Here is a 72,089-nt window from a genome sequence, read left to right as displayed (position 1 = left end):
CCTATAAAAGCTATTTACGTGCAAATCACAGTTCATTTATTTGAATAATTTGGGAGACAATGACGGTCAACTGAGTTATTGGACAAGCCTGAGGTTTTCAATGCAGTCCACAGACCCACATGTTAAACGGGAAGTGCATACACCTGAAAGATATTCTCTATCTCAAATGGCATTCTCTCTCTTTCTCTCACTCTCTCTCTCTTTCTCTCTCTCTCTCCCACACATACAAATAAATTATTTAAATGATAATAAAATAATGGAATACAATAATCTTGCTAGATTCCAAAAATTTGATGAAGACATAGGGGCAGGTTTCCAGTAGGAAGTTTACCATTGAATATGTTATAAACCAAATGATGCATAAATAATAATTATTCATATTATTTTATATCACTTCATGAAGAAAATTATACTGATTATGAATTTGAAGAAGTTCTAATTATTCTATTAGCCTCACAGTCAATATGAAAAATATCCACAGGGTTTGAGTTCCACAACAGTTTTTACTTATATTAGAAATACACTTATTTCACACATACACAAGCTTATGTGTTTAAAATAAAATTTTAATTTAAAATGTTCATTTCATATTTCAAAAGAGCAAATTTGCTAATTTTAAATTTTTTTCAATGTTGTTTGCAAGATGCTAATTTCTTATCTTTATAAGGCAGACATCTTTGTATTTTGAATAACTTTACTGTGATTGAAAGAGCTTGTGATTTAAGTAACATATGTAAATGAAGCTAAGTGGTATTTGCATACTAAGATTCATTCAATTATAATATTCATAATCAAGTGAGAATCATTTTAGGTAAGTGTAATTTTAATGAATGTTGTAAATAAGCTTTAATTTGCAAATGATTGCTTTTAAATAATGCTCTTTAAATTTGACTTAATAAATATAGGAACATTCTCATATAATTTTATATAAAATATTAAAACTTATTGGCAAAAATCTTACAAATATTCTTTTCAGTCCTTAATAGGATAAAACCAACATACTTTATCAACTTATTACACAATAAATAAATGATAACAGTAGGTGACAATTGACTCTTTATGAATGAGTCAAATTATTTATTGACTAAACCTTTCAACATAATAAAATTCTAAATTATACCTATTAACATCTCATGTATGAAACCTCAGTCCTTCAGTCACCCCAAAATTAAATTATCAGTTATCACAGAAAATGGAATTTCTTGTAAAAAATATAGGTAACAATATATGGAGATTTAGTTTATTTATATCTTATCTTCAGAATAGAAATACAAGTAAAAGCCCCAGAATAGTCCCTTGTCATTTGTTTTAGATAAGGCAGAATTTGAGTAAATAATTTAATTTACTTTCACAGCCAACTTGCTGTGTCTGGAAGTACATTAAGTACATTGACATAGTCTGTAAACAAATATGGATTTCTTCATACTATTGAACTCTCACAGAATCTAATACTCGGCCCTTACTTTGTGATTGTTTGCAGTTATATAACTTCACAAATATGTCCACATAGCTTCAAAGTAGCAATAATAATTGTATCTATCCCTTTACTACTAAATGATTTAAAATGGTCTGTGGTAGCTATCCTATAGCTACAGGAATTTGCACAGTTGGTTCCCAGTTGGTGACACTATGTGATCCTTTCCTTACTTTCAGTTTGCTTTGTGTTTCCTGTTTGTGGTTGGAGTTCTGGTCTCTTGGCTTTCAGTTCTTGTCACTTGCTGCCATGTCTCCACACCATTAAAAACCTTATCAACAGCATAAGTCAAAATCAATTCTTTATTTTCTAATTCACTGCCATCCTAGTCTTTTATCCTAAAAGGTAAAATAAAAAAGTAAATTGGCAGGTTTTTTTTAACAGAATAGTAGCAATAAATTCAACTACTGTTATTATTATAATTATTTGCTATCAGGGAAAGCATATCTTTACCAACATAACTCTTGATATTTGAACAGCTTTTATAGACTATATTCCTATTGAAAGTGATGCTTACAGGGTTTAGCATACATCTTGTAGCAACCAACAATTAATGATAAAAACAGGTCACAATTTAAAATAAAAATAGGAAGAAGGGATATATGAGAGAGTTTGGAAGAAATTGTGTGACTAACTATATTATAATCTCAAAAAAATACATACTCTTGAAGAAATAAGTCTTAGACTGTGTCAATAAAAGAGAGAGAGAGAGAGAGAGAGAGAGAGAGAGAGAGAGAGAGAGAGCGAGCTAATACTGTTCATAAAATCTGTTGTCTCCTTAAAAAGAAGTCGATAAAGAATTGGCTGTTGTCATAGCTAGAAGTATCTCATTTGTTACTTCCTAATCACAAGACCAAAACAGTTTTCCCTGTTCCCAACTTCATCATAAGTGAAGTTTTGACTAATGAGCATGAGTCATAAAGTTGGCTGTCCATACAACCCTAGGCTGAACATTCTTATACTGAAACCTAATTTATATGCATTGTGTACATTCTAAACATAAGGATTTTGCTCTACCCCACTGGTGAACAGTTAAGTGTGCCTGTAAAGGCACAAATGTGCCTTCTACACATTCAAAGTTAGTAGCGGCTTATTCTTTGATCAGTAGCTTCAGCTTAGTGTACTGTTAAAAATAATTTGTTTTGCAAGGTAAACCCATTTGGAAGTGATTTATCATCCAAATCTAGTATTATAAACCTAGATTATGGCTTCATTTTCCTACTGTATTTACAAACATACATTTAGAAGAACCATTTTGATAACAGTATCATTAAATTTTGAAACAAATTATGACTTCATGAACTTCTATGTCCCATTTCTAAAACCTTCTTTTTCAAGCCTTGTCAAAATAAAAGAGGTACAAACTAATTCTAAGTTCTATTTCATAAATCAAGATTTAATGAATATAAAATTTTAAGTTCTGAGAAGAATACAAACTCAAGAACTCAATTTAAATATACATGGTGCAAGTCTTACTAAAGTCATATTGAAGAGTGACCTTGCATATTAAGGATGAAATAAAAGCTGTGCAAGGTTACTCGCTGGTTACGGCTCCTTCCTCCTGAATTAACCTGTTCATGCCTCAGTGCATTACAGGACTGAGTGTTTAATAGCTTATCTGTGTTGTAGAAGCCAGTCTATTTCTGTCTTCTTCTCTGTAATAACCTGGGCTACCAATGTTCTCTGTAGTCTCCATCAGGAAGAAGAGTATTACCAGGTGCCACCCTTCATTTTTAACTTCCAACGCTCCAGAAGACATATATAACTACAATTTTATTCTCTATCAGTTACCCAGTCTCTGGCATTCAGTTATAGAAATAGAAACAAACTTTAACATACAAATCTCTCTCTCTCTCTCTCTTCTCTCTCTCTCTCTCTCTCTCTCTCTCTCTCTCTCTCTCTCACACACACACACACACACACACACACACACACACACACAAACAAGAGCCTAATCATATATTCTAGACAGGTGACTGATAATCTCTGCCTATTGGCCTATTTCATTATAAACAGGAACAAATCCAAGAATTTTCTACAGAAAATTCGCCTACAAACCTGAAGGAGAAGTTAAGATATGTTCTGAGATTTTCAAAATGACTGAAGATCTTTAAAGTATCCCAGATTTTTCTAAAAAGATCAGTTTCATAACTGAATTTAATATTAAGAAACAGTAAGGTTTCACTTATTAGACCAGGATGAACATTCTCTTTGGGGAAAAGATTATAGAGATACAAGAAATGAAAGTTTTTACTATTAAATTGAATGTAAAAAGATGCAGTCAGGAAAAAAATTTACACAGTGTGTGTGTGTGTGTGTGTGTGTGTGTGTGTGTGTGTGTGTGTATGAGAGAGAGGGGGGGTATCTCTCAAATGAATAAGGCAGAGTGCCGAAGACAATGCCTGACACCCTTCTCTAGCCTCTGAATGGATGTGTACCAATACATGTACATGTACCTGCACATGCACCTGCAAACATCACACACATGTACTGCATATGAAGAAAGAACAGATAGATAGAGAGACTAACTTTCTCACTTTTTCTCTCCTTATTTGTTTGTTTATTTATGTGTTTATTTATTTATTTATTTATTTGTCTGTCTGTCTGTATGTATGTTTGTTTTGAGACAGGCTCTTATTACTGGGCTGCCCTGACTTGCTATGTAGCCTGCCCTGAACTCAGCATTGCGCTCCTCCCTGTCCTCCTGCATCCTTAGAGCTTGTATGAGAAGGCTGTATTATTTCTTGGTTTGCTTTCCCTGGTCTTTGAGCCTGGCTTGCCGTAGATGAACATTTTCTGAAATAAAACATATAATAATTATTTTGAATTTTATAAATTTAGAAAGAAAACAGGGGTTTTGTAAATGTTAAGCCACAATGGTGTACATAATGGATTTTAGGACAACTGGGCCTTTTGTAGAGACAACCTGTCTCAAAAAAAATCATAATTGATCATAAAAATTTGTAATAATAGTAAGAATGAATGTACTACATGTAAACATGTAAGGCAATTTCTTAATTAATGATTAATGTGCGAGAGGCCATCTTACTGTGGGCCGTACCACACCTGCGTTTTATGAAAAAGTAGGTTGAACAAGCAGTGATGAGCAAGCCAGTAAGTAGCACTCCTCCATGACCTGTGTATCAGTTCCATCCTACAGGTTCCTCCTCTGTTTGAGTACCTGTCCAAATTTTCCTCAGTGGTGAACTATTACCTGGAAGTATAAGTCAAATATATCTGTCCCTCCCCTCAAACATTAGATTTCAGATGCAGAATATAGAGACAAAAGACAGGGAAGATACCAGGATCTGACACTGACAGATGTAACTGGTTTTTAGCACACACAGTGAGGGCAGCCTCTCTCCAGTGGTAAGGGAAGGGTCAGAAAGGAGGGAGGAGAACACTCGGAGTTTATATAGATGCTTGGGTATGACAAAGTTGATGTAGTTACAAGGGTCTAAGGGCAGGCCTGTAGTATCTCCTTCCCAGAGCTGGTTATTCACAGGCTGTGAATAGGAGGAAAGATTAGGAGGACAGGCTGTCTCAGCAAGCATTACTATCTGCACTATGTGTGACTGATAAAGGTTTAACAAAGTCAGCTGTAATCTCATAGGAATTCTGTTTTTATGGCTCAGTCACTCTATCGCAAACCAAACAGCTCTTGGGGGTGTTCATACAGATATAAACAATTGAGTACATGTCATTTAAAATCATCAACTGCCCATATGGAATATGCTTTCTACCTTTGGGTCATGCTTTTTTTTTTTCCTATAACATGATACAGTTCATGAACCAAGACTTTCAATAAAGGACAGAGTAAGAAAATAAACCAATATGGAGACAGTTATGCTTAAATGGTCTCTTAAAGAGCAATGTTTAAAAAAAATATTTAAAAGATTATGCTATGTGAAAGAAATAATCCAGCTACAGGACAAAATGGTATCATTAAGAAGCAAACAAGGGTTGGATTGTTTTATGTAAAAAAACACGAGCATCTTCCCATTGTGTGACTCTGGGAAAGTACTTTCATTCTTCCTTTGACCCTTTACTGAAGCTTTTCCAGAACATCAAAATGCATAGTTTGCTTCTTTTCTTTTTCTACATTTCTCCAATATTTTAAATTATACATATACATATATATAAATGTACACACACATATACACACATATATATACATACATATATACATACATATATATTCCATTGTATATCTTTGTACATGTGTATGATTATGTGCAGAAGTATGAAAGAGTGACTTTGTGTGCACACTTGTATATGTGGAAACAAGAGGTTGATGTCATTTCTCTTCCACTTTATTTTTTTTGTGAAAGGGTCCACCAATAAACCAGGAGCTCTCTCGATATCTAGATCTGCCAGGTAGCAGCAGGAATGATTATCCCATCTTCTACTTCCCCAACAATGAAATGATAGACATGCATCAGTTTGCTTAGCTTCATATGTGAGCATTGAGATTGGAACTGAGTTCAGTTCACTGTGCATTTACAGCAAGTGCCTTCTTGACAAAGCCATCTTCCCAGCCCTGTATCTTCATATTTTCATTCAACAATCTTTAGTACTTAAAGGATAAATAGGACATGTACATTATGTTTTACTTATAAAATTGTTTGCAAATCTATAAGAACAGTGAATTAGCAGAGAATAGTGATATTAATAAATTTAATAATTTCTTTTTTATGATGTGTGGCTTTATTTTTTATTCGATATAATCTTTATTTACATGTCAAGTGATTTCCCCTTTCCTTGATCCCCCCTCCCCAAAAGTCTCATAAGCCCTCTTCTCTCCCCCTGTTCCCGAATCTGTGCCTTCCCACATCCCTGTCCTGGTATTCCCCTACACTGCTGCACTGAGCCTTTCCAGAACCAGGGGCCATTCCTTCCTTCTTCTTGGGCATCATTTAATTTTTGAATTGTGTCTTGGATAGTCCAAGCTTCTAGGCTAATGTCCACTTATTAGTGAGTGCATACTATAAGTGTTCTTTTGAGACTGGGTTACCTTACTTAGGATGATATTCTCCAGTTCCATCCATTTGTCTTAAGAATTTCATGAATTCATTGTTTCTAATAGCTGAATAGTACTCCATTGTGTATATATACCACATTTCCTGTATTCATTCCATTGAGGGACATTAGGTTCTTTCCAGCTTCTGGCTATTATAAATAGGGCTGCTATGAACATAGTGGAGCATAAAGATTAATTAACAGAAGAGACCAGCAGTACCATATTTAAAGTTTAAAACAAGCAAAGAACTAACAACAACAAAAAGGATTTCATTTAAAAATGTGTTTATGTCCCTCATAATCCTTCCTAAAACTATTGGTGCCTAGGAAATTGTTTTTCTTGTCATTGAAATTATTTTGTAAACTACAAATATATACTATTTTCTTTTATGAGCTTTGTTTTTTTATGGAGTTAAGTTTTAGAAGGCGTACATTACACAGTACTGAGAATGGTTTCTCATCAATGGAGAAGAACCTTGAAGCCACTGATCTTGTTAGGTATTTTCTATTGAAAAAATGTATCCATCTCTGAAAACAAGATTGGGGGAAATAACGCTTCTAATTTTCTCTAGCACTTAGTTTTTTCAAAGGACTATAGTCATTTCAAGAGGTGCTAAAATATGCATGCATAAGGCTTGATCATGCTAACAATGAAGAAAAAAGTATAATGAGCATTGATTTGAATTGAAAAGTTTCAAAAGGATGCAAATTAGTATCTTATCTAAAAGCATACAAAATGTCCCATCAAGTTAAAGAGCTATTTCCCAGATTCTAAGCTTAGGAGTGTTTTAAAAACAGCCTGTATTTACCCCAGTTGAGAGCAACTCATATCATCTCATTTCCCCAATGGGAGAGCACTTCAGAGATCTCAAGGACTCTCTCAACTCATAACAAAGTCTGTAAGCAAGGGAGGGGTTGATGGGAGTAACTGTGAAATGTCACTGTGGAAAATAAAATGTAAATTCAGCTGTCAATCACAAGAGGAAGGACTGTAGTTCAATTCAGTCCTTGGGAGTTTTCCATTACTGTGTATCAGGTTGCTACAAATTCATTTTCTTAAAACAACATGCCTTATTCTGATTCAGTTTTGTAAGTAAGACCTCTAGTCAGACATCTCTGAGCTGCCTGCTTTCATTTTTCTACAGGGAAAGTCAAGATACCAAGTTGGCTAGGCAAACATGGAAGCTCAGGGATAGGGCCTATTCTCACGATCATCCCAATTATGTGGAAAATTCGGGTTCCTAGCTGTGGAACTTTGGAGAAACAGAAAACAGACGTCTCAAAGGATAAAGGTGTCATTTATTTGTTCTGTTTTTGTTTTTGTTTTTCTTTATTTCTCCCCCATGCTTCAACATGGACATTCTATGCCAGATATTCTTTTGTTTTGTACAGAAGCAATTCCCTCCCTTCTCCTCTCCCTCCCCCTTCCCTCCCCCTCTCCCTTCCCCTCCCTCCCTCCCTCACTCTCTCTCTCTCTCTCTCTCTCTCTCTCTCTCTCTCTCTCTCTCTCTCTCTCTCACTCTGAACATAGAGTGTTAGCAGGCCTTAAAGCCCCATCCATCACCCTGTCTGTGTTTTCACAGAGCTGTGGTTGCAGGTGCATGCATTCTGAAATGTATGTGGGTGTTGGGATCTAAACTCAGATCCCTATGCTTGTACAGTAAGTCCCATTGCCTACTTAGCCACCACCAGGCTCCCAAAAACTTGTGTTACTGTGAAGGATTAGGAAAAAATCAATTTTCATATGATTTAGGTTTCTAAGTGGCTGATACTCCTATATGTGTTCATCTCTATTTGTAGTAATACCACACAAAAAAAATAATTTCACCAAGCGACAAATAAGTGACTGTCTACAATGCAGCAAAGATTTTAGATTAGTCTAAGAGTTACATAGATTAGTAGATACTAGCCTGGAGACTTCGTTCTTTGCTCAAAGAAATCAGGGCAAAGGGGTTGAGGTAGATAGCCCTAGTACACTGCCTAGAGAGCTATAAATGCTGATACTCTGCTTGGTTCTTCTAATAAATCCCAGGACTTATCAGTCAGCGAGAGTGTGCAGCCCATACTTGATGAGATGGAGCTAATCATCTCAGTTTACCTAATCTAAATAATCCCCTCACTGGTACACCCAGACATTTGTCTCCATAGTAATTTTTTGATCCTGCAAAGTTCATACTATTAACTATTTTACCTTTTGTTATCCTGATATCCAAACACGTCATTTCTTTTTTCTTTCTTTTTTATTAGATACTTTATTTTCATTTCAAAATCCTCTTCCCAGGTTTCTGTTGGTTACGAGACCTGCGAGGCCTGTGACATCATATAGGCGACAATTAGAACTATAGGCCTGTTGCCACGGCAACAGCTGCCATATACCCAGAATTCAATGGCCCACCTTTACCTGTAATTTACGTCATCAAACATATATATCTGGGTAGCGTTTCTCCCCCCCTCTCTCTTTCTTTTCCTTCCGTCTTCCCGCCTGCTACTCCTTTCTCCATCTTAAATAAAGTCCCGCATGGAACTGTTTGGCCTGGTGTATCTCATTGTGGCCCACATCTCCACCGTATTCCCGTGGCCCACGCGGAGGGCAGACAGGTGACCTGTGCTGCAGAGTAGGCAGACCGACGCGTAGAAAAACCAACAGGTCCCCCTCTGAAAACACACTATCCCATTCCCCCTCCCTCCTGCTCACCAACCCACCTACTCCCGCTTCCCTGTTCTGGCATTCCCCTTCGAAATCTTATATAAGACTTCAACTTTTTCTGTTACATTACTTTCTTTTTTCTTGGTATTAATGTACCTAATGTACATTACAACTAAGTATATACAACTTCCCTATTCATATAATTCCTATCTCACCTTTAACATGTATTTAAGACTTCTAAGTATGTACCAGGAAATGATCTTCCCAGCTACCCAGTACCTATATAAGTGATCATTTTATTCTCTTATTAACTATGTTACAGCCTTCATATGCTACATAATTATTGAAGAACTATCATTAAGCATTATTTCATGCTGTAATCACGTCAAGTAAGTTTTATTTTTACTCTTTTATGAATTTGCCAGCAGTGTGAAATTTTTATTCAATGCATATTTGATGAAAGGCCATGTTCCTTGTCCTTAATCATTAACAGTTAAATTTTCTGAAACCAGATCATGGCTAAGCACCATTTCTCTCTGAGATTATCTATTTTAAAATATTTTGTTTGGCTGAAGCCTTTTGCCATTTGAAATGTTCTCTGGTTGCTTTTATTGCTCAGGCTGCCAATGTCACATTTCCTGACCCTGTAAATTAGTCTTTTGTGTGCTGTACAGTGTTGAAAGTGCTCTCATGCTGGAAGCAGATTAGTCCTCACATTCTCCTGCTGGCTCTTTGTGCTCTCTTCACGAACAGTCACATTTATAGGCATGGCCCCTGCATTCCGTGATGCCAAACTGTGACTTTATTTAATCAACCTTTTTTTATTAAGAGCTTGGAGGTATTGCTATAATTACCATTTCTAAAATCCCCTTCTTCAAAATTCCTTCTGATCTTAAGCCACAGAGATGTCTAAAACTTTAAGAACATTTATAAAAGAAAGGCTTCTGATTTCTTCTTTTTTGCCAAAGAAATGATTGATTTGGTCAGTCCATACTGACCAAGTTTCATATCCTGGAAGGAAAAGGGGAAAAAAATGAGAAATATAATTTGACCATTAGTAAGCAGAAAGAAAATCCTGACATAAGTAAGATTAATCCAGATATGCTTCTTATACATCATAACATCTGACAGGGATTTGAAACTATGTTCTTATATTAAAACCATAATTGAGTTTTGAGGACATGGCCTGATATGTCCCCAGGTTCCCTGCTTTCAAACAATAGTATGGATAAGACACTTGAACAGGTACAGAAAGGAAATAATGTATTAAGTGAGAGAAATAAGAGTTTTAAAATGAGTCAAAACTAGCCACAGGTGTAGACTTTAAGGAGGTGGGTTCCCTGAGAACTTTTAAGGATCATTTGCATATTATCTGTCATTTATGCACAGGGGTTGTTGTTTATACCCAGTTGTCTGAACGCCTTGCAACCTTCCTTTGGCATTGTTTTATTTCATATCTCATCCTTGATACCTCTGGAGTTTCCCCAATGTGTGGCTAGACCACAGTCTCTGCAAAGAATACCTTAAAGGTCATTTTATCAAACTGTGAGATTGAAGGGTAAATTATGACAGAGACTCCTGGAGATAGAAGATTCCAGAACCATTGGATAGGTGCCGTAGGAAGCTAAGTGATGGAGTGGAGCCAGCCCAAGAGAATGTGTGTGCAACTGGAGAAGCTAATGCCATACTGTTAGCATTGCTTCTAGGCCCCACCACTCAGTTACCTGGCAATAGCCTGACACACAGACTTCCCACCCCCACCCCACTCTCTTACTCCCCTACTCTCTTATACTTTTACTCTCTTACCCTCTCTGTCCCATCTCTCCCCATTTACCTTCCCCCACTCCAAGAGTTCCTGGCTTCCCCTCTCTCTCTCCTCTCTCTGTCTCTGTCTGTCTCTCTGTCTCTTCTCTCTGTCTCTATTTCTCTCTGCTTTTTTTATCTCTACTTCCTCCTCACCACCCTCCTTATTCCCTAAATAAACTCTATTCCATACTATATACATCTTATGGCTGGAACCTCAGGGGGAACATCAGTACACAGAGGCACCCCCTCCTACCTCACCCTACTGCATCTCTACCAAACATATCCTGGCTCTATCTTTCTTTTTTATAAAACAGGACACATAGAACTGACTGCTAAGCACTTTGAATCCCATATGATTCCATCACAAACTACAAGCTCCCAAACATGGAGCTGCAGAATTTGAAGATTGCCCTTGCTTTGGTCCTATCTCTCATTGCTAACACTATATTCTTCCCCCTTTACATGTGAATGCTTAATGTATAACATTGTGGTAGAAGCATATAAATAGTTTGTTACTGTTTTATAATTATTGTTTGTAATAACAGTGTATTATTAAAACTGTAACTATTATTTGTAATAATAATGTGTTGTTATCCTTTTGTAAGAGGATTATGTTAGTTCAGTGTCTTGAGTTTCTGGAAACTGTAGGATGTGCTTTTTCGACAATGTTGGAGTGATTAAAGACAATGGAGTGAGAGTTAATATATTTTCAACCTTGACATTTTTAGTGAGCACATAGAGAATGTGTGGCATATATTGGTATATGAATTGGTAAGAATTGGCATGAACAGAAGAACTGGCATAGAATTGGTAAGGTGGGGCATGTGTAAACTCTGAAATTTGAGACCAGCTAACTCCTTCCCTGTTTCCTTGTCTGCTTCAGAGTTCATAATCAGGTGGCCACAACGAGGTGGTCACAAGTAGTCAGTCACATATCCAGCCCCTGAAAAGAGTCTCCATGCGAATGAGACATTGCAGTAGTCTCAGCCTTCAGTCAATGACCTTTGCTTTCTCTCGGTATTTTCATACCATTCCCCAAAACAACATAACCCTTGAATAATCCCAAATAAGTTATGTGCATTCAAACCCACCCCCAATAATGAAATACGAACAAACTAAGAACATCTCAGAGAGCTGCTTCATTACAGATTTTTGGAAAAGAACTTCACCTAAAAGATCCATGATGAGAGATTCTTGGAAAAAGCCTCTCTCTTTTCGGAGCACTTGCTCCCACCCAGACCTGGATCCTGCCCATTCAGGACGCTAATACATCCTTTCAGCCAAGTGTGCAGTGGTGTCTTACACCTTGGAGAGGCAGACTGAGGGCCGCTTGTGTTCGTCTCCAAGCCGGTGAACTGCTGGTGTCTGGATACCCTGAGAGGAGGAGGCAGAATCCAATAACTCAGAGAGGAGTGGAAGGCTGCAGTTTAGAAATGATGTGTTTGGTTCATATTGTTGTTCCTCCTACGGGACTGCAAGCTCCTTCAGCTCCTTCGGTACTTTCTCTAACTCCTCCATTGGGGACCCCATGCTCAGTCCAATCAACCATCATGTTCTAGCAAACTTTTGCTTGTTTATATTTTTTTTCTGGCTGTAATATTTCATTCTGACCCTCCTAGGGAGGAGTCCCTGCAAGTGCCACTGCCAACAGAGAATATGAGCATGTGAGGTAAGTAGCAAACTTGATTCAGTGTGACTTAGCCAGGCTGGACCACACCTCTGGAGTTTGACACCAGGGCAGTTTATGTTTGACATGCTTACGTCTAGCACAATTTTGGAAAAAGTTCCCTCTTAGCAATTATACCGGTATCATGTGTATACTAAGGCATAGCTACTTTGAAACTCTTATGCAAAGTACATGTGCCCTCAATAGCTTAGGGCACTAGGATCTGGTGTAGTCCCTGACCAAGATAACAGGGAGATGAGCAGGCTGTGAAGTACATGTTTCGCTAAGGACAGGTTTCCCTGACTGAGAATCAAATCTAAATATAAAGGTCTAGAGAGGGACAGTTTGGGATGCACATTCTGGAGGATTTGGGTGTGGCTTGGCCCTGAAGATAGCAAAGGTCGGCAGGTTATTAATAACATCCACTTCCAGCATGCTGGGTGAAAAACAGGTAGAAATCCCTTCCTCTGAGGAGACAAGCCTGCATGATTGAATTCCTGGTGTCTCTAGTGTGTTTCTCTGTGAGCACTTGGGCCTTCTACACCACAGCTCTTGGGTCCAGATTCTCCGAAGCATGTAGTAAGACAAGACACACAATATGTATTGCAGAAGAAAAGCAGAAAAGTACTAAATAATATGAGTTACTTTCAAGAATGAAGATACACTGTTATGTCAGCCTAGCTGTCTAGATAGGCTTTATACTATTTCTTCATTATGGGGAAAAGAAAGCTTCCTGGGGTGGGAGGGTGTGTGTTCATTCTGGTAACTGGCAGACTCGTTTGGATTCACTCCGTGAGGAAGGGATAATAATAAACATACTGTTTGTTTGTTTGTTTGGTTTGTTTTTTATCAGCAAGCTTATGGCTATGTAGAAATTTTACAGTTTTTCTAGAAGGTCAGAATGTCCTCTCTGCATCCAGGGAGTAGTAGTCAAAGTTCTGCAGGTTCAATTACTGGCTTCAAAGATGCAGATTAGGAGCTGGGAAGGGAGGCATCCCAGAATGATCTCAGTCATCCTAATATTTGACTAGTTCTCTGGGAATTTGAATCATCCTATATGTAAGTCAGCCACAGCAATGTGCTGTAAATCCTATCTTGGATATCATTTTTGTTTCTGAATTTGTATGTCACAGTTTGCACAGTATACCTCTACTATGGTCTCCTCACTGGCTGTGATATAAGGAGACATATTTTAAATAGAATGTGAACATCATAGAATGTGATCAACAGATATTTCATCAGAACATTTATTTGTATGGCATTATATTGAGGAGTCCTATAGCTAAGATAGCGGCTATTTCTGAGTGTCTGTGATTTATTGAAACACTCTTTGGATACTTCACAAAAATCACCTAACTTAATGACCACAAATAGCTACATTAGGAAGAAATTGTTGTTTCCATTCTATAAGTAAAAATTTTAGGAACAGAGTAATTTTCAAATAGCGTTAAAGAATGTTTTTTAAAACTCATATTTGAAATCAATTTGATATCTGTGGAGGAATGTATTAGTACTGAAATAAGTGGCTTACAACTTATTATCATCATGTTTTTCTATATATTTCTTCAGTTTTATCAGAAATATTTTCCATGTAAATCTTCAATTTTATCGCAAAATGTTTATAATTCCACTTTAAATCAACTTAGTAATACTTTTATGCCTACCATTATTATATCTATATAAGATTTTCCATGATAATCTTCAATATTAACCTGTTTTGCTACACTTTTCTACAATTTTATCAGAAATATTTTCCACGTAAATCTTCAGTTCTATCAAAAGGCTACTTCCTTTTTCAATTAATTTAGCAATGTTTTTATGCCTACCACTTTACTCTTCAATTTTCCATGAAAATTGTCAATTTTAACGTGTTTTCCTATATATCTCTTATATTTTATCAGAAATATTTTCCATGGAAATCTTCAATTTTATCATAAAATGCTTTACTTCCTTTTTCCGCAAAAGAACATGCTTTTCAAAAAAAAAAAAAAAAAGAGACTTACCTAAGCTAATGCTGACCTCTGCTTTTAAAAGGACCAATAAGACATTTTAATTTCAGTGTCACATAATCAAAGGAGACTATAGAGCATTTAGCAAAAGAAGCACCTGACACTTGTTAATCTTCATTGTAATGAGTAAAATGTACTAGTTGAAACCAATGACACAACGTCTTCACTAGACATCACTAATGTCCAACAAATAGAGTTGTCAGATAAAGTATTGTAGGATAATATGTTATCAATGATGTCTTAAGGAAATCATTAAAATAATACTTTTCACATTAACCTTTATTTGTAAATTTCTGGTAACTAAAAAAAAACAACAACATGTGATGATTAGTCTAAGAAACAACTTTTCAAGAGAGAAGGGAATTCTAACCTTTAGATGTTGCATGAGAAAATACAAAGTCTTTGTATGAATGAGAAGAAGAAAGGGGTGTCAAATAGCATAACAAAAGTAGCAAAGGACAAAGTAAGAGGAAAATTAAAAAAAATTACTAATCAAACAACACAATAGAGGAAATTTGCATAATCACTCCTGAAGGGTGAAAGTCAAACATTTATTATTATTATTATTATTATTACTCCTCCTCCTCCTCCTCCTCCTCCTATTATTATTGACAATAATAATAGGCATGCAGTTTAGACCTACCTTCAGCTCATAGCAATGTTTCTGGCATGGCCAGTTGAGGTCAAGAATTACAAGCACATGCCCTCATAAGCAGCCTGAAGCTCTAAAACAAAGCTGTAATTTTCACTTAATTATTTAAAACTTGTTCTGAATAGAACAAAAATAAACCCAGGTTCTGTGTCCATTTAAATAAAATAAACACAATTTCTTAATTAATTATAATAAAAACAATATTAATATTTAAAGAAAATCATTTTGAGAAGTTCTAGATTTACTTAAAAGCTGGAAAAAAATTGTAGGAGTCCAGCAGAATCTAAATGCAGTTGGTTTATTAGCAGGAAATCATGTCAGCATGTCAAATTTTCTATTGATGTTGAGTGACTACTGATACAGTTTCTGCTTGCTGTTTATTCAATTTCCTTTATCTTCTTGGTAACTTGATCTAAATTCCCTGTCATTATCCTTCCCTCCCCCATTTCCTAGAATGGCCATGTCACATTAGAAATAGTAGTCAGGCCCCAGCAGAGACCTATTAGTTATGATAAAGAATAAGAAAACCAAAGTAATATCATTGATATTTTAAAGGTTTTGTTAGTAGATTTGCTTAGGAGATATTAAATCACACAAAGTAGAATTTACAATGGGAATACTGCCTCATCATACCCCAAAGATAAGTAGGACTGTTAACCAAGACTGTGAGAAGTAAGTAACATTATAATGCTACCATGTAAACATTTGTTTGTCCAAGACTGGCTGGACATTAGTCCCATCCCCAAAGAACATGTCTTTAACATGCAGCTCAGGGTCTAATATAGGGTTAATATAGGGATTATATGTCCTAGTCTGTAATTAAATCTCTTGTGCTTTCATCAGAATAAACATATTCTACCTTATGGACAAGAGGTTATTGGGGACCAACTATTCAGAAAAGAACAACACTCATACAGTTTAAGAAATTCTGGTGGTTTGAAATATCTCAGCACACAGATCTACTAATTGCCTGAGTTGCCAGCCTTGAAGCCTAGCTCTGTGTAAATGGTTCAAAGCATATGCTGGGTCTAGGACCTGGAAGAGATTGAAAGATGACTCTATGAGATAAATAAGCCGAAAGTGTATTTAAGTTAGGATTATCTGTTCGAAAATCTGTTATTTGGACTTTAGTCACAGTTGACAGGCACTTTGGCAAGGAACTCTTCTTCCATCTCTAAATGTGCAGAATGGAGACCATTTTGTAACAGTGACAATTTCTTATTTCCCAATTTTGGACATGTGAGGAGGTTCAAAACATATTTTGGATGTGTTTTGTAGACTGTCCTTAAATGTCATGTCTTCAATATCTTCCTATCTATTAGAATGTAATTGGGGCACTGAGGAAATTACGTCAGGGATAAAAGGCTGCTCTCACTGTTTCAGATCAAGGGGTGACATTTCAATGTGATACACATGAACATTATTTGTTCTTTGATGAGCAGGTCCTTGTTTTGCTCACTGACCTTTTCTCCTTTACTTTTTGTAGGCAGTCCTCTGGCAGATCCTTCCCCACGTTAGACATGTGATGCTAAGTCCTTCTATTCCCTCCAAATACTATCTTGAGAATCAGAAACATTTCATCAGAGCCACTGAAGTGCAACCATGATCTCCCCTGCCAACATAAAAATTTGTTAATACTAAAGCTCCTTGCTCTATGTGTTTTTCAGAATTATAAGGATTTATGTGATTAATCCTTTATTTCTTTTCTTTATTCCCTTTCTTCCATTCTTTTAAAAGTAGCCAAACAGAAAATACTGTGAAGTCAGAAACCAGGCAATGTGGAAAAACAAAACGAACCAACAGAAACAAACAAAACAACAACAGGAACGACAAGTGGAAATTTCTAGTTTCTTTGGAAAGTTAGTTATGTCAATGATATTTGGTTGGAGCACACAGGTAAAATGATGTTTTGCTAAAGCAAACACATGAAAGACTGTTTAGTTGAAGCAGATACAGGGGAAAGGATGTTTGGATATAGTAAACACATGAAAGGACCCTTGATGAAGGAGCATAAATGTGACCCCACAGATAGTGGGAGACAAATAATTGAGCTTTGGTTTAGTTTGTCTTCCTTGCTATTCTTCGCTAATGACATGCATGTATTGGTTCGCCTTACAGAGTTTGGTGGCACTCAACTTGAGACCTTTTCAACTGGTTTGAGAATAACTAACGCAAGAACTTGTGAGGTTTCTCAGGTAGCTTACCACTTCCACAGTGGTTTCTTCAGAATTGAACTACAGCTGGCTGGTGTCTTCTTGCAGAAAGGACTGGATTGGACTGTAGCTGCTGGTTCCTGCCTGGTATCTGCCTGCCTAGAGGATTAGTCAACAGCTGCTAAGTCATCTTTCGTGTTTGCTAGGAGACTGAATTACTGCCAAAGATCAAGCTTGTCCCCAAAGAACTATTGCTGAACAGGTCCACTTCCCCCATATCCTAATAATTTTTCTCTTCTACTACCTCTGCTAGGGTGGTGGTCTAAAGGAGAGATTGGACCCTTATTAAAAGTAGGTATGCCTACAAACAACAACCATTTGAAATCCAAGAAGACCTTCTGTCCCTAGTGTGCTTGCTAACTGGGTTCATACTTAGTATATACTTTCTGAAAAGAAAAGGTACTTTCACGTTATTCCAATGCATCTTTTGACACTGCAATAATTCTTTTCCAACAATGACAAGTGCATGAAGATGTGTGATATTAAACATTTCTTTGGCATTTGGACACCATGATACTTTTTTTATTATATATTTTTATTTTCTATAATTTTTGTTTACATTCCAAGTTATTTCTCCTTTCCCAGTTCCCCCTCCCCTTATGCCCCATAAACATTCTTCTCTCCACCCATTCTCCAATCACCTCTCTCCTTTTTCTCTGTCCTGGTACTCCCCTCCAATGCTAGATCAAGCCTTTCCAGGATCAGGACCCTCTCCTTACTTCTTCATGGGAGTAAATTCTTATGCTAATTGTGCCTTGGTAATTAAGAGCTTCTGGAAAAATTAATATCCACTTATTAGAGAATGCATTCCATCTGTATTCTTTGGTGATTGGGTTACCTCACTTAGGATGATATTTTCCAGATCCAACCATTTGCCTAAAAAATTCATGAATTCATTGTTTTTAATTGCTGAGCAGTATTCCATTGTGCAAATATACCACATTTTCTGTATCCATTCCTCCATTGAGGGACATCTGGGTTCTTTCCAGCTTCTGGCTATTATAAATAAGGCTGCTGTGAACATAATGGAGCATGTGCCTTTACTGCATGCCGGGGAATCCTTTGGGTATGCCCAGGAGAGGTATAACAGGGTCCTCCGGAAGTGTCATGTCCAGTTTTCTGAGGAATCGACAGACTGATTTCCTAAGTGGCTGTACCCTCTTACAACCCCACCAGCAGTGGAGAAGTGTTCCTCTTTCTCCACATCCTCACCAACACCTGCTGTCTCCTGAATTTTTAACCTTAGCCATTCTGACTGGTATGAGATGAAATCTCAGAGTTATTTTGATTTGCATTTCCCTAATGACTAATGATGTTGAGCATTTCTTTAGGTACTTCTCGGCCATCCAAATTTTTTCAGATGAAAATTCTTTGTTTAAATCTGTACCCCATTTTTAATAGGGTTATTTGTTTCCCTGGGGTCTAACTTCTTGAGTTCTTTGTATATATTGGATATTAGTATTAGCCCTCTATCAGATGTAGGGTGGGTGAAGATTTTTTCCCAATTTGTTGGTTGCCGTTTTGTCCTTTTGACAGTGTCCTTTGCCTTACAGAAACTTTGTAATTTTATGAGGTCCAATTTGTCAATTCTTGATCTAAGAGCATAAGCTATAGAGTTCTGTTCGGGAACTTTTCCCCTGTGCCCATGTCCTTAAGGGTTTTCCCCAGTTTCTTTTCTATTAGTTTCAGTGTGTCTGGTTTTACATGGAGGTCCTTGATCCACTTGGAGTTGAGTTTAGTACATGGAGATAAGAATGGATCAATTCAAATTCTTCTGCATGCTGACCTTCAGTTGAACCAGCACCATTTGTTGAAAAGGCTATCTTTTTCCACTGGATGTTTTCTACTCCTTTGTCAAAGATCAAGTGACCATAGGCGTGTGGACTCATTTCTGGGTCTTCAATTCTATTCCATTGGTCCACTTGCCTGTCACTGTACCAATACCATGCGGTTTTTAACACTATTGCTCTGTAGTATTGCTTGAGGTCTGGGATACTGAATCCCCCTGAAGTTCTTTTACTGTTGAGAATAGTTTTAGCTATCCTGGGTTTTTTGTTATTCCAGATGAATTTGAGAATTGCTTTTTCTAACTCTGTGAAGAACTGAGTTGGGATTTTGATGGATATTGCTTTGTTTCTGTAGATTGCTTTTGACAAGATGGCCATTTTAACTATTTAATCCTGCCGATCCATGAGCATAGAAGACTTTTCCATTTTCTGGGGTCTTCTTTGATTTCCTTCTTCACAGACCTGAAGTTCTTGTCATATAGATCTTTCACTTGTTTGGTTAGAGTCACACCAAGATACTTTATATTGTTTGTGGCTATTGTGGAGGGTGTCATTTCCCTGACTTCTTTCTCAGCCTGCTTATCCTTTGAGTATAGGAAGGCAACTGATTTGCTTGCGTTGATTTTATAACCAGCCACTTTGCTGAAGTTGTTTATCAGCTGTAGGTGTTCTCTGGTGAAGGTTTTCGGGTCACTTTATTAGACTATCATGTCATCTGCAAATAGTGATAATTTGACTTCCTCCTTTACAGTTTTTATCCCTTTGACTTCCTTATGTTGTCTAATTGCTCTAGCAGGGATTTCAAGAACTATATTGAAAAGATATGGAGAGAGGGGGCAGCCTTGTCTAGTTCCTGATTTTAGTGGGATTGCTTCAAGTTTCTCTCCATTTAGTTTTATGTTGGCTATGTGTTTGCTGTATATTCCTTTGACTACGTTTAGGTATGTGCCTTAAATTCCTGTTCTTTCCAAGACTTTAAGCATGTAAGGATGCTGAATTTTGTCAAAGCAATATAGAAATGATCATATAGCATCTAATGAAATGATCATATGGTTTTTTTTCTTTGAGTTTGTTTATGTAGTGGATTGCATTAATGGATTTCCTTATATTGAACCATCCCTGCATCCCTGGGATGAAGCCTACTTGATCATGGTGGATGATCGTTTTGATGTGTTCTTGGATTCAGTTGGCAAGAATTTTATTAAGTATTTTTGCATCGCTGTTCATAAGGGATATTGGCCTGAAGTTCTCTTTCTTTGTTGGATCTTTGTGTGGTTTTGGTATCAGCATAATTGTGGCTTCATAGAACGAGTTGGGTAGTGTTCCTTCTGTTTCTATTTTGTGGAATAGTTTGAAGAGTATTGGTGTTAGGTCTTCTTTGAAGGTCTGATAGAATTCTGCACTGAAGCCATCTGGTCCGGTCCTGTTCTTTTTTTTTTTTTTTTTTTGGTTGGGAGACTTTCTATGACCCATTCTATTTCTTTAGGGGTTATGGGACTGTTTAGATGGTCTATATAATCCTGATTTAATTTTGGTATTTGATATCTGTCTGGGAAACTGTCCATTTCCTCCAGATTTTCCAGTTGTGTTGAGTATAGGCTTTTGTAATAGGATCTGATGATTATTTGAATTTCCTCAGTTTCTGTTGTTATATCTACATTTTCATTTCTAATTTTGTTAATCTGGATACTTTCTCTGTGCCCTTTGGTTAGTCTGGTTAAGGGTTTATCCATCTTGTTGATTTTCTCAAAGAATCAGCTCCTGGTTTTGTTGATTCTTTGTATTGTTCTCTTTGTTTCTGCTTGATTGATTTCAGCCCTGTGTTTGATGATTTCGTGCCATCTACTCCTCCTGGGTGAAATAGCTTCTTTTTGTTCCAGGGCTTTCAGGTGTGTCATTAAGCTGTTAGTGTATTCTCTCTCCATTTTCTTTTTGGAGGCACTCAGGGCTATGAGTTTTCCTCTTAGCACTGCTTTCATTGTGTCCCATAGATTTGGGTATGTTGTGTCTTCATTTTCATTAAATTCTAAAAAGTCTTTGATTTCGTTCTTTATTTCTTCCTTGACCAAGGTATCATTGCGTAGAATATTGTTCAGTTTCCACGTGTGTGTGTGGGTTTTCTGTTGTTTTTGTTGCTATTGAAGATCACTATTACTCCACAGTGATCTGATAGGAGCCATGGGATTAGTTCGATCTTTTTATATTTGTTGAGGTCTGTCTTGTGACCAATTATATGATCGATTTTGGAGAAGGTACCATGAGGTGGTGAGAAAAAGGTATATTCTTTTGCTTTAGGATAAAATGTTCTATATTTGTATCTTTTCAATCTAATAGGTCCAAAGCTTCAATTAGTTTCACTGCATACCTGTTTAGTTTCTGTTTTCCTGATCGGTCTATTGAGGAAAGCGCAATGTTGAAGTCACCCACAATTATTGTGTAGGTGCAATGTGTGCTTTGAGATTTAGTAAAGTTTCTTTTATGAATGAGATTGCCCTTGCATTTGGAGCATAGATGTTGAGAATTGAGAGTTCTTCATGGTGTATTTTTACTTTGACCAGCAAGAAGTGTACCTCAGAGTCTCTTTTGATGACTTTGGGTTGAAAGTCAATTTTATCTGATATTAGAATGGCTACTCTGGCTTGTTTCCTGAGACCATTTGCTTGTAAAATTGTCTTCCAGCCTTTTACTCTAAGGTACTGTTTGTCTTTCACACTGAGCTGTGTTTCCTGTATGCAGCAAAATGTAGGGTCCTGTTTACGTATCCAGTCTGTTAGCCTATGTCTTTTTATTGGGGAATTGAATCCATTGATGTTAAGAGATATTAAGGAATAGTGATTACTACTTCCTGTCATTTTTGATGTTATTTTTTAAATTTAATTTGTTATCTTCTTTTGTGTTTGATGAAAGAAGGTTACTATCTTGCTTTTTCCAGTGTGAGGTTTCCCTCCTTGTATTGGTGTTTTCCTCCTATTATCCTTTGTAGGGCTGTGTTTGTGGAAAGATATTGGGTAAACTTGGTTTTGTCATGGAATATCTTAGTTTCTCCATCTATGGTTTTTGAGAGTTTTGATGGGTATAATAGTTTTGGCGACACCATGATTCTTATTGTATTTGTATATCCATACTCAGTCCTTGAACAAGACATTTTTCTCCGAGTCCAGGTTTTCACATTTTTCTTAATGGTAAACACACACACACACACACACACACACACACACACAGAAATATCTAAGTGTTAAACATGAATATTGTTTTTTAGTTCTTCCAATTGAAAGGAGATATATATGCATGCTTCATCATGTGCATATATAACACCTATAATGCTGTGAGCCAATCTGCATTTACTTTATCATGAGTCCATTTTACTTTTACAACTCTTATCAGTTCACACATGAACAGTCTAATCTATTGCTTATGCATAACTTCTCCTTACATCACAAAGACAGTTAGCTTTGTTTTCTACCTGGCATTTCACAATTGCTCAATTTTAATATGAATTATGCTGGTTTCAAAATTTTTGACTTGTTCTCATAGGAAACAACTTCATAATTTACAATATAATATTTATATATGATTTCTTTAGCCTTTAGGCCTTATAAAACATGTTCATTTCTAAGGTTACATAGACTAATAATTTCACATCCACTAACTACATTGGTTTTATGTATTTTATTTCTGACCTGCAGCTTTTCATCCTGATAAATTTTTCTTGTTATTTATGTATATATTCTAACTTTTACTTGAAATGTAAAATTTTATGTCTTGAAAACTATATAGTGTTATTTATTGACAAATGTCTCAAAGTTTCACCATTCTAAATATTTTCAGTTTACACAGACAACACTCATTTCCTTCATAGACCCTCACAATAATGAATACCTTTATCATTTTTGTGGATTTTTTCTGTACATAATGTAATAAGATTAGAATTATAATCTTTGAAACTAGATTGCTTCCTTTAATGATATGCATATAAACTGTCTCTATTTTTGTGTACATTTATACATGCCTATATTTCATATATAAATATTTCATTGTATTGATAAATTTGTTAACACACTAATTAAATTTATTCTAGATTATAAATAGAGCAGGCATGGGGCTCTATGTTAGTAGAACTGAATATATGTAACATATATGCAGAAGACCCTGAGTTTCAATCCAACCACTACATCCCATAATAGGTAGCTACTATAAATATTCACATGTAGGAATGTGCAGGAATGTGAATTTTTGAATAAATGAGTTTTTCTTACATTTTGTCCAGCAAATACAGAGTTCATGTAGAAATTCATAATCTGCAAACACAAACATATGATCTCTGAGGATCACAAGCCACATGGCAACATGACAAGTGATTGTACCTCTTCATGGCTTGTTGCACACACTTGACAAATTTGGGAAACTGCAATAGAGATTATCACATCCTTTAAAAGAATTGTTCGATCTCGGGATGGAGGCTGGGACACTACTTAAGAATGAATCACTTTTAAGTCAAGCACATAAGAAAACACAGAAACTAACCAAGCTTTTATTGAGCAACAGTAGGTGGAAAGAAGCACATGATCTGTCCTTTTCGCATGTGTACCTAACACCCATGCTTTACAAAGGTCTTTCCAGGAGCATGCTCAGTACAAGGACAACGCCTTCAAAGCATGATGATTTTAAGACTGGTAAATATTTAGAGAGGTGATCTTTGTATCCTATGATAAAATCATTTTTGTTTTCTGCAAAAGTGCTAAAGTATATTCTGAAGTGACTGTGTTACACATCATTTACAATGGAAGAGAACAAAAAGTACTCCTAAGTTCTATTTTTGGCAGATATCCACATAGTCTGTCATATGCCATCTTGTGGAACCAATTTGGTAATAAAATAAACAAGATATTTATATACATAGCAATCTGAATGAGTGTCTAGGAAGTAATGCTGAATGACAAATCAAATTCTAAAATTCCTTATTGTATTATTCCATTTATAAGAGATTCTTGAAAATATAATATATGGGAACAAATGAAAAGGTTCCTTGTATCTGTATGTCAAGGAAGAAATGGGTATATATATATATATATATATATATATATATATATATATATATATATATAATATATATAATAATAGGTCTTAATGCCTATTATTAATACCAATATTGCATCATTTTATCTGTCTAGTAACTGTAATTTATAAGATGTGAACATTGAGGATAATAATGTAAAGAGGTTATTAGTTATCTTTATAATTTCTTAAACTTTCATATGACTCTATATCTCGCAATATTTTAACCATAGGAGAGGAGCATCTTTAAAGAATCAGTGCTTGAAATGAGAGAATATGAAGGAGGATAGAGTGTGGGAGTCTTTTCATGAATTCTTGGCTTTGAGAAAGCATGAGTGTAGATATCTTGCCTCCACAGCTCTGTTGATGTCCAAGATTGACTCTCTGCTTCATCTATAAAATTAAAAAGAATCTGTCTCTTTGCAGCTCTGTTTACCAGGTTCAGCCTGAGTTCAGCGAGACCAAATCACTTGTCCTAAGTCACAGAATTAAATCAGAGTAAAATGTGTAAACTGCAAGCCAGAGTTTAAGAAGAGAATATAAAGTCAACTTTTCTCATTTCAGAATTGGTTTGAAATCCAGGGCAATTCTTGAAGTATTTTTTTTCTAGAAGACTTCTCCTTTGTAATCCACAACACAAAGATTGTGAGGAGCTCAAAGACTATTCCTCTTCTATAATTGTAACTTTACATAACAAGGAAACTGTTTTCCTTATAGAGCAATCACTATATCTGTGATGTGTTTGTTACTGTGCATTCTCCTATCATAACAAATGCAATATACTGCTAACTCACTGTTTCCAAGGATCTGAAAACACAGGACAGACAGCATACAGCCCAAGGGGATGACAGTCAATTTCAAAAACAAAATTAAAAGTACAATAAAATCAAAACTAAAATATGAGCTTATTTAGGACTACCATTTAAAAGGAGAGTAGTATTCCTTGCCAGGCACATGTAATTAGAATCTAATCATTTATTTGATGCTGTAACTAGTTCCCTTAATTAACTCTCAAGTGTCTTTTGAGAAACTGCAGGTGAGAATGTCCTCAGTAGAAATAAGGAACAATGAATGAACTTTTATCGGAATGTACAATTTTCTGTTCTTATAATTCCCAGAAATACATTATAGGAAAATATGCAAATATTTTTTCTGGTTAACGTAAAACTATATACTTTAGCATTTTTAGTGTGATTTCAGAATGTACACATGAAGAACTAACTGTTAAAATAGTCTGTTCATTTTAATTTGGGGAAAATTACTACCTGTACATACCCACACCCATATATAAACACTTGACATTTTTTTCGTTTCTTCTTTTTATTTTTTTTTCTTTCACTCTTTTTGGCTTCCAGAATATCAAAGCAAATGTGGAAGGTTACTATTAAGTAACTCTAGCAGATAAAACACAGAATTTAAAGGAGAAGTTTAGGTCTCCTAGTGATTCAGATTCTATCTGTTTCAGTCAACTTGGGCCATTAGAACAATGAGAAGAACATCATTTATACACAACAGAAATCCATTTCTAATAGTACTTGAGGATGCTGAGTAGATTCTTGGGATACCACCATGTACAGGAAGATAAACATTGCCTTCTCATAGTAGAAGGGATACAAAGAATCTATGCCCACATTTAAGACTTCAGATAACAAACATCCCTCATCCCGTGGCTGAGTTTGGAACACTAATAACTTAATTATGTCTGCAGGATGATAAAATTATTTCACTTTTATTAGTTGACACTCTCTTCAGGTGGGATTTAACATATGACTACTAGAGATAAGAATGTTCTAATGGTAGCGGTTAACAGAAAAATCATTCTAATATTAGATGACTAAGAACCATGAATTAGAAAAGAGTCTGTCCCTCTAGAACGAGACACATCCTTAATAAAATATAGAGTAGCATGTTAAAAGTTATATAAAGCATTGAATAATATTGTAGTCATTTTCAATTAATTTTAATTTCTCTTTCTAATGAAGTAAAAATGTGCTTTGCAACCATACCGTGTAGTCAGTTCCTTAGATCACAAAAGTTTTGAAGCACACAGAAGGCAGTGTGTATAAATACAAAGGAATTCTTAATAGACAGTTTTAAACTGTAATTTTCATCTAAGCATGATGACCTAAATAACAAATGCTGACCTAAATAATAAATAACATATGCTGACCTAAATAACAAATGTCATATGCTAGTCAATACATTTGGACATTTGCATTGATAATCAGCATTGTTTTATAGCTTTATCATGTAGTTTATAAAATCTTTCATAACAATTTATATAAACAGAGTCATTCGAGGATTCTTTATTCATTCAAATGTCAATAGTATCCTCAATTGTCAAACTGTTCTTTTATATTGGTAATTTTGTTTGTTTATATTTCAAATGTTTTCCCCTTCCCATTTTCCCCTCTACAAACCCACTCATCCCATCCCTCCTGCCCTTTGCTTCCATGAAGTTGCTCCCCAACCATCTACCTATTCATGCCTCATCACTCCAGCATTCCCTTATGCTGGAGTATCAAGCCTCTACAGGACCAAGGGCCTCCCCTTCCATTGATGCCAGATAAGGTCTTCCTCTGCTACATATGTAGCTGGGTCCCCCATGTGTATACTCTTTGGTTGGTGGTTTATTCTCTGGGAGCTCTGGGGGGGGGGCAGTCCAGTTTGTTGATATTGTTGTTTTTACTGTGGGGTTCTAATCCCCTTAGCTTCTTCAGTACTTCCCCTAACTCTTCCTCTGTGGTCCTCATGCTCAGTGTGATGGTTGACTGAGTATCTGTATCTGTTTTGCTCAGGTGCTGGCAGAGCCTCCCAGGGGACAGCTATACCAGGATATAGCTGTCAGCAAGCACTTCTTCACATTAGTAGTAGTTTCTGGGTTTTATGTCTACAGATGGGATGGATCCCTAGGTGGGGCAGTCTCTGGATGACCTTTCCTTCATTCTCTGCTCCATTTTTTTTTTGTTCCTGCATTTCCTTTACAAAGGAACAATTCTGAGTTAAAATTTTTGAGATGGTTAGGTGGCACCTTCCCCAATTGGGGGCCATGGTTATCTAGTGGGTATGGTCTGTATAGTTTGTATCTCCTCTTTTGGGTATTTTTTCTAATGTTATTGCCATTGGGTCCTGGAAACCTCTTGCTTCCCTGGTGTCTGGGACCTTCTCGTGGCTACCCGCAGTTCCCCATTCCTGACTGCTACAGAATTCTGTTCAATTTCCTGACCTTCTGTTCTTCTCCCTGCCTCTTCCCATATCAAACTGGTCTTTTAGCCCTATAACTATCATTGGATTTCCTGGCAATATGAGTGACCTTTAAAGTTAAAAAACAAAAACAAAAGCAAAATCAGAACTTGTCTTTCCTTACCCCCAGGACTTCCATCAGCTCTGCAGGATAGGACCTACACTATGACTTCCCATTGCCCATTATGACAGAGTGACTCATTTTTCATTTGAAAGCTAGAGTCAGGATTTAAACCCAGGCTCAGCATTTAATTGTCTGTTGACCTTGGGCGATAAAATTTGTAATAATTCTATAATTTTTTTCTTTTCTAAAGAACCAATTAATAAAGGGTCCTCTCAGGCTAAGAATGGGGCTCAACAGTAGTATTTGTTTTCAAACATAGGAAAACATAAGAGAGACCTAGCAGAAGAGTGCTTGTAATCTCCTAAGTATTTAACAACTAAGACCAAGTCAATGAATGATTATGGTCTTCATCATGACTATGATTTTGATTTTTACCTCAACTATGTATACAGTTATATTTTGTTACTTGGTTTGGGATATCTGCTCTTTTCATAGATATTGGTGGAGGTCAGGGTTAGCAGTACAACTGCTATACATTGTTTTGTATTGGGAGAAGAGCTTCAATGTTGTTGATGAAATAGTGTAGAAAATTCAAGGGTAAGGTCACAAGTGAAGAACAGAGTATATGGGAAGGCAGTACTACTGAGTATAGACCTACTTCCTATTCCATTCAATGTCCTCTTTTAAGAAGCTTTGGACTCTTTATAAATTGTGAATTAATTTGTATTTCATGGATTAATCACATTTCCATTTATATACTCATCATATGAGCACAGTTCCACATAATCCATATTTCTGCTACCCAAATATTAATTATATCTTAGCTTTAGACCTAGATGCTATAGAAACTGAAAAAGCCCTGAAATTTTATTAATATTTATCTGGGATTGGTGTTATGTGAAATTTTTATTCATGACCAGAAAGCTTCTGATGATACTCCAGTATAAATTAGCATGACCTTTAAATAAAAATGATAAGTAATAATCTCATTGCAGTGATTAGGGATTGGACTACTGACCCCAATCTTTGCATGATCCTCTTGAGCTGAAACCTATATCTTTCAAGATAACTCATATATTCTAACTGTGCTGCTTCAAATTCTCAGAATCATAGCAATAAATCTGTTCAAGGTATTCTGAGTTGCAGAGAACAGCAGACTTGACTCTTGTATAATAAGGTGGAGAGAGTGAGAAAGAGAAGAGAGAGAGAAAGAGAAAAAGAAAAATATGGATTAAATCAGACTAAAATATACCAAGGAATGTATGTTTTAAAAAATGTCTATTAATCCGGCATGGGAAGATTACTACTGGAGCATGATAGGTGAATAAGACTGTAAGGAAAACTATGAGATGTTATCATGAACTGGTTCTATGTATCCAAATAGGACCAATGAATGCCTCATTCTCAGCCCACTGCTCACTAGTTCCACTATAGTCACTGTCACTAAACAAGACAAATCTAAGACTGAACATCCAGAGACTGCCCCACCTGGGGACCCATCCTATATACAGTCACCAAAGCTAGTCACTATTGTGGACGCCAAAAAGTGATTGTTGACAGGAGCCTGATAGAGCTGTCTCCTGAGAAGCTCTGCCAGTACCTGACAAATATAGAGTTGGATGCTCTCAGCCAACCATTGGACTGAGCACAGGGTCCTCAATGGAGGAGTTGGAGAAAGAACTGAAAGAGCTGAAGGAGCTTGCAGCCCCAAAAGAAGAACAACAATATGAACTGACCAGTACTCCCAGAGCTCCCAGGGAATAAACTACTAACCAAAGAGTACACATGGAGGGACTCACGGCTGCAGATGCATACGTAGCAGAGGATGGCCTTGTTGTACATCAAAGGGAGGAAAGGTCTTGGTCCTGTGATGGTTCAGTGCCCAAATATAGGGGAAAAACAGGACAGAGAAGCAGGAGTGGGTGGGTTGGTGAGCAAGGAAAGGGGGAATTGGATAGGGGCTTTTGGGAAAGGAAACCAAGAAAGGAAATAACATTTGAAATGTAAATAAAGAAAATATCTAATAAAAGAAAAAACTGAACATTTTTATATGATTTAACTATGGGATTAATTTGATAGTAAACATTTATAACAAACTACGTGTTCAATTAAGCCTATGTATACAATACTTCACATATTCACCAATCATAATCACCAGTGTATCACATGCTCATTTTCCTGCGAAATCATAGGTGCTTTCATGACTTGTCCGACCAGATTTCTAAAGCTCTTCATGCTGTCCCATGCCTGTTTCCACATTCTTTCCTGCCATATAGAGAAAGCAAACACAGCAAGAATGCTCCGTTAGACTGTGAGGATATCTAGAACTAACTGGCTCTTGAAGGAATTCAATTTCTATGGAGTCCTCTGTGAATAATTAGTCTGACATATTTCACAACATTTCACAACTTAAAATCTGAAGGGAAGGAACAACTGACACAGTCATGTAGTCTCTAAACTGTACATGTAAACTCCCTCTTCTATGTCGAGGAACTGGATTTGTAATCTCAGTCGAGAATGACAAGAAACTCAGCTTTTGGAGAATGTATGATATGTGACATATATGTGTTGTAGTTTGTACTGTCTCATAACAGTACACAATTAAAGCTTTTTATCTAGCTGGAATTTCACATGGATTGGATTCCAAACAACATGCCAACTCAAAGAGCTACACAGGTACAAAGTCAGTTCTTTCTAGAGTGGTGACATTGTGTTCTATCATAGAAGGCTGTGATTTACTTTTAAAAATATGGGAAAATATGGAAAGATTAAGGCTACCCATTGTGGAGCCTGCTTAAAGTAGTAACTATTAAAAGTATGGGATCCATGGAATTCAGCACACATTGTCTTGAGATGTATGTATGAATCCATATGGGTATTCATATATACATATGCACACATATATGTGTATATTTAATATTTATAAAAATAATAACACTGATGATTTGAACTCTATCTTCTGTGGCTAAAATGTAACCAACAATTGATAATGTATTATTTTTATAGAATTTGTTGCTATAGTCTTTTGATCTTGGAATTTATAATAATTCCTAAAAATTACACAACTATGTACCAGATTTAGGGTAATGTTTTAATTTCTTTTGAAAGAAATTTTATAAGAAGGTGGTATTTCAGGCTTTAGAGGAAGATTAGGGAAAGGAAAATATGTAAACACTAGTATATTATTATTTAGGTATAAATAACATCTGGTTTAAAAACTATTCTTCTGTTCATTAAATGTAACCTCACAAGACCCATAAGCTAGCTGAAAGTCATTCCAATTTTAGAGATAAAGAACGTGCTCAGGAAAGTCAGCTTAATGAACTCTTTTGTAAAGTAAGTAGAAATTACATAGTTATTTTAGCAAGTCCAGCATTTTGAGACTAAAAGTGATGTAGAAGACGAAAGATAATTTTTCATACCTGACATTCCGCAATTTCTATATTGGGTATTATTTTATCAATTTAAATAACCATTAAACTGCTTTGATAAGGCATTGTTTGATCATGAAATAAAACTTGCTAATACTTTTAAAACCCTGGGTCATACTAAAAAGCTTGGAAGTCATTATTACTCCTGTTGCAAAAATAAAAAATGAGAAGAGGAGTAAAAATAACAATTTTTCATAGGTCCGTCACAATACTGAAACCATAAAATTATGGACATGAGAAAAAGAGGAATCAATGTTTGTAGGAAATGGTTGCAAGGAGCTATTAAGTGGTAATTGACATATAATTGAATGATTTTTATTAAGTAAATGATTTTATGGATAAGCTCTCCCAAGTTTTTTTTTTAATGAAATGTATCAAAGAACTTCTACTAAAATTAAATATATTATCACTTATTATTACTACTATTGTTTATTATTATTATTAATTATTATTATGGTTTTCTTGTGTTGTGTGTGTATACATGTGTACGTTTGTGTGAGTTTGTGTATGTGTGTGCAAGTGTGTGTCCTGTGTGTGTGTATGAATGTGCATGTTTGTCTGTGTGTGCATATATGTGTGTGTGTGTGTGTGCACGCGTGTGCTTGAGGGCAGGCATGTGAGAAGCCGAGCTTGAGTGTGGAGGACAGAGGACACCATTGCCCTCAGGCTTTACTTGCCTCCTTCCACTGTGGGTTGCCTAAGCTTCACAAATGCTTCTACTGGCTGAACTCTCTCTTTCTCTGGGGACCTGGTTAAATTTCAATAGTGAAAAGTTGTTTCATATTTAGGTCAGTTAGGAGTAAAAGTGCTCCATTTAAAATACAACCATAAACATTTGTTTGCTCCTTTAAATATGCCTGTTATAAAATGTTAACGACTTCGATGGAATTTGTCTAGTAAGAGGGAGGGGATTTACAAAACTAGAGCTCTCTTCAGGTGTCTTCTGTCTTATAAAGAAAAAATAAAACAGGTTACGAAACACCTCCCCAGTGATTGGCATTGCAGGGTTCTAATCCCAGCAGCATCAGCAGACAGAGAATCGAGGTATACTGGTCTTCGGTTATTTAAGTCTGATGGCATTGTCACTGTGGGGCTCTAAACTGATTTTACATCTTCAGCTTCATCCCCTCCCCCATCTGACCCTCATTTCCACCCCTCCTATTCTTTAAATCATTAAACTATTTTGGATACAGGTATCTAACCTCTGTCTGTCTTTTCCTTGGATTTTAGAAACAAGTAATTGTCTTAGGCATCATGTTTGCAGATGTTGGACATTTTGTTCTGTGATAAAGCATATTGTAATACCCACTTCTAAGGGATTAGGTGATACGTCTATGAAGCTAGCGCTACTGCTATAATAGTAAAAATTTTAAAATGCAGGTAAAATCAAGATGAGATAAATATATTTTGTAAAGAAGAATCAGAGTTTGGGGAAGCCAGGAAGTCAAAGAATAGATTTTTTTTTTATAGTTCAATTGTGTACTTCCACAATATACATTAAATTCTAGTCTTAAATATATGTGCCTGTGATGCTGTAGCAGGCAGATTAGAATAAATCTAGTAGATGAGGGCTGATCAAACATAACTGCTTGAAGTTTTCCCCTTAGTTATAAACACAGAATGAGAGGATAGTTTCATGGGAAAATAATGAGACAGAGACGAGACAGTTCTGTAAGTAAGGTTGAGACTGGACCTGTGCTGCCCTAAAGCAGCAGACACCCTGTGCTCTCAGGAGCTGGAAGACGCTGGAAAACTTCCTCCTCTGGAGGCTTTGTTGGAAGTATACTTCTATCCGACTCTAATTCAAACTTCTAGGACTGCAAGCTGCAAAGAATAAATTTACACTAATATATTCATCTACTTTAATTTGTTGCAGCAACTCCAAATGGCTATTTCAACATATTTACAGAATTTGTAAGTATTTTCCATATCATTCAAACAAGCTAGCCTTACCATAATTCCATTCCCAATAAAAACCTAGATATAAAAGTAAATTACAATTAATAATTTTCATTTAAATAGACTGAAAATTTAAAATATATGTGATTAAATCCCGAAGTTCAGGCCTATAGTACATATTATGATGTGAGATTTCTCAAGGAAGCAATGGAAGTTTAAAACTAAGTGTACGAATCAGCAGACTTGTCTTTATTACTTGATCATAGATAGAAATCATGTGATTATATAACTTAGTATAGAAATAATCATGTGATAAGATCCAGCCTTCACTGAGGTTTGAAAACTCAGCTAACTCCTTGGTAAATAATTTAAAAAAGCATTTAGAACTAATTAACAGTTCTTTGTGAGTGTGAGCTGGTTGCTCTCCCTCTAAGGCAAGGAAAAAAGATAAAGATGAAATGTGTTAAAACTCTTGACATTTTCTTGGAAATAATGACATTGAAGTGGAAATAAAAAGTCAAATTATAATACGTGGAGGAGGGAAATCTAAAAATGAAACTAGTATTGACAACAGACAAAACATTCATACTCATAAAATAAACTAAAATTTAAAAATAAAATAAGTACATAAAGTCAAATTTTTGCATATATAGAATTGAATGTTTGATTTAAAAGTGAATAATGTCATCATTATCATAATGATATAGTATATATGTAATATATATTTAAAACAAATATAATCAATACTCTAAAAGTTAAATCCCTTATGTTGAAGGCTAACAAAAATGAAAGATCATATCATGCTTGTATTAACTATCAATTTATTAAGACCAATTATTCCCACTTTATAAATTGATTTACTCCAATGCTTTATCATTAAGTTTCAGAAAATTATCTTCTGGTATCAGTAAACATATTGATATTTTGCATGGAGTAGCAAAAGGCTCATCAAGTACAAAAGACCTCTTATGACAGAATTGTGATGTTGTAAAAAACCATGACAAACACATCTGTGGAACTCTTATTAGAAATTAAAGAAAGCAGCAGCTCATAAATCCCATCTTTCATTTTCTGAGGATTAATTTAATTCATAGATGAAACACAGTTTCTTTAGTTGGTGCTGGAAAAAGCAGATATTCAAAAAATTTAAAAAAAAAAAGACAAACAGACCCTCTGTCATAAAGTATGTCATTCAGATTTCTTCATTATAATATCTGAGATAAAAACTTAACGAAGAGAAAATATTTATTTAGTGTATGTATGTAATCAGTTGGCCAGGTAGCTTTGGGGGTTGTTTGGAGTTGGCATATCATAGAATTAGCACAAGTTAAAACCACCTTAATGGGGAGTGTAGCACAAGTAGAAATGACTGAGGCCATACAGTCATTTCAGTCCCAGTAGTTTTCATTTCTTAAACTTCCTACCAACTTCCAACAACACCTAACCAATGATACATGCAACTTTGAGAGAGAAAGTTTAATTACAAACTGTTCTTGGTAAACAAAGGCTCCAGTTGTATCACAACCCAAAACATTTTGGTTTATCTGTGACTCCGTAGTCTCTGTATATTTAATTTAGCTTATTTTTATGTGCGTTTATGCTCAGTGTCTGCAGGGCCTAGACGTTGGTGAATCCTTGAGATTACAGTTACAGACATATGTGCACTGCCATGCTGAGAATTGAACCCAGGTCACCTCAGAAACTCCACGCAAACTCAAACGTGAGCTAAGTCTCCAGCTTCAACTTGCAGCATGGGCTGGAAGGTGTGATCCCCCTGCTTAGATCACGATTTTTGTAATCTGTTTAGTATCTCCCAGTGTAGTTTAGCAGCACCAGGAACTTATCTCATGTGATTAACAATTTGGTCACAATTACATAGGGCAGGAATTAACTAATAGAAATATAAATGATTTCTCTTAAAAAATTAATTCAGACACGATGAAACCACCTAGCCCTACAAGGCTGACAACTTGAAGCCAATCTTTGGTAAGACAGAGTAGACCCTGAAAAGTTATCATCTGTCTTCCACACATGTGAGCTGGTGTTTCCATATGAAGACTCATATATATATATATATATATATATATATATATATATATATATATATATATATATATATATATATATATCCCTCCTTCCTTCCCTCCCTCCATCCCCCCTCTCTCTCTCTCTCTCACACACACACACACACACACATACACACATATAATCAAATGCACACTAATAACAATATTTAAGCTTAACAAGATATTAATTTGAAATTTAAAGAAAAGCAGGGAACCTTAATTATTATAATTTTAGTCCTACACTTGCTGGTGAGTATGTTGTCACATTATAATTGTTGTCAGACTTCATTGAAAAGTTTACTCAATTTTGAGAGTGATTACTAAATTGATCTTTAGCGAGAAAGACATTAAAAACAAACATAAAACAAAAAAAGAAAGGCAAAAAATTTGTTAATTTTGTTATTGTTAAATAGGGAATCAAATTTGTAATTGGAAAAGTTAGTTGGCTACCTCAATATGAGAATAAGAAATATTGCGATTGTATAATCAAAGAAAATATGAATAGCAATCTGGGGCAAAGTCATTCAATATAAAATATAATTGTTTTCAAGTGCATTGTTCATTTGTTCTTCAAATTTTTCTTCTGAGCTATGGCTTAGTTTGAGAATACACCTACAAGTAACAGCTAGTTAAGTACCAACAAAAATGTTCCTCTTGAAACTAGCAGTTCTGAAATAAAAAATAACAATAAAAAACCAACCAAGCAAAAACAAAGAAAAATGATACTAGTGAGTGTCTCACTTCAACAATAAATTCTGACATATCAGCCAATGATAAAGAAAACTACATTCATATTATAGGGAAACTTTTTCTATGATGATTTAAACTTTTGCCTCTTAACATTTCCAAGAAAGTGGTACTTTATTTTTTAAAGGATTTCCTCAATTTACTTTACCTTATATTCAAACATTTTCTTACCAGCCTCATTTTTCAAATATGATAGGATGGTCAATTGCTTATACTATTAGCAATTTTCTTCTTCTCTCTTACTGTCATTATCACAATGCTTAACTCTAACCAACATGCAATATGCCTCCTTAAACACCAGTTTTAAAACCTCAGATGCTGAGGTATTGCTCCATCTAATGTTCAAAGAATTTTGTGATGAAAATTGTATTCTTGTTAAAGTTTGTAGTTTCTTCATGTCTATCTCAGTCGGGGTTTCTATTTCTGCACAAATGTCATGACCAAGAAGTAAGTTGGGGAGGAAAGGGTTTATTCAGCATACACTTCCACATTGCTGTTCATCACCAAAGGAAGTCAGGACTGGAACTCAAGCAGGCCAGAAAGCAGGAGCTGATGAAGAGGACACGGAGGGATGTTTCTTACTGGCTTGCTTCCCCTGGCTTGCTCAGCTTTCTTTCTTTCTTTCTTTCTTCTTCTTCTTTTTGTTTTTGTAAACTTCTTTTTTTTATTTTTCTTTTAATTTTTTTATTTACATTGCAAATGATTTCCCCTTTTCTGGGTCCCCTCTCCCCACAAGTCCCATAAGCCCTCTTCCATCCCCCTATTCTTCCATCCACCCCTTCCCACTTCCCTGTTCTGGAATTCCCCTATACTCTTGCACTGAGTCTTTCCAGAACCAGGGGCCACTCCTTCATTCTTTTTGGACATGATTTAATTTGTGGATTATGTCCTGGGTATTCAAAGTTTCTAAGCTAATATCCATTTATCAGTGAGTGCATACCATGATTGATCTTTTGAGACTGGGTTACCTCACTTAGTATGATGTTCTCCAGCTCCATCCATTTGTCTAAGAATTTCATGAATTCATTGTTTCTAATGGCTGAATAGTACTCCATTGTGTAAATATACCACATTTTTTGTATCCATTCCTCCGTTGAAGGACACCTAGGTTCTTTCCAGCTTCTGGCTACTACAAATAGGGCTGCTATGAACATAGTTGAGCATGTGTCCTTATTGCATGCTGAAGAATCCTCTGGATATATGCCCAGTAGAATCAGGGCTACCAGCCCAGGGATGGTACCACCCACAATAGGCCCTCTCCCACACCCGCCCCCCTTGATCATTAATTGAGAAAATGCCTTTCAACTGGATCTCATGGAGGCATCCTCAAGGGAGGCTCCTTTCTCTGTGATAACTCCAGCTTGTGTCAAGTTGATACACAAAACCAGCCCATACAATGTCTCTTTGTGAAAACAAATATACAAGGCTGTCATTTCTAATACTGTTTAAGTCAAACATAAAGATAAAGAGCCATCCAAAACAGAAAATTCAATAGTCAGATAAAATTTCATGACAGGCCTCTGAATTCTACTAAGATGTGTTGATCTTCATCTATGTTTCTTTTTCTCTCTGAATGCAAAGATATATAAAAGCATATGTTTTACAAAAGCATACAAAATAAACATAAAAATGTACTTTGCTTTCTCCCAAGTTAGAAAGACTACTTCAAAATATAGAAAAACTGATCTGATTGGCATTCATATTTTCCATAAATGAAACTATTGTTTATAATTAAATTACATATCTACTTTAAGGATAGCTATTAGATGTCTGCAATAAGAATGTACTAGAGCAAAACAAAAACAAAAATAAATAAGCTTTTCGAAAGCAATTCAGGTAAAAGCAATGTTCCCAAATCAGAAAAACAAAACAAAACACATTCACATTTTCAGAAATTGTGACTGAAGAGTCATTGCTCAGAAATGTCAATAAAATTTTAATTATATGAACTTTAAGATGTTTTAGATACAGTCATGAGTCATTTCAGTAAATGTTTAATGTTATTAGTTTTGATCCTATACTCATTTCTTTATTATTTTTAAGCTGGCTTATCTCAAATAGACATCATTTTAATAATATGCTTGTTAGGTACAATTCTATCTCACCAGTGATGATTTTTAAATTTACAACTTCTATATTGGAAATATCCAATTATGTACTTAAGTATGAAGCTGACTGTTTTCCTACTGACTGGTGGAATTTACATGCCTTATTCCAATTGCTTTTGCTTCATCTTTTTGGAAAAATTGATTTTTACTGCTGTAGACCAGATTGAAATGTTTAGAATTGGAATGGTTATATCAATACTTCCCAAATTACTGTAAGTTTAGTATGTTATGATACATTAGTCTAGACTTTTCTTAAGTTTGTGTCTTGCTTTATGTCATTTCTAAAACATTGAAGATTTGGTGTTTTGGTAGTTTATTTCTTGAGTACAAGTCTCGCTAGACAGTTCAGACTGATCTCAAACTCATGATTCCCCTACTGTCATTAGGTCATGAGTGATCATGTCTGGCTTTCTCTTAGGTCTTCTTTATTTGAAGATCTGTTTATCTTCTATGATTATATCCAATCAGTTAAGGCCAAGTTCCATCATGCCTAGCCACAAGCTATTTAGAGACAATTGTTGCAAAATTGCAATCACTGTAAAAGTGATTTTAGGCCTTGTGTTCAAATTTGAATAGTAGAAAATTTGAGGTGTCCCTGGGAGCAACCCCATCAGAAGAATAACAGTATCAACTAACTGAAACCCTCAGAGCTTGCAGTGACTAAGCCACCAACCAAAGAGCATATATCTAGACCAGTTCCTGGCTCCAATATGACAGTTATATGAGCTGGAATATGTAACAGGTGACAGCCTGTCTGGCCTCAGTGGGAGGGGAGATTTGATGTTCCAGAGAAGGAAGATAGAAGGAGGATGAGGTGGGAGAGGGAGGGTGGATGGGAGAGCACCTTCTTAGAGCAAAGGCAATGACGAATAGGGTATGGGGTTAGTGGAGGAGGGAGTGGAAGGTGGACTTTTGAAATGTAAATACATAAAATAATTAATAAAAAGATGAATTACTAGTATATAATCAATAAAATATTTAAAACAACAAAAATTTAAAACCAAATTTATTCAGATAAGTATGGCTGTGTCTACCTACAATCCCAGCACTTGGGAAGCCAGCCTGGGCTGCACAGGACCCTGTCTTCATAAAATTACAAAGTTTCTGTAAGGCAAAGGACACCATCAAAAGTACAAATCGGCAACCAACAAATTGGAAAAAGATCTTCATCAATCCTACATCATATAGAGGGCTAATATACAATATATATAAAGAACTCAAGAAGTTAGACTCCAGAAAACCAAACAACCCTATTAAAAAATGGGCTACAGAGTTAAACAAAGAATTCTCACCTGAAGAACTTCGGATGGCGGAGAAGCATCTTAAAAAATGCTCAACTTCATTAGTCATTAGGGAAATGCAAATCAAAACAACCCTGAGATTTCATCTTACACCAGTCAGAATGGCTAAGATTAAAAATTCAGGAGACAGCAGGTGTTGGAGAGGGTGTGGAGAAAGAGGAACACTCCTCCACTGCTGGTGGGGTTGCAAATTGGTACAACCACTCTGGAAATCAGTCTGGCGGTTCCTCCGAAAACTGGGTACCTCAATGCCAGAAGATCCTGCTATACCACTCCTGGGCATATACCCAGAGGAATCCCTGCCATGTAATAAGGATACATGCTCTACTATGTTCATAGCAGCCCTATTTATAATTGCCAGATGCTAGAAAGAACCCAGGTATCCCTCAACAGAAGAGTGGATGCAAAAAATGTGGTATATCTACACAATGGAGTACTATGCAGCCATTAGAAACAATGAATTCATGAAATTCTTAGGCAAATGGATGGAGCTAGAGAACATCATACTAAGTGAGGTAACCCAGACTCAAAAGGTGAATCATGGTATGCACTCACTAATAAGTGGATATTAACCTAGCAACCTGGAATACCCAAAACATAATCTACACATCAAATGAGGTACAAGAAGAACGGAGGAGTGGCCCCTTGTTTTGGAAAGACTCAGTGAAGCAGTATAGGGCAAAATCAGAACAGGGAAGTGGGAAGGGTTGGGTGGGAAAACAGGGGGAGGGAAGGGGACTGATGGCACTTTCGGGGAGTGGTGGTCCAGAAAAGGGGAAATCATTTGAAATGTAAATAAATATATCAATAAATTAAAAAAAACTAAAAACAAAACAAAACACAATATTAAAAACAAAATGATGTCCTTAAACAATAGAAAATTTGAAATAATAAGAACAAAATTATTTCACTTTCTCACTGTACAATTCAAAAGTCCTTTGTCATGGGTGGGGTTTTAAATGTTCCCTGAAACTTTAGGACTAGGTTCCCAACTGGTAGTGCTGTTGGATTCTAATAATTAAAAATCAGCGCTGTTCATGAAGGTTAGTTCATTGGAAAAATAGCCAGAGTCCAATGAAAACAGCAGCTCCTTCCTGTCTACATTGTTATTGACTGACCACTGCAGAGTGAGCACTTTCCTCTGTCAATGCATCGATGCCCTCTTGTGCAGTCCTACCTTCCCAAAAGCCCACGGCTCACAGAGCAGAAAAAAAAATGTCGGAAATAGCAAGCCAAAATATTTTCTTTCATGTTTGAATTTCATTTTCTCTTTGATTTTTGTGATAATAATACAAATTCAACATTATGAATTCTCTACTTGAAAAGAATGCATCTGCTGACCATATACAGGAACCCTCTTTGTTGTGGCGTTTCCATGCATGCCCATGATACATGTCACTCCTACTCACTGTGTTTCCTGCTATATGTATGACTCGGTGCTGAGGAAGCTCTCCTTTTTCCCAGCCATCCTTCCTTTTGGTTTCCATGTCTTCTATTCTTCAGTAAGCCGGAGAGATCTGTGAGGGTTGTTGATGAAGACATGCAGGAAGGAGTGTGTGTGACAGCCTGAATCACTGTCAGTAGCAACATCACTGGGAAAACCTTTCCCACCCCTAAACAGCAGGGATTCTTTGCAGAGGTAGAATCAACTTGGAAAGGAAATTTTTTGGTGGTTTGATTTGGAATATCTTTTTCTTTCTCTCTAAAATTCTCCATCAATCAAATGGCACTGACATTCTAAATGTTCCCTTGGGTCTTTGTGCGACGTGACTAATGATGATAAATCATGCTAAACATAAAAACTTTTCGCTTTGCAATAAGTGTCACTCGCCCTCCCTTTGGCTTCCTTCCCTTTGTGATTTCCAGTGAAAGAACCCAGAAGTGGCACAAAGGAGAAGGAGTTTCATTGCTCTATAGAAGAGAACACACTGTCCAGCAGGGAGGGTAAACAGTGACTAGAGAGAACACAGCACCCACACACACTTTAGGTAAGTTTTGTGCTGTTTTTAAAATATATGGATAAATAGCTTTCCACAAATGGAATTTTTTTGTGTGTGTAGGTGACTGACTGAGTCATTGGGCTCAACTCTTAGAAGAAGGTGCAAATGCTATATGCCTTTGTTCTTTATTAGAGAGCCCCTCTCAGGTCAGTAATTTTATGCCTCTAGTTTCTACTTTGGACCAACGATATGACTCATATCCTGTTCTTTAGACCAGTATCTGAAGTCCTGAGGTTTTTGTTCCTAGATTCACACAGTGCTAACTCTGAGGAAGATGTCAACCAACAATAAATCTTCAGGCTATTCTTACGTAGGTTCCCAAATAACGCAAGGTAAATACCTTAACAAGATTTTGCATTTGAGAAGATTCCTCAGTATTAATTGTGAAGCTTGCATCACTGAACGTCTTTCTTTGAACTGGTACAAAATTGTCCAAGTTGCTGGAGGGTGGGCATTGTCTTTCTCCTTATATAAATGATGAAGCTTGTCTTGTTTTTCACTTTCACAAAAGGCAAAACAGTATCCCTGGGATTCATTAATTAAAAAATAGCATGGTAGAAGTAGACTCACCTGACAGATGAATGAGGAATTACAGGATACTGTGCAGATGTCAATTAGAATATCTGGCACAATGCTATTTCTTGCTAATAGGAAATGCTGTAACAGAGGCAACCTAAATTAAACTCCAAGGCTTTGGAAAGTTAAAGATTAGAAACTTTTAAGTGAAATCCTTGATAAAAAAAACATATGTGACAAAATCATTTAGCCACTTAAAAACATGCAAGGGAAAAGTTGTTTACCTAGAAAAATGTTAATTTTGTTTTCATTAGCAGAAAGAAAGTGCAGGCACTTACAACAATGGAATATATAAGCAGAAAGCAATTAATTTTTATTCTGGATGAGAGGTCTTTTAATATTCTAGCTCTAGGACAGGGGTTTGCAAGACATTTCTTCAAGGACTTTTTGGAAATTTGGAGTTTAGTATAAAACAGGCCTGGATTTTAAATATGTACCCATTGAGGATATTTATTTGAGTCATTGTTCAAGGTAATCCAAGTGACTCCCAGAGTGATATAGGTTATTTTGTTGTGCTTAGTTGCCCCTCAGACATTGAATGTAAGTACTTATTTCTCAAGACTCGTCACAATTTTGACATAGTTCTTAGAAGATTAGAGCTAGATCTGATTAGAATTAAGGTCCTTTCTATAAGAAAAGAATTACTGATATTAGAAACCAAAAATTAACTCAGTATGTTTTACACACACACATATATATGTAAAATAAACTATGTTTTACATATATACATATGTAAACTATACACACACACACACACACACACACACACACACACACACGAGAGCTTCCAGGGACTAAACGACCAAAGAGTACACTTGGAGATACCAATGGCTCTAGCTGCATATGTAGCAGAGGATGGCCTTGTTGGACATCAAAGGGAGGAGAGGCCCTTGGTCCTGAGAATGCTCAGTGCCCTAGTATGGGGAAACACCAGGACAGGGAATGGGGAGTGGGTAGGATGGTAAGCATGGGGAAGGGGGATGGGATAGGATGTTTTCAGAAGGAAAACCAGGAAATGTAAATAAAGAACATATCTAATGAAAAAAAAAAAGAAATTTTGTGACCTATGTTTTGTGTCACTGCCCAGCTTTACTAGGGGAGATTATTCATAAAGTTGTGTACACACCATGGCAAAGCTTTTCCACAGTTCCTCTTCCTGTATGGTAAAAATATTTGATCTGTGTAAAGCAACTGTGCTGTCATGCATGGCCATTCTCTGAATGTTCAATGAAGAATTAAACTTCTTCCTTTAGGGTTCTAGTAGGATAGCACCAGGCTTTAGATAACATGCTCTTTAGTTGCTAAACATTGTTGTAGAGTGCCCAGATGCTGTTCATATTTTGAAGTTAATTCTACTTCCTCAAGACATTCTTCCCTGATGGGGATCAAGTATTCAAGTGAATTCATGTGAACCTGTCCCCATTTTAATTCGTCAAACAAAAGCTAGAGCCCATGATTGGGCAATGGAGGTGAAAGGTGAGGCTGGAGGTTTCAGAGAGGGAGACGAGAGGAAGGAGAGAGGCAGAGAAGATGAGGAGAACAAGGAGAGTAAATCAAAAGAAGAGGAGGTAGAAAGAAGAAGGAGCAGAACCACATGGCCTAAAGAAGCCACAAGTAACAGATCACATAGCTGGGGAATGGAGTAGTGTAGGGCTATATCTGCCCAATGTAGGCATACAGCTTATAAATATTATAACCGAGTTGTGTGTTTCTTGCATGGGATTATTGGGATTGAATATTTAGTACAACAAATTGGCACACAACATTTACTAAAACAAAACATGATTATGTTTCTGTGAGTGTTTCTGGCCTTTCTCCTTTGTAATGTCCTTTTTATTTTTTTTCAAGATTATAATCTAATTACATTTTTGTCCTTCCTTTTCCTCCTTCCAAGCACTCTCATATACCCCTTGGTTCTCTCCTTCGAATTCATGTGCATTTTTTCATTCATTGATATTGCACACACTTTTATATCTGCTTACACATATATATCTCTAAATATAATCTGCTGAGACTGTGTACTGTTGCTCATATGCATGTTTCCAGGGCTTATTATTTTGCACGGAACAAGCATTGTTTTCCCTCCCCTGGGGAAGATCATTTTTCCCACTCCCAGCTTGTTTCAATTGTCTATCGTCCCTTGTGCAGGGCTGGGCTTTTCACCGCCCACTTTGGCATGCCTGTTAATGGTCTGGCTCATTTCTCATTAGAGCATTCATGTTCTTGCGACTTTATATGCTTAGCTTCTGTTATTACTATGAGAAACAATCTCACAGCAAACTTAATGATCCACTGGCTCCTACAATCTTCCCACTGTGTTCTCTGAGCCTGAGTGTGGGAGTGTTTTGTAGATATATCCACTGGGACTGGACTCTACAACTCTGCATTTTGATTGGTTGTGGTTTTCTGTAGTAATCTTTGTTTCCTAGTGATGGGTTAAGGACTAAATTTATCTGTGGGTATAAGGAAAAATGTTTAAAGATTGTTTTTAGGAACCTATTTTAATTTAGTAAAGTAGGTTCTGTAGTTTCTTCTCCAATGTCCATCCATGATTTTACCAGCAGTGATAGTTATACGGAAGGATATCCAGTGTATTCTCTTATAACATCTCAAAAGACCTAAAATAAGACTAACATATGCTTTTGTTATCAACTCCTGTCCATATCCCCAGTGGACTCTATTTTCTATTCAGAGATAATTGCACAGCGTGTTCATTGCTGTTCTAATTACAATAGCTAAGTAATGATATCAGCCTTGATATGCACCAACTTCTGGAAAAGCTTATAATTCCACTTTCAATCAACTTAGAATTATATTTACACCTACCATTTTTTCTGTATAATTTTCTATGAAATAGACAATTTTAACATGTTTTTCTATATATTTCTTCAATTTTATCGAAATATTTTCCATGTAAATCTTCAACTTTATCAGAAAATGTTTATAATTCCACTTTCAAACAACTTAGTAATACTTTTATGTCTACCATTATTATATCTACATAAAATTTCTATAATCTTCAATTTTGACATGTTTTCAATATTTTCTATAATTTTATCAGAAATACTTTCCATTTAAATCTTCAGTTTGTCATAAAATATTTCTACTTCCTTTGTAAATTAATTTAGCACTGTTTTTATGTCTACTACTTTACTCTTAAATTTTCCATGAAAATTGTAAATTGTAATGTTTTTCTATATATCTCTTCCAATTTATCAGAAATACTTTCCATGTAAATCTTCAATTTTATCATTAAATGTTTATACTTCCTTTTTCAATAAAAGAGCATGCTTTTCAAAAAAAAGAAAAATTAATATTGTACCTATATAGTGGAATTTTTTGTCTTTGAAGAAATATAAAATTTCAAAAACTGAATGGAGTTACAAAATAATAACAGTGAGGTAATCCAAGCCCAGGATATCATAAATTGCTACTCATATGTGAATGATAGCTCCAATATTTAAAGTATTTGTTTGATCAAACTTGAATATTTGTAAATACTGAGAAAAGGATAGGGTTATGGTGGTGGTGGTGGTATTGCTGTGTGTGCGTGTTTGGTGTGTGTGTATGTGTATGATTGTATGTGTGTGTATGAAAGTATGTGTGTATTTGTGTCTCTGTGTGTGTGTGGTGTGTGTATGTATGCATATGTATGTGCATGTGTGTTTGCGAATGTGTGTGTGTATGTGTGTGTGTTTGTGTGTATATTTATAGACCTTAAAGAGAGAAGATAGTAAGCATTAAGATTTGAAAATAAATTTTACATGAGGAAATGCAGTAGTGCTAATTTACCTTGAATCACATTGTATATTTTTTTCTTTAACACTCAAATTTTTTTTAATATTTTTATTTTCTATATTCTTTGTTTACATTCCAAATGATTTCACCTTTCCCGGATCCCCCCTCACCATAGGTCCCATAAACCTTCTTCTTTCCATCCCTTCTCCAATCATCTCCCTCTTTTTTCTCTGTCCTTATATTCCCTTCCAATGCTAGATCAATCCTTTCTGGGATCAAGACCCTCTCCATACTTCTTCATGGGAGTTCATTTATTATGCGATTTGTGCCTTGGGTATTCAGGGCTTCTGGGCTAATTAATATCCACTTATCAGAGATTGCCTTCCATGTGTATTATTTTGTGATTGGGTTACCACACTTAGGATGATATTTTCCAGATCAAACCATTTGCCTAAAAAAATTGTGAATTCATTGTTTCTAATTGCTGAGTAGTATTCCATTGTGTAAATATACCACATTTTCTGTATCCATTCCTCCATTGAGAGGCATCTGGGTTCTTTCCAGCTTCTGGCTATTATAAATAAGGCTGCTATGAACATAATGGAGCATGTGCCTTTACTGCATGTCGGGGAATCCTTTGGGTATATGCCCAGGAGAAGTATAGCAGGGTCCTCCGGAAGTGTCATGTCCAGTTTTCTGAGGAACCTCCAGACTGATTTCCAAAGTGGTTGTACAATCTTACAGCCCCACCAGCAGTGGAGGAGTGTTCCTCTTTCTCCACATCCTCGACAACACCTGCTGTCTCCTGAGTTTTTGACCTTAGCCATTCTGACTGGTGTAAGGTGAAATCTCAGGATTGTTTTGATCTCCGTTTCCCTAATGACTAATGATGTTGAGCACTTCTTAAGGTGCTTCTAGGCCATCCGAATTTTTTCAGGTGAAAATTCTTTGTTTAGATCTGTACCCCATTTTTTAATAGGGTTATTTGGTTCCCTGGGGACTAACTTCTTGAGTTCTTTGTATATATTGGATATTAGCTGTCTATCAGATGTAGGGTTGGTGAATATCCTTTCCCAATTTGATGGTTGCCGTTTTGTCCTTTTAACAGTGTCCTTTGCCTTACAGAAACTTTGTAATTTTATGAGGTCCCATTTGTCAATTCTTGATCTTAGAGCATAAGCTATTGGTGATCTGTTCAGGAAATTTTCCCCCATGCCCATGTCCTCAAGGGTCTTCCCCAGTTTCTTTTCTATTAGTTTCAGTGTGTCTGGTTTTACATGGAGGTCCTTGATCCACTTGGAGTGAAGTTTAGTACATGGAGATAAGAATGGATCAATTCGCATTCTTCTGCATGCTGATCTCCAATTGAACCAGCACCATTTGTTGAAAAGGCTATCTTTTTTCCACTGGATGTTTTTTGGCTCCTTTGTCAATTATCAAGTGACCATAGGTGTGTGGGTTCATTTCTGGATCTTCAATTCTATTCCATTGGTCCACTTGTCTGTCACTGTGCCAATACCGTGCAATTTTTAATACTATTGCTCTGTAGTATTGCTTGAAGTCAGGGATACTGATTCCCCCAGAATTTCTTTTGTTGTTGAAAATAGTTTTAGCTACCCTGGGTTTTTTGTTATTCCAGATGAATTTGAGAATTGCTTTTTCTAACTCTGTGAAGAACTGAGTTGGGATTTTGATGGGGATTGCATTGAATCTGTATATTGCTTTTGGCAAGATGGCCATTTTAACTGTATTAATCCTGCTGATCCATGAGCATGGCAGATTTTTCCATTTTCTGAGGTCTACTTTGATTTCCTTCTTCAGAGACCTGAATTTCTTGTAGTATAGATCTTTCACTTGTTTGGTTAGAGTCACACCAAGATATTTTATATTGTTTGTGGCTATTTTGAAGGGTGTCATTTCCATAATTTCTTTCTCAGCCTGCTTATCCTTTGAGTATAGGAAAGCAAATGATTTGCTTGAGTTGATTTTATAACCAGCCACTTTGGTGAAGTTGTTTATCAGCTGTAGGAGTTCTCTGGTGGAGGTTTTCAGGTCACTTAAGTAGACTATCATGTCATCTGCAAATAGTGATAATTTGACTTCTTCCTTTCCAATTTGTATCCCCTTGACCTCCTTATGTTGTCTAATTGCTCTGGCTCGAACTTCAAGTACTATATTGAAAAGATATTGAGAGAAAGGACAGCCCTGTCTAGTCCCTGATTTTAGTGGGATTGCTTCAAGTTTCTCTCCATTTAGTTTGATGTTGGCTATCGGTTTGCTGTATATTGCTTTAAGGATGTTTAGGTATGGGCCTTGAATTCCTGTTCTTTCCAATACTTTCAGCATGAAAGGATGCTGGATTTTGTCAAATGCTTTTTCTGCATCTAATGAGATGATCATATGGATTTTTTCTTTGAATTTGTTTATGTAGTGGATTGCATTGATGGATTTCCTTATATTGAACCATCCCTGCATCCCTGGGATGAAGCCTACTTGATCATGGTGGATGATCGTTTTGATGTGTTCTTGGATTCGGTTGGCAAGAATTTTATTAAGTATTTTTGCATCAATATTCATAAGAGAAATTGGCCTGAAGTTCTCTTTCTTTGTTGGATCTTTGTGTGGTTTTGGTATCAGCATAATTGTGGCTTCATAGAACGAGTTGGTTAGAGTTCCTTCTGTTTCTATTTTGTGGAATAGTTTGAAGAGTATTGGTGTTAGGTCTTCTATGAAGGTCTGATAGAACTCTTCACTGAAGCCATCTGGTCCCATGCTTTTTATGGTTGGGAGAGTTTCTATTACCCTTTTTATTTCTTCAGGTGTTATGGGACTGTTTAGATGATCTATTTGATCCTGATTTAGTTTTGGTGTCGGATATCTGTCTAGGAAACTGTCCATTTCCTCCAGATTCTCCAGTTGTGTTGAGTATAGGCTTTTGTAGTAGGATCTAATGATTTTTTGAATTTCCTCAGTTTCTGTTGTTTTATCTCCCTTTTCATTTCTAAGTTTGTTAATCTGGATACTGTCTCTGTGTCCTTTGGTTAGTCTGACTAAGAGTTTATCTATCTTGTTGATTTTCCCAAAGAACCAGCTCCTGGTTTTGTTGATTCTTTGTATGGTTCTCTTTGTTTCTACTTGATTGATTTCGGCCCTGAGTTTGATGATTTCCTGCCTTCTACTCCTCCTGGGTGAAATAGCTTCGTTTTGTTCTAGGGCTTTCAGGTATGTCATTAAGCTGTTAGTGTATGCTCTCTCCTTTTTCTTTTTGGAGGCACTCAGGGCTATGAGTTTTCCTCTTAGCACTGCTTTCATTGTGTCCCATAGATTTGGGTATGTTGTGTCTTCATTTTCATTATGTTCTTTTTTTTTCTTTTTTTTAATATTTTTATTTTCTATAATCTTTGTTTACATTCCAAATGATTTTCCCTTTCCTGGATCCCCCCTCCCCATATATCCCATAAACCTTCTTCTCTCCATCCCTTCTCCAATCACCTCCCTCCCTTTTCTCTCTCCTTAGATTCCCTTCCAATGCTATATTGATCTTTTCCAGGATCAGGACTTCTTCATGGGAGTCATTTGTTATGCAATTTGTGCCTTGGGTATTCAGGGCTTCTGGGCTAATTAATATCCACTTATCAGAGATTGCATTCCATGTGTATTCTTTTGTGATTGGGTTACCTCACTTAGGATGATAATCTAAAAAGTCTTTAATTTCTTTCTTTATTTCTTCCTTGACCAAGGTATCATTGAGTAGAATATTGTTCAGAGTCCACGTGTATTTGGGTTTTCTGTTTTTGTTGCTATTGAAGACCACTTTTACTCCATAGTGATCTGATAGGAGGCATGGGATTATTTCTATCTTCTTATATTTGTTGAGGTCTATCTTGTGACCAATTATATGGTTGATTTTGGAGAAGGTACCATGAGGTGCTGAGAAAAAGGTATATTCTTTTGCTTTAGGATAGAATGTTCTATATATATCTGTTAAATCTAATTGGTCCAAAGCTTCAATTTGTTTCATTGTGTCCCTGTTGAGTTTCTGTTTTCCTGATCGGTCCATTGAGTTTTGAAGTCACCCACAATTATTGTGTTAGGTGCAATGTGTGCTTTGAGATTTAATAAAGTTTCTTTTATGAATGAGGGTACCCTTGCATTTGGAGCATAGATGTTCAGGATTGAGAGTTCTTCTTGTTGTATTTTTCCTTTGACCAACAAGAAGTGTCCCTCAGAGTCTCTTTTGATGACTTTGGGTTGAAAGTCAATTTTATCTGATATTAAATTGGCTACTCAAGCTTGTTTCCTGAGACTGTTTGCTTGTAAAATTGTCTTCCAGCCTTTTATTCTAAGGTAGTGTTTTTCTTTGACCCTGAGGTGTGTTTCCTGTATGCAGCAAAATGTAGGGTCCTGTTTACATATCCAGTCAGTTAGTCTATGTCTTTTTATAGGGGCATTGAGTCCATTGATGTTAAGAGATATTAAGGAATAGTGATTGTTACTTCCTGTCATTTTTGACGTTATTTTTTAAATTTGATTGGTTAACTCCTTTTGGGTTTGATGAAAGGTTACTATCTTGCTTTTTCTAGGGTGAAGTTTCCCTCCTTGTATTGGTGTTTTCCTCCTATTATCCTTTGTAGTGCTGGGTTTGTGGATAGATATTGGGTAAATTTGGTTTTGTCATGGAATATCTTAGTTTCTCCATCTACGGTGATTGAGAGTTTTGCTGGATATGGTAGTTTTGGCTGGCATTTGTGTTCTCTTAGAGTCTGCATGAGATCTGCCCAGGATCTTCTAGCCTTCATAGTCTCAGGTGAAAAGTCTGCTGTGATTCTGATAGGTCTTCCTTTATATGTTACTTGGCCTTTTTCTCTTACTGCCTTTAATATTATTTCTTTGTTTAGAACATTTGGTGTTTTGATTATTATGTGATGGGAAGTATTTCTGTTCTGGTCCGGTCTGTTTGGAGTTCTGTAGGCTTCTTGTATATTCATGGGCATCTCTCTCTTTAGGTTAGGGAAGTTTTCTTCCATAATTTTATTGAAGATATTTGCTGGCCCTTTAAGTTGTAAATCTTCACTCTCATCTATGCCTGTAATCCTTAGATTTGGTCTTCTCATTGTGTCCTGGATTTCCTGGATATTTTGGGTTACAAGCTTTTTGCATTTTGCATTTTCTTTAACTGTTGAGTCCATGGTTTCTATGGTATCTTCAGCATCTGAGATTCTTTCTTCTATCTCTTGTATTCTGTTGTTGATATTTGCATCTATGTCCCCTGATTTCTTCCCAAGGCTTTCTATCTCCAAAGTTGTCTCCCTTTGCATTTTCTTAGTTGTTTCTACTTCTGATTTTAGATCCTGGATGGTTTTGCTTAGCTCCTTCACTTGTTTGTTTGTGCTGTCCTGTAATTCTTTAAGAGATTTTTGTGTTTCCTCTTTCATGACCTCAGCCTGTTGACCAAAGTTCTCCTGTATTTCTTTAAGTGTTTTTTGTGTTTCCTCATTATTGGCTTTTGTATTCTCCTGAATTTCTTTCAATGATTTTTGTGTTTCCCTTGCAAGGGCTTCTAACTTTTTATCCATTTTCTCCTGAATTTCTTTAAGTATGTCCTTCATGTGTTCCTGTACCAGCACCATGACCAGTGGTTTTAAATCCAAATCTTGTTTTACTGGTGTGATGGGGTATCCAGGACATGCTGTTAAAGGAGAATTGGGTTCAGATGTTGCCATATTGCCTTGATTTCTGTTAGTGACGTTCCTGCGTTTGCCTTTTGCCATCTAGTTCTCACTGGTGTTAGTTGGTCTTGTCAATGCTGGACTCACCAGTGTAAGCTGCCTCTTCCCAGTTGGCCTCTGGTGCACAGCTTACCTCCTGCACTGCCTGGAGACAGGGTGCTGTGGCCCAGGCTGTTCAGATCCCAAAGCAGACACCTGAAGGCTCCTGCGGGGGGCCTGCTGGATTCACCAGAGCACACTGACTCCTCCCAGCCGGCCTCCCGGAAACCCCTCTTGCCTCTTGCAGGACCTGAAGATGTGCTGTTGCAGCCCAGGCTGTTCTGGGTCTGGAAGCAGAGAGATCTGAGGGCTCCAGCCAGAGGCCTCAGGACTGGAACCTAAGCTCAGTGCCACCGATGCAAGCTGTGCGCTCCCAGTCTGCCTCTGGGTGCACACCAGGTCTCCTGTACTTCCTGGAGACTGAGTGCTGTGGCCCAGGCTGTTCAGATCCCAAAACAGGCACCTGAAGGCTCCCGCCGCCGCTGGGCCTGCTGGATTCACCAGAGCACACTGACTCCTCCCAGCTGCCACATTGCATTTTAAAACTACTAAGGTAGAGCATAATAAATCTTTATAGCTTTGTTGAAAGCATTAGATAAATGGTGATTTGTTTTAGAAACAGTAGAAAGTTCATATAATGAATGAAATGGTGTGATGGCTATCCCAAGTACAGAACTGAACACCATTCATGAACTATTATTTAGTATAATATCCCGAGCAGTTCCACTATTCAGAAATTCACAGATTAACCTTCATGAATGCCCAGAAGTTCTGTTGATCAAGATACACACACACACACACACACACACACAGAGAGAGAGAGAGAGAGAGAGAGAGAGAGAGAGAGAGAGAGAGCATCTTAAATCTTAAATCTAAGTACAATGTTCCCAAGTAAATTACTTTTGTACTGTCCAATATACATGTAAATTTCTTACAGAAAACTCATGCTTTTGAATGTGTGTGTGTGTGTGTGTAGTCTCTGACCAATAATATTGTTTTTTTATAAGATATACTCCTTATTTACATTTAAAATTTAGTGGTTCTCCCCTCCCCAAAAAAACCCCAAAAGCCATCTCCCCTCCCTGCTGTTCTCCAATCAACCCTTTCCCATTTCCCTGTCATGGTATTCCTCTACACTGCCGCACCGAGCCTTTCCAGGACCCAGGGCCTCTCCTCCTTTTGATGTCCAACAAGGCTGTCCTCTGCTGCCTAGCTTCTGGAACCATGGTTATCTTCATGTGTACTCTTTGGTTGATGGTTTTGTCCTTGGGGGCTCTGGGAGTACTGGATGACTCATATTGTTCTTCCTCCTCTGGTGCTGCAAACCCCTTCAGCTCCTTGGATCCTTTCCCTCGCTCCTCCATTGGGGACCCTGTACTCAGTTCAATGGCTGGCTGAGAGTGGCCCCCTCTGTATTTGCCAAGACATTTTTTTGCATACCAAATGATGCCCAAGAAGAAGGAAGAACAAAATATGGATACTCTGATTTTTCTTAGAAGTGGGAACAAAATATCCACAGAAGGAGATACAGAGATAAAGTGTGGAGCAGAGTCTGAGGGAAAGACCAACCAGAGACTGCCCCACCTAGGGATCCATCCCATATACAGTTACAAAACCCAGACACTATTATCGATGCCCACAATTGCTTGCTGACTGGAGTCGGATATAGCTGTCACCTAGGAGGCTCTACTAGTCCATGACCCATAATATTGTAACAGGACATTTTCCATATTTTTACATTCTGACAATTTGAAATAAAAAGTCAATAAGCATTTTCCAGATACTGTAAGTCAAATTCGCACTTTCCTACTTTTGTGGATTGGCACATGGTTTCCCAGTCCTATGATTCTGGCTAGCGACAATGACCTGCAGGTCCTGGTCACTACCACCATCACCTTGCTTTTCAATGCCATTCAGCACATTAATATAAAGCTTAAGATATTTTCAATTTATGGTGCATACATTCACATATAAGCTATGATAAATTGAAGAGTATGCATGTATTTATAAATAAATAAACACATTTTCTCTATCCATATTAGCATCTTAGAAATTAGTAAAAAGAACTTATAAATTGGTATAAATATAATGCTACTATAATGCTCTCTTTTTCATCTATGAAAAATGCTAGCTAATCTTTCCTTGAATCGTAATCATTTCAGTGCTTGCCTGATGATTTGTTAAGGACAGATTCTATTCTTCCTGATCTGATGTTGAGAGATATTTTTCATTGTACTTATATCCTGTTTGAATCATCAGAGAAAATGATGGGACTGAGAGATAGCAGCAGTCTTAAGTAATGAAAAAGCGACTATATATTATTCATCATCAAAGCACCTCAGAGTCCTATGGCTTACATTGCCATTTTACCCAGCACCACCCCTTATTTCTACAAACCACATTTTTAAATTTATTCATTGCAGAATTCTCTCAGAACATCAGGAATCCACGCCAAATCAACATGGCACAATGGAAAAACACTAGAGATTTTCCATTATGAAATTTTCACAATTTTGACTGATATAATTTTATTCTACTGCAGATTAAATATTCTTAAGTTACTTAGAAAAATAGACTGATAAATTAGCTGAACAGATATCTCAACACACTTAAATTAATGAAAGCATAACAATAATATCCAAGGTAAACGAAATTACTTCATTACTTAACCAAGAATAACAATATTTAATGTATATTTATGGTATGAAAATATGACCATGAGGTGGGGAGACACAGCTTTAATCCAAGCACTTGAGGGTCAAAGAAAGGAAGAACTCTGGGTTTGAGGCAAGTCTCTCTCTCTCTCTCTCTCTCTCTCTCTCTCTCTCTCTCTCTGTCTCTCTCTCTGTCTCTCTCTCTCTCTCTCTCTCTGTCTCTGTCTCTCTCTCTCTCTCTCTCTCTCTCTCTCTCTCTCTCCCCTTCCCCCTCCATCCCTCCCTCTCTCCCTCCCTTTCTCTCTCCTGTCTAATCTCTCCCCCTACTTTCTCCCCCTTCCCTCTCTCTGTCTCTCTCTATTTCTCTGTCTCTGTATACATCTCTCTGTCTCTGACTCTGACTCTGTCTCTCTCTTTCTTTCTCTCTCTCACTAGCTGTAGGAAGGCAAACAACTCAGCTTTAATTTATATTTTCCACCACATTAAATGTTCATGTCTTAAACTGAAGTAATGGTGCCACGTAAGCACAGATGGAAACCTTTTGCACCATAAGCAGTACTCAAGTTTTCCTATTTTTGTTGATTATTTGCTTAAATATTTTTTCCTCGTGGGCAGAAAATTGGCTCACACAAGCCTAATAGCTCCATGTCAAAGAAACACTCTGTTGTATTACCCCAATACATTTAAATTTAAGCAAATCCTGATAGAAAAACATGCAAATGAAAATGTTCTAATATCCCCAAAGTAGTACTCTTTAAGATTCTTAAGTTATAAAGATAAATTATATTTATCTTTAAACAAAATGAGCATTTAAATGTTTTGCTTTATTTTTACAAATAGAAAATCAATGCAAAATGCCACAAAATGATTCCCTATTTCTGCTCGTATAACTAGATCAAATTTTCAATTCCTAGATAGAAAGGGTTATCAGAATAAATCCTTAAAAATCATGCTGAATTCAGAAGGAACAGAATCCCTCACTGTTATGATGGTCCTTCCAGTCAAGCCATGATCATTTGAGGGCATCAAGCTATACAAGATCATCATGACTGGACTTGTGTGCAATTTGTCTCACTTACCCTCACCCAAGTATTTGCTGCCCCAATCACCTGGAAACTCTGTATGGGTCCTGGAAAAAGTGCTTGAGTGTATACATATATATGTATATTCTCAAAGTGTGTATGTGTGTATATGTGTGTGTATATGTATATATCCTCTGGAGAGAGTATATATACTTGCACTCTAGAAAGAGTACTTATACATATACTCTAGAGAGTGTGTGCATATATATATATCCCTATTTTTTATAAATATTCATATATATGGAGGGGGAAACTAGAGGAGGGAGATCTGTCTGCATGTGTACAGGGAACAGGGAAGCACAGGTCTCTGCTGTGTAAGGCTTAGGAATAGCCAGTTGAGGGAGGAGAATCCACGCCTCTACAAGTAATCTATGACTCATCTTCTGTAAGAAAATCTATTAAAGTCCTTGGTTTTCCAGCATGAAGTTTGGTGGAGTTGTGAACTGGAATCTGAGGAGAAAGAATAGATATGACTTAAGTCTCTGTTATGAGAGGGGAGTCATCACTAACTGTATGTTTGTGGAGAGGGAAGATTATATGTAAATACAGATGGATATATGCACGGGGCATCTGTTAAGTGCTTGCATGTAATACGTGCCATTACTTTTAGAGGTCAGATGCCAACTGCAGGCTCCATATACTTTATTTTGAACCAGTTATATGATCTGAAATGGAATGCACGGACTGTGTTAGGCAGGCTGGTCAATGAGCCCCAGAAATCTGTCTGTGTCTGCCTTCTTAGCACTGCGATTGTTAAGTACCTGCTGCCATGCCCAGTTCTTTCCCCTGATTCAGAAATGAATTTGAGGTCTTCAGACTTGGATTGTGTGGTTTGAATATGCTTGGCATTAGAAGTGTCACTATTAGAAGGTTGTGGCCTTGTTGGAGGAAGTGTATCACGGTGTGTGTGGGGGGTCAGCTTTGGGGGTCCCTATGCTGAAGCTCCACCCAGAATGAAATTTAAGCCTCCTCCTGGCTGCCTTTGGATCAAGATACAGAACTCTGACTGTAGGCTGCCATCCTTCTTGCCATGATGATAATGGACTAAACCTCTGAAACTGTAAGCCAGACCCAACTGAATGTTTGCCGTTATCATAATGATGCTATATTATGCTTGCAGACAGGATTCTAGCATAATTGTCCTCTGAGAGGCTCCACCTAGCAGCTGACCAAAACATATGTAGAGACCTACAGGAAAAGATTATGTGGAGCTTGGAAATTCTTGTGGAGGAGTTGGGGTAAGGGTTGAGGAACCCAAAGGGAAAGGGACTCCTCAAGAAGACCAACCAACAGAATCAACTAACCTGGTACCTGGGGGCTCCCAGAGACTGAGCCACCAATCAAGAAGCATACATATACTATACTGAGGGCTATACTGAGGTCCCCTGCACGTATATAGCAGATGTGAAGCTTAGTCTTCATGAGGGTCAATCCTACAATAGAATGGGGACTTTCCCTGACCCTGTTGCCTGAATATGGATTCTGTTCCCTTAACTGGGATACTTTGTTTTGCTGCAGTGTGAGAGGAGATGCCTAGTCCTGTGGTGACTTGAGGTGCCAAGTACTCAGCAGGGATCTCCCCTTCTGAGAGAGGAGGAGGGGGTGAGGGGAGACTTCGGAGGGAAGAACTTGAAAGACAGTGGGAGCTATGACTAGGATGTAAAATGAATAAATAAATAAAATAATGGAATAAAAAATGAGTTGCCATGCCCTTGGTGTCTCTTCCCAGCAATAAAACACAAACTAAGACAGATGACAAACACTTTGATTAGTTTGTAAGTCATCTCTATTGGCATAATCATTGTTTTAAAATCTGTTACCTTAGTTATAGGGTAATATATTTTTTATCTATAATATAGTATAATTTTCCCCATAATTAGGTGTCACTGCTAAAGAGAGTTACTATTACCTTGTATTAGTTGCTGTTTAATCTTCAGACTAAAAGACATTCTTCATTTCTTTCTTTGAAGTGGTGGTAATCAAACTTTAGGCCTCCTACCTGCTATACTCAATCATTAAGGTAAAATCCCAAATTTTTAAAATAATATTATTGACCATAACTCTGATCATAATCAGGGCCTCGAGCATGCTATGTCTCACTAGTAATATTGTATCACTAAGCTAATTTCCTGCCTATGATAACTTCTATTTTTTTCTTTTTCTTTTTGTTTGATTTTTTGTTCTTTGAGATAGGGTTTCTCTGTGTAGCCCTGGCTGTCCTGGAACTGACTGTAGACCAGGCTGTCCTTGAACTCAGAAATCTGCCTGCCTTTGCCTCCCAAGTGTTGGGATTAAAGGCATGCGCCAAAACTGCCTGGCTGATAACTTCTTAATGTTACCCCTTCTTCGATGGTCTTGCTAGCTCCTCTCTTTCTTTTTCACTGAGAATTGAATAATTATGTCTTAAAATAAGCAAGCATACCTATGACAATGAAACAAACCACTTTTAAAACAAATACTCACCTATTAGACATATCTGTAATCTAGGTAGGTATTCAATTTAAAAACTGAATTATCCTTGGTTTAATCCTATACATCTATGATATATCACTGAGGAGGCAGAAGGAAGATCGTGTGTTTGAAGCCAGACTCGGATATATTTTAAGACCATCTGTTAAAGACAAAATTAAAAGAAAATAACATAATGTATATAGCTAAATATAATCATGCCAAAAGTAAAGTGTCCTATGACTTCAGTGTTCATTCATTAATTTTCTTAAAGTAAATGAGACCTTTTAAATTGAACCTAATCCATAAGAAAAACAACTTCTGTAATTAACTGTACTCTGCGCAAAATGTGGAATACACACACACACACACACATGTATATGTGTATATATATACACATGTGTGTGTGTATTCCACATTTATATATATATATATAATCCTAGAATAAAAATTAAGACAATTTCAAGAATGAAAGATCGAGGGGAAAGGTCTTATTTTAACATTAAGGATTTCATAAAGAAGCCACAAAAGGAGGATAGAGCTTGTCAAACAGCCATCTATGACCCTTAGGTGTCAAAGCACATGATCTGCAATGCTATGGAGCAGAGCTAAAAGGTCACCCTGTGTTTACTGAATATACATTTGATATTCAAGGCCAGACAGGGATGAGTCAAGTACATCCTCTCAAAGAGTGTGCCAAGGAGACCTTGAGGTCACCTTGGTCAACATGCACAGTGTGTGACGGAAGGAAAACGGAGTCAGGAAATATTCAGTCCTGACATCCACCTGCTCATTCTGTTTAGTCTGCAAAGGAGCAACACTGAAGTCACAGTGAAATAGAAGATACTTTATTAAATTGCTGGCTTTTTCAAGGACTATCTGAAATATTTTAAATAGCCTAAGGGGTCACTACCTTGCACTAATTTTCAAACAATTATTTTCTTTTAGTCTTTATCTTTACTCATTATATGAGTCTCTCTCTCTCTCTCTCTCTCTCTCTCTCTCTCTCTCTCCCACTCTCTCTCTCTGTGTGTGTGTGTGTGTGTGTTTGAGAGAGAGAAAGACAAAAGGCCGAGAATACTCATATGTGAGGATCGGAGGACAAATTTTAGGAGTCATTTTTCTTCCATAGTGGGTTCTGTGTTTGCATGGCAAGTGTTTTTAACAGCTGAGCCATCTTACCTGTACATGTCTTGTTTTCTTTCTTTCTTTTTTATTAGATATTTTCTTTATTTACATTTCAAATGTTATTCTTTCTCTGTTACCCCTCCAAGAATCAGATAAATCTGGTTCATCATCAGTTTGTTCCTCTAACATTTTTGGATCCCGTTACTCAGGGAACTCATAACTAGTGGGGAAACTGTGTGGCAGTGTGTGATTTCTCTTGCTCGTGCTCATGTGAAGTTTTCCTGTTCTTATTGCAATCTTTATCACGTTTATAATTTAAATTGGATTATGCTAATTCTTCAGGTAAGAGCTAAATTAGTTAGGAGACCCCTTTACCCAAAAGAAAAAAAAAGATTAATATATGTACTAGTGAAACAAACAGTTCATTTGTTCTGGCTTTGTAAAAACACACCCTTGGGTTTACTGATTTTCCAACTTCTAGTTGGAATATGATGTGTCTCACAGGCTCACGGGCTTGAACATGTCGCTCCTAGGGTGGGATGCTTTTTGAAGAAGTAATTATTTAACAACTAGAGTTTTCCTGGGAAGGCTATGTCGCAGCAGGTAGTTTCTATGGTTTTATAGCGTAATTTCACTTGCTTTCCCCCCCTATGCTTCCTACGTGCCTGTGCAATGTGCCCACTCTGCTTTCTGATTCTTAGGTTAGCCTCAGTTTTCTGCTCCTGTATTTTTCTGCCATGATGGACTGTATCCCCTCAGAAGTGTAAGCTGGCATTGAGCCCTGTCTCCTTCAAGTGGCCTTGTGTCACAGTAGTCTATCGCAAGAGCAGAATTAACAGAAAACTAAGTCCACAATCTTCTTATGTGCATTTGTTCCAGATTTTGTAATTACCACAAAGTTAAGAGACGTTTCCAAATAATGCACCTCAGCTTTATTTCTGCAACATGTCCTCATGGCAGCGAAAGACTTGGGTTCTAAAACTTTGATGCTTTTTAACTATTCCACTATATAGAAATCAGCTGAAATTAGATCTTCAGTTAGGAACTGCTTCAAAGAATTTACTGAATGTACAAATTAAGGATTGATTAACTAAAAGCACCCATTAGAAAATTTGAAGTAGGAGTTAAGAAGAAAAACCACCACTGAAATATAAGTTCGAGGATCGTTAAGGGCGGCAGTGCAAAGCTGTCACTGTGCAAAGCAAAGCTGTTAAGGAAAAGCTATTCAAATATAAAAGCGCACAGGAGAGAACAGTAGAACTCAGAGCGCACTCATTCTATTGAAATGAATAGCAGTAGACCTTTAAGAGCTGGCATGAAACTAGGATGCCAGGTCACTGGTGTTTGTTAACTATTCTGACCTAGCATGAGAGCACGTTTCATGTCTTCTGGACATAAAATAATTTCTGCAAGAGATTCTCAAGTTAGGAGGCTATGCTTTCTCGGAGAGAAGAAAAATAGGAAGTTTGTCCTGGGTCACTTAGAAAGACTATACTGAGTTAGAAACCTGGCAGATAGCATAGTAAAAAAATATTTTCTAATTAGATCTTCTAAAACAATGGAGACCAGGGCCTAGTGACAGCAATAAATCTGATAAGTAGAAAGCTGTGTTCTCTAGTTCAATGTATGGCTAATTACTGAAGTGTAAAGAAAATATTATAGGGCATTACAGATCAGGAAAGTTAAACGAAGATGAGGCATAGTCAAAGATTGATTCATATTGTTTGATGTCGGTAACAGCAAATTAGAAAGTAGGATTCTATTCTGAAAAAAAAAATCATCTTATGAATCCAAACAAGCAGATATGTACAGTAAAAACTGATGTTGTTTTCTTTCAGTTTGGCAAGAGACAAACTAGAGGATCATGTCAAAAGGGTTTATTGTAGAATTACAATTTAATGTAGAATGAGAAACTTTAAGCAGATTTGGTGCTGTGGGAGAAGAGAAAATAGGAGGGATTTACTGACTGCAAAAGACAAGGTATAGAATTTTAGATTTTTTAAAAAAAGTTTGGGTTATAAAATGCTGTAGTAAAATGATATAAAAATATAATTATCTAAGAGAAGTTGATTTCTATTTCACAAAATAGGTAGGTGGCAAGAATTTGTGGGCTGCTGTCTCTACATGTAACATCCACTGATGGTACAAGGAGAGCATTTATAACTATTCCCTCCTGATGATTAAGGGAGAGAAAAGATTCAGAACCTACAATCAGAACCTACAATTTATAAGTAAAGTCCAGAAATAGTACTCATCACTTTTATTCACCTCACACTCAACGGTGAAACATCTGAGGATTAGCAAGAGCATGCAGTATAATTTAGACAGCCCTCTAAGCCTGATGCAGTGACAGTCTAATAACCTACCTGTCTGCTAGGTAGCTCAGAGCTTTCAAGTTCTCTTCCTCTACAGACACTGTTTCAACATATGTTTCGGGACTGTTAGGTCTACTTGCACTCACAGGAGACAGTTGATTGTTTCTCTTTGATTAAGATAAAAGTACAACATGTTGTGATGATAAAAGGAGAAAGTTGCATATGTTCTATGGGCGTGTTGGGGGAGGGGATGCCTCAGTGGGCCCATGCCCAGGCATCCCTTCCCCCCGAAGGACCACAGGACCACACACACAATGGTATAGCATTGAATAGAGTTTATTCAGTGCATGGGGAGAAGAGTTAAGAGAGTAACAGGCAGAGAAAGGCTGAGAGAAGGAGAGAGTTGGGAAATAGAGGTCGGCCATGACCACTTGGAGAGAGGGGGTAAGGGAAGGGGGAAGAAAAAAGCCCAACAGGGCAAGAGAGAACAAGAGAATAAGAGAGCCAAGAGGCAAGAGAGAAGGCAGGGGCCAAGAATCCCCTCTTATAGTGGGCCAGGCCTACCTGGCTTTTGCCAGAGAACTGTGGGGTGGGGCATACCTGGTTGTTGCCAGGCAACTGTGGGGTGGAGCTTAGAGGGAATCCTAACACAATATGCTCCCAGAACAAGGTCCTCTTCTCAAATACCTGTGAATAAAACAGCTACCTTCCTCTCTTCAATTTTACTCTTCCTCAAACTCCAGAGGAAGAATGTTCTTATGTACATGGCTGTATTCAACTTCTGATTTTCAAATCAATTTTTTCCTAAGTAAGAGGTTATTCACTTTTTCTCTTTGATAAAATTGAAATAGTAAGAATCAACCTTTACTGTTGTCCTAACAGTATGCATAAACAGGACTTACAGTAATTTAATTTGGCAGATTCTGCAAAATACGTGATATTTAAAGTCTAACGATATCAATACTTTACAGGTTGGACAAGGCATAAGAAAATGGAGTGTTGCCTCACACTATTGTGGATGCTAAGAAAGGCTTGCTGAAAGGAGCCTGATATAGTTTTCTCCTAAGAGGCCCTTCCAGAGCCTTACAAATACAGAATCGGATGCTTGCAGCCAACAATTGCACTGAGTGTGGGGTCTCCAATGGAGGAGTTAGAGAAAGGACTGAAGGGGCTGAAGGGATTTACAAACCCATAGAAAGAACAACAATATCAACCAACCAGACCCCCTTCCCCTAGAGCTCCCAGGGACTAGGCTACCAACCAAGGAGGACACATGGCTCTGGCTGCATATGCAGCAGAGGACAGCCGTGTCAGACAGCAATGGAAGGAGAGGTCCTTGGTCCTAAGAAAGTTTGATGGATGTTTGAAAGTGTAAGGGAATCAAGGGCAGGGAGGTAGAAGTGAGTGAGTGGGTGGAGGAACCCCCTTATAGAATCAGGGGGAGGAGGATAGGGAGAGGGGTTTTCTGAGATAGGAGGAAACTTGGTAAGAGGATAACACTTGAAATGTAATTAAATTAAAATAAAAAAATGAAAATATCAACAGGTAACAAAATTAATGTGATATTTTAATTGAAGTTTACAAAAATCAATACAATATTAATTGCTTTTCAACTAACCTGTAGTAGAAACTAATAGATGTAACAAATAAAATCTATATTATTTGTATATATGTATAAATATATATGACAAATTATACATAATACTAAGAATAAAAATTTAAAATATTGAAAGCAAAAAAGCCTTAAATTGTATTAGAAAACTCCAGATTGAATCCTGTTTCTTTGAGAATGCTTTCTAATTAACTCTTTGGTATTCAACAAAAGGAATGTATACATGTATAAAAATATTTATGTATAATATATTTAAATACATTGTATGTATATGTATACATTTGTATGTACATTTAATATCTGTCTCTGAGAATAGCAAATTTGTGGATTAAGCAATATATTTGTGGATATAAAACTTTGAAAGTACAGATCATTAGATTTACAAATCCAGTTACTTAAACATCCAGTAAATTAGATAGATTTATTGGGTATTACCAAAATATGGTCATGAAAATGATTTAAATTAAATGAGTTAACTTTCAATAACATATTATAACAACTTAATTTTTGAAATTCTTTTTGTTTGTTTTGGTTTTTGCTATGGCACACACACACACACATATATACACAAAAAAATATTGGTGTAAGCTACCTATAAATTTACTTTTATCTTTGATCTCTTTATTCTTTTATTCCCTTTGAGGAAGTTTTCATCTAATAATCCATATAATATATGTTATTGTTATTTTACCTTTCTATAAGACTAGTGTCCAGAAGTCAAGAATTCTTTTTATCATGGTGAACTCCAGAGCCAGCAACCATATTTTTCACACAGATGAGTGGGAAGGGCTTGACAAGTTATCACTGATATTTTCTTCAATTAGATGGAACTTTTATTTATTTATTTTAAACTTGTTTTATAATTAATATATTTATATATTTAATCAAAAATATATAAACATGTATATATTCCATGTGTATGCAGTGTTTACAGAGGCCAGAGGAGGGCAGCCAAGCCCAGGAGCAAGAGGCAAAGGAGGTTTTGAGCCATGCCTTGTGGTTAAGAACAGAAGCAGTGAAAAGATAAGGAGACAGGGGGCAGCCCTGTCTGGTCCCTGATTTTAGTGGGATTGCTTAAAGTTTCTCTCCATTTAGTTTGATGCTGGCTACTGGTTTGCTGTATATTGCTTTTACTATGTTTAGGTATGGGCCTTGAATTCCTGTTCTTTCCAAGAAATTAAGCATGAAAGGATGCTGGATTTTGTCAAATGCTTTTTCAGTATCCAATGAAATGACCATGTGTTTTTTTTTTTCTTTGAGTTTGTTTATGTAGTGGATTGCGTTGATGGATTTCCATATATTGAAGCATCCCTGCATCCCTGGGATAAAGCCTCCTTGATCATGGTGGATGATCGTTTTTTATGTGTTCTTGGATTCGGTTGGCAAGAATTTTATTGAGTATTTTTGCATTGATGTTCATGAGGGAAATTGGTCTGAAGTTCTCTTTCTTTGTTGGATCTTTGTGTGGTTTTGGTATCAGCATAATTGTATCTTTGTAGAAGGAGTTGGGTAGAGTGCCTTCTGTTTCTATTTTGTGGAATAGTTTGAAGACTATTGGTGTTAGGCCTTCTTTGAAGGTCTGATAGAATTCTGCACTGAAACCATCTGGTCCTGTGGGTTTTTTTTTCCTATTACCCCTTCTATTTCTTCAGGGGTTATGGGAGAGTTTAGATGATCTATTTTGTCCTGATTTAATTTTGGTATTTGGTATATGTCTAGGAAATTGTCCATTTCCTCCAGATTCTCCAGTTGTGTTGAGTATAGGCTTTTGTAGTAGGACCTGATGATTTTTTTTTTGAATTTCCTAAGTTTCTGTTGTTATATCCCCCTTTTCATTTCTAATTTTGTCAATGTGGATACTGTCCCTGTGCCCTTGGGTCAGTCTGGCTAAGGGTTTATCTATCTAGTTGATTTTCTCAAAGAACCAATTCCTGGATTTGTTGATTTTTGAGATACTAGTTAGGGCAATTAGACAACATAAGGATGTCAAAGTGATACAACTTGGAAAGGAAGAAGTCAAAATATCACTATTTGCAGATGATATGATAGTCTACGTAAGTGACCAAAAAACTCCACTAGAGAATTTCTACAGCTGATAAACAACTTCAGCAAAGTGGCAGGTTATAAAATCAACTCAAGCAAATCAGTAGCCTTCCTATAATCAAAGGATAAGCAGGCTGAGAAAGAAATTAGGGAAATGACACCCTTCACAATAGCCACAAACAATATAAAGTACCTTGGTGTGACTCTGACCAAACAAGTGAAAGATCTGTATGACAAGAACTTCAACTCTCTGAAGAAAGAAATGGAAGAAGACCTCAGAAAATGGAAAAATCTCCAATGCTCATGGGTTGGCAGGATTAATATAGTTAAAATGGCCATTTTGCAAAAAGCAATATACAGATTCAATGCAATACCCATCAAAATTCCAACTCAGTTCTTCACAGAGTTAGAAAGAGCCATTCTCAAATTCCTCTGGAATAACAAAAAACCCAGGATAGCTAAATCTATTCTCAACAACAGAAGAAATTCTGGGGGAATCAGTATCCCTGACCTCAAGCAATACTACCGAGCAATAGTGTTAAAAACTGCATGGTATTGGTACAGTGACAGGCAGGTGTATCAATAGAATAGGATTGAAGATCCAGAAATGAATCCACACACCTATGGGCACTTGATCCTCAACAAAGCAGCTGAAAATTTCCAATGGATAAAAGATAGCCTTTTCAACAAATGGTGCTGGTTCAACTGGAGGTCAGCATGCAGAAGAATGAGAATTGATCCATCCTTATGTCTTTGTACTAAGCTCAATTCCAAATGGATCAAGGACCTCCACATAAAGCCAGACACTCTGAAGCTAATAGAAAAGAAACTGGGGAAGACCCTTGTGGATATCGGTACAGGGGGTAAGGTATTGGTGTTCCTGAACAGAACACCAATAGCTTATGCTCTGAGATCAAGAATTGACAAATGGAACCTCATAAAATTTCAAAGTTTCTGTAAGGCAAAGGACACCATCAAAAGGACAAATCGGCATCCAACAAATTGGGAAAAGATCTCCACCAACCCTACATCTGACAGAGTGCTAATATCCAATATATACAAAGAACTCCAGAAGACAGACCCCAGAAAACCAAATAACCCTATGAAAAATGGGGTACAGAGCTAAACAAAGAATTTTCACCCGAAGAACTTCAGATGGTTGAGAAGCATCTTAAAAAATGCTCAACATCATTAGTCATTAGGGAAATGCAAATCAAAACAACCCTGAGATTTCACCTTATACCAGTCAGAATGGCTAAGATTAAAAACTCAGGAGACAGCAGGTGTTGGCGAGGATGTGGAGAAAGAGGAATACTCCTCCACTGCTGGTGGGGTTGCAAATTGATACAACCACTCTGGAAATCTGTCTGGAGCTTCCTCAGAAAACTGGGCACATCGCTTCTGGAGGATCCTGCTATACCTCTCCTAGGCATATACCCAGAAGATTCTCCAGCATGTAATAAGGATACATGCTCCCCTATGTCCATACCAGCCCTATTTATAATATCCAGAAGCTAGAAAGAACCCAGGTATCCCTAAACGGAGGAATGGATACAAAAAACGTGGTATGTATACACAATGGAGTACTATTCAGCCATTAGAAACAATGAATTCTTGAAATTCTTAGACAAATGGATGGAGCTGGAGAATATCATCCTAAGTGAGGTAACCCAGTCTCAAAAGGTCAATCATGGTGTTAATAAGTGGACATTAACCCTGAAAATTGGAATACCCAAAACATAATCCACACATCAAATGATGTCCAAGAAGAATGGAGGAGTGGCCCCTCATTATAGAAAGACTCAGTGAAGCATTATAGGGCAATATCAGAACAGTGAAGTGGGAAGGGGTGGATGGGAGAATGGGGGGAGGGAAGAGGGCTTATGGGACTTTCGGGGAGTGGGAAGCCAGAAAAACTGAAATCATTTGAAATGTAAATAAAAATATATCGAATAAAAAAAAGTATCAATAAAATGACCTCTCATTATTAAAAAAAAAAAAAAAGTTGGAAGTACATTTGTTGGAAGTACAACAAATGCCACAGCCCAGAGTAAACTCTCTAGCCATTCTGATTCATCTATTCTACAATTCAAACAAGTTTTCCTTTTACTGAAAAAGAACTTTAGCAAATAAGAAATTGAAACTATAGACAGTGATTAATAAATTTGTTAAAGAAAACACTTAAGGATTATTGAAGAAACAAACAAAACAACAAAATTTGTAAAGAGAACAGAGAGCAATAATTTAAATAGAAAAGCTTGCAAGTCCCATAATGATATTACATTTCATACATGGGATGGAGAAATGATCAATGTAACTATTTGTGCTTTCATGGACTACATAACTGCAAAACCATGTCTGAATCAGACAAGAACTGTTCATCAATGGAACTGTCACGGAAAATCCTATGGATGTTTTTAGCAATAGAAACTCAGCACATTAGGTTTATAAACCAGAGGAAAGAGAAGTTAGACATGATGATAAGTACAGAAACATTCCAAGTGATTTTATTCTAAGTACAATGGGAAGTGAGAAGATATGGGCACTGGAGACAGAATTATATATATATAATAATGTCACTGATGTCTTAGCAAGACCAGATCCAGTTCTCTCACACTATGAGTGAGGACAATCTGGTACAGAGATACACACAGGTTGATTGTAAATCCAAATTATATATATATAATTAGTATATATGTATGTAAAATACATATATGTATATTATATACTAATTGTATGTACTAGATATACAATTAGTATATATATTATATGTAATATCTGTAATATATACAGTATGTATTATATATATAGTATGTATTTTATATATATAGTATGTATTATATATATAGTATGTATTTTATATATATACATACATATATATATATGAGATGTTTGGCTGCAGAGAAATTTCTATTTGTTTGTTTATATATAGAAAAGGCCCCAGGAAAAAGACACATTTATGGTATGAGTTGGTTGAGACAATTATAGAACTGTGTTTCTTATCTGGATAGGGGTAGGTGGGTATGAAGTAGGACTTGGGAGTTGGTCCTGAAGGCAAGCTCACTAATGTCTTAGCAAGACCAGATCCATTTCACTCACACTATGAGTGAGGACAATCTGGTACAGAGATACACACAGGTTGATTGTGAATCCAAAATAACACTTGTGCAGATTATCTTGAATGTATCATAATTGGTAGAATGATAAAGAAAGTCCTAATGAAATTGAGAGAGGGACTGGAGAAGAAATTCTTAGAAGTTTTGGCAGAGAGAAAAGTCTATGACACTGCCTGAAAGTGACGAAATGTCTCCAGTCATTGAAATATTTGTTTCTGTGAGGACTTCAACACCACTTTGAATTCGTGACCATAATAATAAAAGTGATACTGGACAATATATTACGTGTTTCTCTTTGGGCATATTTTACTGCTTGGCTGTAAGGAGAAAATAAGTAGGATAATTTAGTGAAACCTATCATGAATTTTACAGGCAAGCATGGTCAGTATGTGTGTATATGTATATATATATATATATATATATATATATATATATATGTAAATATAAATATGTAAGTATGTATGTAAGTATAAAGACTTGTGAGGATTTCAATTGTGGAATAATATGTGAGTAAAATTTAAGATGCAAAAGTTGGTGGATGAATATTTAAAACATAATAAGAACCATGTGGAGAAGAAGTTTTGCATCATTATGACCTATTGCCTCCAGAAAAAAAGGATATCCTTGTAAATTGCACTGAGGTCACACATCATTTAATCAAGCCATGTGAGGTTTCAGAACTCATGCTGTTCTACAATGGAGTAGGCTTGTGGTTCTTTAAATGTCAACAAAATTTCTAATTAAAGATATATTAATATTTGTACATGATATTTTATAGTAACACTTTATAGAAAACTTTACATGTCAAAATGTAAGCAATTTTATAGAAATTCAAATGTTAAGATGTCAGGAGTAATATGAAGAGACATTTTAGTTATATAGTATATAAAATGTATTAAGAATTACTTAAAAATATTAATTCATTTAAATAACATAATACATATTATGATGGAGCAAATAATTAAATCACACCAAAATTTTCAATAGTAAATACATTTATTTGTTCATTATACATAGTACATTGATCACCTTAATTGAATGTTTGATTTTCAAATTTTAATTGTCCCCATTAAACTATATTTTTCTTTATGTATCCAATGCTAATAAATAGATAGAAAAACAGCAATGTAATTTAAAATTTTGTTTTTGAATCAATACACATTACCAGCTGGTTATGTGTATCAACCTGACACAAGCTAGAGTCATCACAGAGCAAGGAGCTTCCCTTGAGGAAATGCTTCCATGAGTCCCAGCTGTAAGGCATTTTCTCAATTAGTGATCAAGTTCGGGAGGGCCCACCTACATCTCATTGTAGGTGGTGCTGTCCCTGGGCTGGAAGTCCTTCTATAAAGAAGGAAGCTGAGCAAGGCAGAGGAACACGCCGGCAAGCAACATCCTCTGTGGCCTCTGTACCAGTTCCTGCCCCCAGCTTCCTGACCTGTATGAATTCTGTCCTAACTTCCTTTGGTGATGATAGCAATGTGGAATTGTAAGCTGAGCAAACCCTTTCCTCTTCAACTTGCTTCTCGGTCACAGTCATGATGTTTTGTGCAGGAACAGAAACCCTGACTAAAGCAATAGCTCTTTTCTTTCTTTTTTTTTAAATTATTGTTTTTGAGGATTTCGTGTAAGTACTGAATTAACATCATTTCCACTCTCCCAAGCTCCCCTGCAATTTTGCCCATGCCACTCCTTCACTCATTCACAAATTATTAAACTTTCCTTAATAAAATGTTGTTTAGCACATGCATACACACTCAACTTATTGGCTACATATTATACATATATTCCATAATGTAATAAGGGGTTCATGATTAAGAAGACGGCCTCTACCTTTGTCAATAGCCATTAATTACATGTAGCTATTCATCTGGAGATACATCCTTATGAGATTTCTCATCACACATCGTCATGCCAACTAATAATGTCCCTGTGAATGTCTTGTTTAATGGAATCTATTTTTGAGACTTAATGTTTATAGTTTCTGTGTCATGTTTAGAAGAAGCTAGCACAATCCAGACCATGAAGTCTTCTCAACTCCCATGACTACCAACTCAAAGAGAGGCTTTTCATGCCTGGTGCTAGGAATTTCTTGAGATAGATCATGGCTCTTGGGGAAGCATCATAGCCTCAAGTGGAATTATTTCAACACACACACACACACACACACACACACACACACACACACTTAAGTAAACATAAAATGATGTTGCTCTAGTAGTTTTTCTTTTATATTGGTTATTTTATTTACTTACATTTCAAATGTTGACCCCTTCCCAGTGTCTCTTCTGCAACCTCCCCATCTCATCCTCCCTCCCCTTTGCCTCTATAAGGGTGCTCCTCTACCCATTCACCCACCCACTCCTGCCTTACCCCTCTACCATCTCCCTATGCTGGGGAATTCAATCTTCACAGGACCAAAGGCCTCCCCTTCCATTGATGCCAGATAAGGCAATCCTCTGCTACATATGTAGCTGGAGTCGTAGACCTCTTCATGTGTACTCTTTGGATGGTTGTTTAGTCCCTGGGAGATTTGGGTGGTACAGTTAGTTGATATTGTTGTTCTTCCTATGGGGTTGCATTTCCCTTCAGCTCCTTCAGTCTCTAGGTTTTCAAAACTCTGTAGTTTGATTTGTCTCTACTCCCTCCCATTCTGTCTGCAATGCTTCCTCTTTTCCCTCCCCAGATAAATTTCTCCTGTATCTTTCACTTTCCACTGCATTACACCATAGCCCCCATCTTCAATTTTCAAATAAGATATTTTAGACAATAGAAATAATAATATTAGATATGCTTAAGATTTTAATTTTAATTTTTGATACTTTAATATAATTAAAATTCTCTCTCCCTTTTCTTCCCTTTATCCCTCCAGTATACTCTTCCTCACTCTCCTTGAAGTGCATGGCTTCTTGTTTTCACTAGTTTTTATTGCATGCATATGTGTATATGCACATACATATATATTCCTAAATATAAACTGTTCAGCCTGTATAATTTTACTTGTATGTATGTTCTCAGGACTGACCACGGGGCAATGAACAATCAATTGTTTCTCTCCTCCCTTGAGAAGACCATCTTTCCTACTCTCAGCTTGCCTCTGTTGTCTTGGTTCTTAGAGTAGGATTGAGGACCTATGGGCTTTTCCCTGTCCATTTTTGAAGGTTCATTGGTGTGTCTCTGGTTCAACTCAAATTAGGGCAGTCATATTGGTCAGATTTTGGGTACAGCTTTTGATATTACTAGGAGACACAATCTCAAAGCAAATTTACTGATCACCTGGTCCTTACATATTTTCATCCACTGAATCAGAATAGTACAGCTCCAGTGTGAATCCTATACTTTTTATGAGCCTAGATTGAAATAGTGGGCTGCACTTACAATGACTGCACAATTTTGAAAACTATAGATTTTCATTTCTTGTCTTTTTAAAAACTATATGTGTATAGCTGATCTAAAGTCACACTTTAAAGAATAGAAACCATTCCATATAAGACCATCTCACTTAGAACAGATGGTGTCCATAGCATTATAAAAATAGAATAATCTGTTGTAAGGGTGTTCTTTATCGATGCTTCCAACAATGTTAGTCATAACCAAGGTATGACTATTGAACACTAAAGTAAAATTGGTAATATAAAGGGACTGAAATTTAATTTTTCTATTAAGTACATACAAGTGTCCACATGTAGCTAGTAACCACTATATTGGATGGTGTGATTTTAGGAGTTTCTTCTGAAGCCAAGAATTATTTAGGGATGGTCGGCTATTTAATTCCCTGTAAGTGTATTACTTAATGCATTTATATAAAAGATTAATTTTGCTGCTGAGGACTTCTTTTCTTTGTTTCTATTGTGTAATATTTGCTAAGCTGAACTAACGATAAATTTCAGAACTCATTCTTTAGTTTCATTACAGTTTGAGTAAAGTAAGAGTTTATTTATCTTAGAGTTGCAGCCTGTAAAAGGAATAGTCATTTAGTATCAGATACATAACATCATGTCACTCAATCATGTATAGATTTAGCTGATGCTAGAAAATATTTTGTAAGTATAATTGCCTGCTCTGATCAGTTGACATTATATTAATCAGGGATATTATCAAACATGGATTGGGTGGGATCTCTTAGAGTAATATTAATATTTCTGAGAGCTGAAGATTTCTAACTAGTATCCACATTTGCTATTATTCCCTGCTTCCTTTCTATCTGGCATCCTGACTTTTCATAATCATTGTGATCTAGCCTGGCCTATTCATCCCTTCTTAAATGCTTGCCTGTAATACCAAATTATCAGCTCTGATGTCGACAGGTTCCCGCCCTTTCCCTTGCTCACTGCCATCCAAGTGGACTTCAAGTTTAATGCTTCAGATGTGCCTCAAACTTTTGCAAACCAATCCACTGCAGTGAATCATTTTGATAAATAA

This window comes from Apodemus sylvaticus, chromosome 9 (genome assembly GCF_947179515.1).
Source record: "Apodemus sylvaticus chromosome 9, mApoSyl1.1, whole genome shotgun sequence".
Classification (NCBI taxonomy): Eukaryota; Metazoa; Chordata; class Mammalia; order Rodentia; family Muridae; genus Apodemus; species Apodemus sylvaticus.
The sequence above is the reverse complement of the archived record's forward strand: the minus strand, read 5'-3'. Positions refer to the sequence as shown.